The sequence below is a fragment of the Rhamphochromis sp. 'chilingali' genome, assembly GCF_963969265.1.
Source record: "Rhamphochromis sp. 'chilingali' genome assembly, chromosome: 8".
Lineage (NCBI taxonomy): Eukaryota > Metazoa > Chordata > Actinopteri > Cichliformes > Cichlidae > Rhamphochromis > Rhamphochromis sp. 'chilingali'.
In genome coordinates this window covers 31,621,046-31,690,686 of record NC_137935.1, presented here as the reverse complement: position 1 = coordinate 31,690,686, position 69,641 = coordinate 31,621,046, and the positions used below count along the sequence as shown (strand labels likewise).

Here is a 69,641-nt window from a genome sequence, read left to right as displayed (position 1 = left end):
CAGTAATACAAAAAAGAGAGAAATCCAACAATCATATGACCCCCTATGAGCAAGCGCTTTGGTGACTGTGGGAAGGAAAAACTCCCTCCTGGCTGCGACAGGTTGGGATGAGGGTAGGAAGACAGGACAAAGACACACTGTGGAAGAGAGCCAGAGAGGAAGAATAATTCAATGCAGAGAGGTGTATAAACACATAGGGAGTGAAGAAGAAATACTCAATGCATAATGGGAATCTCCCGGCAGTCTAGACATATTGCAGCATAACTAAGGAACTAAGGACCAGAGATTATTGCTTTTGTATTCTAACTTTAATGTTGCTGTGTTTTATTAATGTATTATTTATAGTAAATAAATCAAAGCACAGGTGAGTATTTTTCCCTTCATTTCTTTTCATGAGTCATAATAAAACACATTTTTTAAAAAGACTAACATACTTACTGTGCGATATGACAAAAATCTCATATCCCGATATAAGACATTTATCATCCTGACCACGATATAAATCACAAAAATGTAATATTTTCTGTAAATTCTGTAAATCTCGGGCAATTCGACTTGCGTGAACTTTTTCCAGCTTGGCGTCCTTTACCTGGATTTGAGTGTTTTAACCAATGCATGAAACTATACATTTTTAGACATAAGTTTGAGTCTAAAATTTATTTTTTAGCACTTGACGGCTCTTTTTTTCTTCTCATCCGTAAACTCTCTGCATACTCTTTCACGTGATTCAGTTTATTTTGAAAAGTCTCAACAGGATCTTGAGCTTTATTGTGAAAGGTTTATGTAGAAAACAAATAAGTGGACAGCGGAGCCACGCGATGGTTTTACCGTCGTTGTTGCTAACGACAACACGTAAAAACAGGTGCTTGAACATCAGTAGTGTGGTTATATTAAATATAGGAGAAAGAGAGAACTTATAGAAACTAATATAGCCACTACAGTGACCATCAAAACAATGAAAAAATATTGCTGTAAACAGTTTATTCTACGACACCGCGAAACAAACGATAGATGTTTTTATATCGTCATCCGATATATATCGTTATATCGAACAGCCCTAAACATACTTGTCCAAAATTCTTCCTTATTCCAATGCATATCTTTCATTTTTTCAATTTATGTCATGTAAGTAAACAGCTGGGCATAATTTCCACTAACCAAAGGGACATCGTGGTCAGCCATCTCTCTCTCAGAGTGAGTGAAATCAAGGCCAGCAGATGAAATGCAAAAGGCAGAGCATGCAGCCATTCGTGAGCTAATGGGCCCACCACTAGTAGAGCTTCCTTGTCCATCAGGGAGAAATACAGTGGACACTGCACTTTCTACCTAGAGGCAAACATGTTGACCTGTGGCTGGTCAAATCCTGCCCAGATTAGGGTCACCAGCTGTGGGTGCTGGGTGCCAGTGGACAGTAGTTCTCAGAATGTGAGTAGCTCTCAGTGACAACAGATGAATGCTGCTCCAAATGGTCAGTTTAAAAGGCAACATGTGCAGGGCAGCATGTGACAATTAAAAGCTACATTAGCTATTAGCAGTGCCTCATGATTAAAGTAGCCATTCATTTCCCTTGAAGCTCTCCCTTCCCAATTCTGTCCATCTATGTTCTTACCATGCTGATTACACCTCCCTCTGTCTTTTCCTCACTCTCTTGTTGGGACTGCTGTAGCCTCCTCCTGCACTTCTTCCTGGCTAGTGCTAGCAGCAGTGCAGCAGTCTCTTGTGACTGTGAGGGTTTTATATTAGTTGTTTCTGGGACTACTATTGACAGTGGAGCTGCTAACACGTCTGCACTTAGTGTGTGTAGGTCTGATGTGCAGCAACCATTCAAGGAACCCCTATGGTTACATCAACAAAGTAAAAAGAATTGACTCATCGGTCCTCAGTGTTATACCCCCAGTAGTAAAGATTATCACTTCAACTCTGAAGGGAGGAAATTATTCAGTGTGAAAAATGCTGCTTGTAATTTTAGCCAGGTGATGTGAGCACCCCTTTGAGGTGAGTCCCAGTAGTTCCACCCACTACTATGCTGCTGTGAGTGGCACCCCAGCCCATGAGACTTGCATCCGTGGTATCACCTTCCTCTTTGTGACAGCTTCTAGTGAAGCATCTGCAGCCATTGTCTGAATGAGAGATGTCGTCCCACCTGAAACATGCCTGCATGTGACAGCATTTTTCCCTCTGTGCCTACAGAGACACGCTATGTATGAGGTGAAATTTAGAGATATTCCTATGAAAGATAAGGGCTGAGTTGGCTGCAGGACACTCTTCGTAGTTTATGGTGAAACCCAGAGTCATCAGTGGATCCACTTTAACCTGCTCTTTTCTCAACATTTCTCACTCTGATAACAACAGCCATTCATCTATGTACGTTGCTATGCCGTTACCCCGCCTCTTTAGCAGGCCTATTAATGCCTCTATGCATTTCAAACATCCCTTTGGGCTGTGTGAGGGACCAAATGCCAGGACTAGTTACATGCACATTCTGCCCTGAAACACAAATCACAGGAATTTCCTGTGAGGCAGGTAAATGCAGATCTGAAAATATGCTTTCTTCAGGTCTACTTATATAAAAGAATTGCCTGGGCACACTACAGGCAGCAGAATGGCATTTGTCTGCATATTATGCTATGAAAAGTCTCCATTCTTCAGCTGCACGGGGAACTTACAAATAAGTCATGAGAACATTGAAGATGTCACTGGATCTACCTGAGACAGCTGGAGTCCTGGTCATGTCACACATGTCACTGCTACACTGACACTGTACCCCTACTCACCTTCACGCTGTTGGATTGGCTACATTAATTTAGGACCCATGGCAAACATTACCTGAGTCAATAGCTCTTTACATTAAACATGCAGCCTTCACATTCATAAAGTTTTCTCCTTTTTCTTTATATTCACGTTTTATGTAAATAAAACCACAACACAGAGTACTAACCACTGTGCAGTCACTGTTCATAAAATAGGAGCGCAGCTAAATTGACATCAGTGTTTGATTGTGTAGGTCTGTAAGCACAGTTTTCTGCAGGTTTGGTGTCAGTTTGAACTATTACATCATCTGTATGAAAAGTAGTGATGTCTCCTGTGTGTCGAAGCTTTGAAGCGTGTGTCGGTAATCTCAGGGTAGTTTTGTGAAGCGCGCGTCTTGCTTTGTTTGCGTATGCAGTGACGTTCGAGGCCTCGCGGGCAGTCCGTACCACGTGACTGATTCAGGAACTGGCTCGCCGTTTTGCGCCAGATTCTAAATAAATTGGGCAGCAAAACACAGCTGATTCCCCATCACATTGTGTTGTGGAATTGGATTATGTCCCAGTTACATACTTGAGCATTTCCCCTTCGATGGAACCAGCAAGGAAGAGAAGATTTTCCCCTGTCTGGCAACATTTAGATCTCATCTCTCCTAATAAAGTATGCACACAGTAATAAATATCACAAATGATAAGTACCATAATATAAATCAACAACACCACAGATCTTATAATCTCATTTCTGTCTTTTAGTTTATTAAAAAAGTGAAGCACCACACACTAGTTTGTGTCATTGTCCAGATGTACATAAGCATGATTACACAGTTACACAATCATATCAAAACTCTGTCCTGATAGTTTCCACTTTCTCTTTTGTATCAGACATACTGAGACAATATTTGGGATAAATAACCATGAAAACAATTTATTTATTAAGTTTACACATCACATCATTATAATCATTGAGCCTATTTAACTTTAATCATCCACTTGATGGCGCAGTAGAGCCAATGAATCGTCACAATGCTTCGAACCATGAGTCGACCAGTTAGCTGGAAAGCTTCAGTTCATCACAAGGCTTCATCTCACCATCACTAATGAAAGCTCTTATAATTTGGCTGCTATTAGAGACCATCGATTTAGGCTCTCTTTGGTTACTACGTGGATCTTTTTTCAGACTAATTAATGAAAAAAAATATAATAAATGGAAAAACAGAGTACAAATGTGGACAGTTAACTGGATATTACAGCGCAATTTCAGTGCATATATACATAAATACAGGTCTGAGACGTAAGTCGTGCAATATTGATAGAGCTCACATGACTCCCTCCTCTTCATATCCCAGAAATAAACCAGGATTTTAGTGCCTCATATACTGCACAGGTCATCGGCACACCTGTGAGATTCAGGACGACATGCTAAGAATCAGAATCAGAATACTTTATTGATCCCTGGGGGAAATTATTTTTCTAAGCAGTGCTGTGTCACCGTTAATAATACACCATATTAATGCAAGGTACAATTACAGCTGGGCTCCGCCATGTTTTAAAATATGCAGAGCAAGCTGAGTTGGTTGAAATTCAGTTGTTACTTCAAGGGAATTTCATACAAGAATAATTGAAGATGAAATATGTCAATGGAAAATTGTACTTAGTAGTCAGTATAATCTTTTAATAATATAAGTTTGCATATGGTAGTGATAGGATGTGCGATCCTTAATAGTCTGCAAAGGCTTTGTGTGCATTCCAGAGTGCTCTGGCATTCACACCCACACTCTGGGAGTATGGGAGAGGTCGTACCTTGTCTTATTATTTTATGGTAGGATAAACGTAGCTATGTCAAGTTTTAGTCTAAGTGCTTAGATGAACTGTTGGACTTCCAACCAGCAGATTTAGGGAAGTCGGTTATGGGGTCACACTCTAGGGAAGTCGGTTATGGGGTCACACTCTAACTCCACACCTACACCCACACACACACACATATAAACATCCACATTCCAATGTAAGGAACAAACACCCACTGATGTATAAAATAAAGACCAGGGCAGTCTCAGAGCTGCGAGTCCCTGAGCCATCACTCTCGTGCGAGCGTTCTTTGGCTGCTCTTGCTAGCAACAAGTAAAACTGTGTGTTTTTCCTCTCTGTTTCTCAGCTGAAGAAGTGTTTTAGAATACATCTCTTGACAGTTTGTCACCCTGAGAACACAAGCTCCAAAAATCTTTCCCCGGAGACAAGAAATGCAGTTCCAGAACAACGAGATGAATATCAAGAGCTCACAGCAGGTCAAGAGCTCACAGCAGGTCAAGAGCTCACAGCAGGTCAAGAGCTCACAGCAGTATCCTGAGCCGTGAAGAAAAGGTCCAGCAGCAGCAGCTGTGCAAGACAGCGACAGCAAGGAGAAAAATGGCATCATCATGACTGGATGGATGGATGTGCATTTCCAACGAGCTGCAACTTCACTGTGTGTGAATGGACTTTTGAAAAGACTGCCTGAGTTGGACATTTGCCACTTTTGGAGCAAAATGGCAAGATGAGACAGTGGAAAAGACAGGACAAAGCTGAAAGACAACTGACTCTCACTGGACTGCTGCAAGAGGGGGAGATGGGATGAGACCACAGTGGAAGGAGCAGGGGAGGACACTAAAACAGCTGGCTGTTTTAGTGTGGGAATGAAATTTGGGAAGAAAAAACGACTGCCTTGCGTGGTGAATTGTAAAGTGTCTGGAGCACCGCAAAGAGGAGAGGTACACAAAAATTACACAAACAGAAAAATGCATTAATCCTACTAACACATACACACATGCCATGAAGCTCATGAAGATCAAATAGTATTTTTAAGCATGCATTTCTGTTACCATCATCTTGTCCGGTTCACTTAGTAGGTTAACAAGTGATACATAGACTAGTGAACTAGTATTATTTTGGGCAAAAATGATTGAATCATAGCAGGGGTGAACAGAATGCTGCAGGAGGGTCAGATGAGTGGAGACTAATAGATTATTGAGTTTCTTGTTTCTGATGTGTGGGGGAGGTCTTATCATGACACACATCTGGGTACATAGGGGGGAAAAAACTCATTATCTGATAGAATATTGCTGTTGTGTGAGGTGTGTGACTCGTGGATGAATGTTTTGGGGATTTACTTGACTGATGCATTTTCTTTTGGTACCACTTTGAACCTGCCAATTAGTTTTGTTTTTTCATCATTCTAAGAGAGTATGCTCAGACAAGTCCTAAAACTAGGCCTTCATATTTTTCGATTTTTAACAGTGCACTGAGATTTTTTGTTTGGCAATTTTCTCTTTTTCCAGCAGGCCTGCAACATCGGAATCGAAAGCGCTACACAACATGTTGAACAATCGCAAGTGAGCTTTTCCAAAATTAAAATGGGCTCAGGAGAAAGCCACTTATTTGGGACAATCAGAAAACAAGTCCCTGTCAAAAAGGATTCAGCGAGGTAATCCAGTCTAAATTTTCTTTTCTCTTTTTTTGAAATGGCGTCATTGCTGGCAGTAGAAACTTATTGCGTCACGAGAGGTTCTACTGTCAGCAAATAAAAAATGGGGACTGACTGGACTGACAAAAGCTTAACTTACTTGACACCAGTATGCAAGAATGCACCTCCACCTACACAGTGACAAAAGGGTGGATGTATGTATGTTTCTTTTTACAGGAGCAGAAAGGTCACACCAACAGGTTGCATGGGCTTTTGGGCCGTGCTGACTTAACCTTTTAATTGCCACTTTCCGTGTCTTTGTGAATTTACCAGCAGTGTGTTATTCATGACCTTGTATTGTTTACAGTGCAGAGGTCACTGTGAGAAAGTGTGCATACAGATGCGCTGCACTAACATCTACATCACTTTTTCCACAGCAGAGGGTTAATCGTGGGTTTTTCAAGAAAGTAAGTCTTCATCACTGGCTGGTAGTAACAATTAGTTAGCTCCAGCTAACAGCAGAGTCCCATGTAAATAATGAACCAGGTGCTCCCCATTTTGATAAATAAAAACCAAAATTTATCTCTGCCCTGCCCGTCGGCCTATCGTAGGAAGGAAAAATATATGTCAATACTTTTGCATTCTTTCGGAAATGTAGCTGGGTAATTATGTCATTGGCATCGGTGAGCCACTGTCAATATGTGACATATTGAAATCGCATTTGAATTTGCGCTTGTTTTTTGCTTTCACTTTGCAATCGAGCGAACTGTGTATAGAGAGCGACAGCACTGACTGGTGAGCAGAGATGGGCAGTAACGCGTTACTTGTAACGCGTTACTGTAATCTGATTACTTTTTTCAAGTAACGAGTAAAGTAAGGGATTACTATTGCAAAATCGGTAATTAGATTACCGTTACTTTCCCGTAGGAACGCTGCGTTACTGCGTTACTAAAACCGTGATTTTTTTTGCGAGAATGTCTCATGACAGTGACATAAGCAAGTGCGACGTTGGTGACAGCAGCTGTGTGCAGATCAACAATGGATAATATATCGAGTGCGGGAGAGAGTATGAGCGTGCAGCGTTTAAAGTGTGGAAGTACTGACCTTACTTTGAGTTTGATTCCATAAAAAGTGACAAAAACATTAGCGTCCATCGTGCGTGGGAAGAAAACTTCTTTTTACAGCGAAAAAAACCCCTAAACTTCCGAGCAAGCACCGAGTAGCTACGACGTGATGGGAAACTCACAGAGACACTCGCGCGGATTCTTCAACTGACCGCAGCACACCTGCACCAGGGTAACCCTCCGCCTACCCTGCTCCTGCTTTACAGGTGAAAATAGAGCAAAAGGACCGCTGAGTCTTTGACTTTATTTATTTTCTGCTGTGTTTTACTTGCATCTGTTTGAAAGAGTGAGTGAAAACACAAAAAATATTTTATTTTATGTGCTGGAATGTGTAGAAAATAGGTTTAAATGTTAAACTAATTTATTCAAGTCAGAAAATGTTGCATATAATTAAATGTTTTGCTTGATGCATAAAGTTAAAAGATTAAAACTGATAAAACAAGTTAAAAAAAGAGACTTTTCCATTTGATTACATTTTGTATGATGGATTATGTAGAAAAAGTAGAATTGGGCTGAAAGATCTATCACTTTATCACCTCTTCAGGTTGTAAATCGTGTTTTTAAAAAGTAACTAAGTAACTAAGTAACTAAGTAATTAATTACTTTTGAAAATAAGTAATCAGTAAAGTAACGGGATTACTTTTTGGGGGGAGTAATCAGTAATTAGTTACTGATTACTTTTTTCAAGTAACTTGACCAACACTGCTGGTGAGTGATGATAATTTGTGCACCAATTCCTCTGACATCGTCTTATCAATCGTTAGCTTACTATGCAAACATGACAAGTGAAATCTCCCGCAGCTTAAACATGTGAGAGGTTGATCGCGCAGAGAATCGCTGAGCTTATGTGAGTGCCTCTGTAAAAGCAGCAGGACATATATTTTAGTTCTGCTGAGCCAAATAAGACAGGTCAGGGTGAAGAAGTGACAGCCAAAGAAAAGCTTACCACAAAACGGAAAAGTTATGACAAATGAGACTATAAGGCAAAAAGAAAGTGCAGCTTTATGGTTTCATGGACAAAATAATTTCTGTGGCTGCAATATGACGAGCTAAATAACCAGGGCTGCACATAAGTGGTCCACAGGTGCGCATTCGCTATCAAAATAAATAAAAAAACGCGCACAAGATATGAAGTTGCAATGCGTGTTTGCGTACATAAGATTTTCAGGAGGAGGACAGACATTTGTTTAGAACTCTTAAAGATGTCGAAGAAGCTCCTTTAAGCAATTACTTTGGTGTTCCTCCACCTCCAAAGAAATGTCAGAAGGAGTCCGAACCACAAAAGAAGCACGTATTCTCGGGAAAGTGGTTGCAGGAAGTGAGCTGGCTTCAAACAAATGATGAACGCACAGAGATGTGGTGCAGAATGTGCCGTGAAAATCCCACTCTAGCGGACAAAAACAGTGGCATATGGAGGCAAACGCGCGTTGCAACTTCTTATCTGGTGCGCGTCTTTTTTTTTGACAGCTAATGCGGACCACTTATGTGCACCCGTGTAAATAACATAATGTTCTGCCGGGTGTGTTGTTGGTTTTCCCTCGAGTCGACAAGCGCCTTTGTTACTGGGACCAGTCATTTTAAGAAAGGCTCCCATTAGAACCCATGAGCATAGCTGGACATAGCATTTGCCTGGTGGGCCGCTGGCGATTTTTTGTTTTTATGGGCCGATGGATTTTTTTTTTTTTTTTTTTTTTTTTTTTTTTAGGGAGGGTATATGTAATGAAAGGTGTTGGATTGGCCAATTGGTCATGATCGACTCTGGGCTAGACCGAGGAGGCCGGATGCACCCTCCCCCTTGTTTAGCAATCACGTGATTTTCGCGCATTGCATGCCGGGAACTAGTGGCAAAACAATCAAGTACCGCGTCAAATGCAAGTATTTGCAGCACCGCAAAACGTTCATTCTCCGGTTCCAATGCCTTCTTGTTTTTTCTTTGCCGCACAAAAAAGGAATGTACAAAACAAAAGGAGAACAATGCCGGTCCATACACTGAAAAAAAGGGACTGGCCATCTCTTGGATTTATGTAAGCATCTTGCATGCATTTAACACAATTGCCTCATGTTTTAAAGTTAAATGTAACTATATAGTGTAAAAACTACATGATATGCAGAAAGGGTGTATTCAATTGTTCATATCATGTTCAGGTGAAGTAAGTCAATAAGATAGCAACGTTAAATCTCGTGAAACCACGCGTGATTTCATCTCGCGGGCTTTGGATCGTGGTTTAAAAAAGGCATCCATCTCAGTCAAGTCGAGCAGCCAACTCTACGTTTTTGGTATGTCTTGATTTTTTGAATTCATTTTTACCATATTTCAGCCAAATGTAGTTAAACGTCTAGAGTGTCGCCATGTAACATGCTAAAAAAGAGCCGTTAGCTTATTTGCTGTTTTATCTGTTGTCAAAGAATTGGCGCTTTTTCATTTGAATTTGTCTTTGGCACAAGAGCCGTAATATCACATTAAACCTAATTACGAGGCACTCATAACATAATTTGGTTTTCTGTGTGAATAGATTTGTCAACTGACTCTTCAGTTACATTGTGTATTTACTGCACCGTGGTGTTAGTGAGATTTTGGACATTGAACAGCTTTAGCTAATATCATCAGCGGCATTATGCTAGCTTACATCCCTACCCCTCCTGCCCTCACCTGCTGTCCTTTTGTTTTTGTTTTTGTTTTTTTTGCTGCACATTGAGAGATGACCTGTATTCTGCATTTCACCAGGAGTCAGCTGATGGATTGTGGGTTCAAGGTGTTATGGTAAGAAAGTATATTCTATTTTCGTTTCTGTAACTTAATTATAATAGGTTTTTTATAATTATTAGGTGCATGCATACTCACCCTATTAATACAACTGAGAGATCCAAAATCTGCCATAGGTTTAACTTATACCTGTATGTATTGCCAGAAAGGTGATTACTGGACTCGCATTAATGCACACTTGAACTGAAATGAGGTTGTAACTTGTGGGTTGTTGGGTTGCAAATCAGAAACAAACATCTTTGGATTTTTTTTAATCCCATAAGATCTGGAAACACAGTTTTTATTCAACAAAACATTACTGATTAACCAAGCACAGTGCCTGCTGTTATTTCAAAATAATTTTATGTCATTTCAGATAAAATGCAGCATTCCAGTGCATCCCAACCATGCCTTTACAGTCAAGGTTTCTGACGGAGCTGAGTTTTTCTCTGACAGTCTGCTGAAAGTGTTTGCAAAGTGATCAGGGGAACAGGGCACAAAGCTAAAGGATGTAGCTGCCATAATGACAGTAAGAACTTTAAAATTCTTTAACTACAAAGTGTATATGTATTGCATTAGGTCAGTAAAAGATTTTTATGCTACATCCATTGAAACAGTCAACTATTACCTGTGAGTAATGATTCCACTAAAAGGATGCCATAATTTTCGTCATGCATTTACTGGCCCACTGAGAAAAAATTATCTTTTTTTAAAAATAAATGTTCTGGAAACTATATATCCATAAAGTTGATGTCAAACAGGAACTTTTGATATTGCTTTGTAGATGCTGGTGTTGCATGTTGACTGGTTTAAAAAGTCAAGAGTTTTTGTCTGGGATCATTTTCTTCTGTGCTACTGAAAAGTTCACAAATCTCTGTTTTCTTTGTTATAATAGTCAAGGATGACATTAATGCTCGGAGTCCCTCATCAAAGTGCTCCGCATCTGTGTGAAAGACAATTGCAACATCTTGGTGCAGGAGTTCATGGTGAGTGTTTTATGGGTAGATTGTGGCTTTGCAACATTTAAAAATGCATTTAGTTATCCACTTGATCCTCATTGGACTGGTTAGGACCAGTAGTCCTCTTTAATAATTTGAAGTTCACATGAGGCCTGGTAGTGAACTCGGCCGCCGGCCCTTGAGGCCCCATCCCCACCCCTGTATTAGGGGTCACATCAGTGTGAAAAAACTTTAAATTTGTCATTCTAATGAACAAAGGAAAATCCCACCAATATTTATATTAGCTTTTGTTTGAAAAAATGACCAACTGACCAACAGCTAACCAAATTGTGGGGCTGAAAGTCTAAATTCTAACATCTTCTGAGTGACATAACCTGGATTTCTGATGGGCCGGTGTCTTTCTAACAAAAACTAATGTAAAGCATTTGAAATTATTATGTTTTTCACCCTCTCTTAGAAACTCTGTTAGACCATGAATGGCAGCATGGCAGACCACTCTTTGGCTATAGCTATTTACTATGTTGCTTGCATTGGTTTAAATTACTCTAACATTAGAACTGGTAGATTCAAAAGAGATGAGTTTAAAAAGGAATCTTAAAGAAATGTTTTGTGTTTAACCAGGACTTGACTGAGGCCACTGCACAGATTGAGAAAACCACAATGAACATCTGTCTCCAGAGGATGCAGCAGGCAATGACTTTTCTGATGTTGTTCTTCAAGATCTGGATAACGTGACCTTTGCAGTAGCCATGCTGTTTGGACCTTTTTTATTCCTTCAACATGAGTTACCCATCACAACTCTGCTACACTTTTGAGGTGATTCATTGGGTGGTAATGGAGTTGGATGCAACTCAGCTCTCAAGAAAAGCTCACAACTAAGACAAAACTGCTCCTGCAACGAAGCTCACTGTTATGCATGTGAGGTGACCAGCTCTAGGTGAGAGGACATTTAAATCTCACACTTGTTCTGCTGCATTTTTGAAGCTCAATTCCAGGAACGGATCGCAGGGTTCATTTTTATATACTCTGCAACTGCCATGAGGACGAGCCGTTTTTTGTTGTTGTTTGTTTTTCCTTTTGCTCTGTACAAGTTCTGTTTGTCTGTTTGGCAGCATTTTTAAATTTCTCTTTGTATTTTTTCTTTCTTTTACTAGTGAAGAGATGTAGCGTGAACAGTTATACAGTCTAAATATCCCATATGGGTCGTGTGAAATGGTATTTTCAGTTTCATTCAGTTGAAGTAAAGAACGTTGAATATTTCTAAGTGTGCTGTTTTGAACCAAGATGTCACAGTATGATCAGTGCTGTAATTTTTGACAGTCACTGTATCAATGTTATTTTTGCGTCTCTTGAATAAAGGTTTTGACCTGCAAGTGCTAATTTCTTTAGTTATTGGGGTAAAATGGGTAGTGTTAATAGGAAGGTGTTTGCCAATTCAGTAACCTAATTTAATGTTAATGGAAACTAACATTACCTCAAATTGTTTAGTTATAATTGTTGTTTAACTGAATCTTGACGTTAGAGGCCTTAAATAGAATGTTTTGTATTGTTCTTTCCCAACATTTTTCAAAAGAAACAGTCCAATTTCTTTGCTGTGATTGATTCCAGAGAACACGGAAGAACTGACATTATTTAACTGTTGATTTATATAGATTCAGTAGAGGAGTAATGTCAGTTTAATTCTTTACCTACTGCAGTGAAATTAGACATGTTGTTTTGAAAGGTTACTGGTGGATGCCAGCAACCATCTTGGAAGAGAACAATACAATCTGTTATAAGGCCTCCATTTGAAAATTGTGTATTTGATACTAGAATATAATAGCAAAATGTAATTTGAAGATAACATGTAGTATTTAAGTGACCAAGTAGTATTGGGTAAAAGTTATTGAATCGTGTTGGGATAACGTGAGAAAATTGTGAAGGATTAAAATATTCCAAGAGCTCAAATTACTTCATCAAAACATGTTTAAGTCACATTTTATCAACACAAATTGCACAAGTTTATTGAACATGAATAAATTGTGTTAATTTAATTCAATTGTTTAAGTTGCTGCCAAAGCAAAACATCTGTGTGCAACAAATGTCCACCATTGAATTAAGTAAATCCAACAACATATTTTTTTCAGTGTACAAAGACAGACTCGACGAAAAGACAAAGAAAAGATATGAGGAAAAATCAAAGGAGTGAAAGGGTCAGACCCTTACGAGCACACAGAGTGGACAAAAGACGTTAGCGTGCTGCCCAACTTTCACCACGCTCAGATTTATAATTATACGCTTCTTGGAGTGAGTGCATACACTCATGAAGTTTAGTAACTTCAGGTCACTGCAACAAGCCCAGGTACAGTTTACCGACGGATGGGTACAGGACCTTGAAATGCACCGTGTAGAACGAAAGACCATCGTACGAACAAAGGTAAGTTTACCAGTTTCACAAATCGTCGTCATAAATACACATTCGTTAACCGTTTATTAATATAACCTTTGAGCTCAACGGTAACTAATTAGTAGTGGAAATAATTTCTGGTAGCATTACAGAAATGTAGCAGTGACAATAATATTGTATGCTGTAATCGCAATGGACAATTAGTGACACAAAACAACTGTTTTATCCTGTGAATAAAAGTATATGTTTTCGTCAATGTACCATGGTAATAACAGAAGCGAAACGCAATATTGTGTCAGGACAATTCACTATTTATGCACAATAAATAAAGGAGCATAGCGCGACAATTTCTGTTCAGCGCCAGACTTGCTTGTAACCTATATCACCAATTATGTTAAGAAAAATGACGTATTAACTACAACAGCAGACTGACCTTTGTGGGAATGCTTGGAGCAGACTAACCTGTGAGCTGGAGTGTTCTGGGACGTTATATTTGGTCTTTGAATGGCTGCAATCCAGGCCATCCGTCGCCTGTTTGTCACTTCGGAAACATGGCTCGAACAATTTCTCTTCAACGACGTAATCCTATAACAACCGATCTCTTTACCCGTCGGCTTCCCGTGGCTGTCATGCGACCGGCTATTGCAGTTAATAATACAACAGCTTATTGCCATTTTTTGGGTTTCTTTTTATCGCTGTGTAACTGAGTTCAATTGAAAGCCTGCATGCGCTAGTACCTCTTGCCGCAAGTTCCCAGAATCCTTTGCGGTTTTACCCCTGAATGACGTCACATTTTCAATCTTTATCCTGGTGGGCCGGTCTCTAGTCAAAATGCCCGGGCCGATTTTTTGTCCCAGTCCAGCCTTGCCCATGAGAAATGCAAGAAATGCATTATTGCTCAGTCTGCAATATCTTTCCCAGAACAAACACCAATTGCAAATAACATACTAAAAATAAACCTGAAAATCAGTTTAAAACAGCGTACTATGTTGCAAAGAGTGAACTACCACTGGCAAAATTTAGCAGTCTTTGCAAACTTCCAAAAACAAATGGCCTAGATCTTGGTTCCACTTGCCTCTTACCCGTGACTTCAGTGGAAATTTCAAATTCAGGATCTGACACAGACTGTTTCATGTCCTACACAGTTCTTACAAGTTCATAGAAATTTCTGTTCAATTAGAACCAAGTATTTGAGTTGATGATTGTAATTTTTATACAATGTTGTAATTTGTTTTTCAACAATTTTTTGATTAATGTTTTGTTTCCTTTACAATATTATACTTTAATGAATAATATTGTAAAGGAAACAAAACAGGAAACAAAACATCAATCAAAAAAAATTGCTCTCTTTTTTATTTGGGCTACTTAAATTTATTTTGGGCTACCAAAAACTGAAGAGTCCCTGCCCGAAGGGCTACCAGGGATTTAGAAATTTCGCGAGCCCTGCAGATATATATTTTTTATTTTATTACTTTGTTGTTTCAGCAACATTAAATTTAAAAACTGTACTTTTGAGTTAAAATGTATATTTATAATTTTAATAAATGACAAATTAAAAAGGCATGAACATTTTTTTTGTATCGAAAAAATATCGAACCGTGACACCAAAGTATCGAACCGAACCGTGAATTTTGTGTATCGTTGCACCCCTAACAAATAGGTATGCCAATAGTAGTGTGTTAAAACAGTCTCACAAACTCTGACTAACAGAATTTGGTGACTTTGGTGAACCCTCTAGAAAATGTAACAGTCAACATTTCCCAACTAACATGATCACATTCTTTTGTTTATAAAAGAAGTTATCGGATTTAACAGCTGAATGGTTTCATTCCAATATTACAATGCATTTTATATAAAGAACAATATTGATTAACTACACAACAAAAAAATCACTTAAACTTATAATCTTTGTTTTTCAGTCTGTAGTGTTCTAAGCTTCAGTCATACTGAGCCAGAGAGGGGTGATCAGTCCAGGAAGGAGAGCTATAGTAGCCGTTTTTTATGGCCCAGCCAGAAAGTCTCAGCAAACAGGTTCATCTTTCCTGTGTTGTCACGGGGAAGTTGTTTATGTGGTGGCAAGCAGTGAACGCTTTTTTTTCAGCATCCCAGCCAAAGGAGCTACAGAAGAGAAAACAGATGTAGGGATATCTGCGAGTGAGAATATCAATCCCATTTAAACAAGGATTATACATGTGTGTGTATCCTTCATGGGGAAACAAGGACAACATATGTGATGTCATGGTTGCCATGGCATGTTTTCTCAAGGCTACACTACTACCCCAACTCTCTGCCATTTTTCAATTGACTCACAGTAACACACCATCCATATGTCTCTTGTCACCTGACACACCTGACTCCCAGTTATATTGTGTTTACTCTATCCATTCTTTCTATTGGTCGCTTCCTTTTGCCACATTCAGTTTCCCCTTCATGCAGCTCTCCATATCACCTGTAGATGTCCTCAGCCTTTCTTTCTTGACCTGTCACCCGACTCTCACATGCATCTGTTCTACTGATCTTCCCACCCACTCACACACACCTATTGATACCTGCATTTGTCTTCAACAGATAATCTTCTACAGCACAGAAAAAAACGTGAGCTCTAAAGTTTCTTTTCAGAGCTGAATGAAAAAGGAAGTGTCTGAGAGGTATAATTCACGTTTATTGGTGTTTCAGTTGTGAGCAAACAAATATCAGTGTGAAAGTAAAGACAAAGGTTTGCTTAAATAAAGTCTGACCTCTGTATTATGAACCAGCATAATTCAAATGTGCAACAGCAGATCAAATGAAAGATGCAGTTTACTTACTCACACAAAGAAAATACACATCTTCCACATCCACACTCTTACAGTATAAACCTGTAGAAAGTCCCTTGTATTCTTTTGAATATTAATTTCTTTATAAAAATTCATTTTACATAAGGAAAGGGTTGCAGTGCAAGTAAAAGAAACCGAAACAGGTTGGCAAACAGAAACCAAGAGCAAAACAGAAACATAATGCATAATGCATTGTATTTCTTTATAGAGAACAAATGATTGAAATGTATGCTATAGTAGTGCAATGCCTTGGTATGATTTCAGCCCAGAACATGTATAACAAGTCATATTTCCTGCTTGTATCTTCACATCAACTATGAAATAAAAGCAAAGATGCCACTCCTTATACCATCAAAAGTCTAGTCTACCTGGCAGTAAGTGGAAGCCTAATGTACTTCCCCTCGGGAACATGAGAATCACAAACCAGTTGCAATACTGAATTCAAACCCTGCAACCTCAGTACATCATTTCTTTTTTTCTATTCAGATACTCTAAATGTTGTTAAAACAAAACACCAGACACCAAATCAATTCACTGTGTTGCCCATCATTCACTTCAAGCTAAGATATTGGTTAAAACCACCCTTCAGTGGTCTGAGGTTTATTGATACTGGGTCATGGGGTGATTGTTCCAGGGAGGCAGCTGGGACAGCTTCTCCTCAGTGGCTGTTTCTATTGGCCAGCCCCAGGCCTTAAAGAAGCCAGTCAGGTCCATCCCCACAGTCTGGGAGAAAGTCTCAGCATACAGGTTCATCTTTCCTTTGTTGTCCTTGGGGAAGTCCTTTATGTGGTGATACGCAGCAAACACCTTCTTAAAGGCATCCCAGCCAAACCTTTCCTGGAGCTGCAGATGAGGAGACAAAAATCATAATGCTGGTAATCGTGTTACAGTGGGGCAAAAAAGTATTTAGTCAGCCACCGATTGTGCAAGTTCCCCCACTTAAAATGATGACAGAGGTCAGTAATTTGCACCAGAGGTACACTTCAACTGTGAGAGACAGAATGTGAAAAAAAAATCCATGAATTCACATGGTAGGATTTGTAAAGAATTTATTTGTAAATTAGGGTGGAAAATAAGTATTTGGTCACCTCAAACAAGGAAAATCTCTGGCTCTCACAGACCTGTAACGTCTTCTGTAAGAAGCTTTTCTGTCCCCCACTCGTTACCTGTATGAATGGCACCTGTTTGAACTCATCATCTGTATAAAAGACACCTGTCCACAGCCTCAAACAGTCAGACTCCAAACTCCGCCATGGCCAAGACCAAAGAGCTTTCGAAGGACACCAGGAAAAGTATTGTAGACCTGCACCAGACTGGGAAGAGTGAATCTACAATAGGCAAGCAGCTTGGTGTGAAAAAATCAACTGTGGGAGCAATCATCAGAAAATGGAAGACATACAAGACCACTGATAATCTCCCTCGATCTGGGGCTCCACGCAAGATCTCATCCCGTGGGGTCAAAATGATCATGAGAACAGTGAGCAAAGATCCCAGAACCACACGGGGGGACCTGGTGAATGACCTGCAGAGAGCTGGGACCAAAGTAACAAAGGTCACCATCAGTAACACACTACAACGGCAGGGAATCAAATCCCGCAGTGCCAGACGTGTTCCGCTGCTGAAGCCAGTGCATGTCCAGGCCCGTCTGAAGTTTGCCAGAGAGCACATGGATGATCCAGCAGAGGATTGGGAGAATGTCATGTGGTCAGATGAAACCAAAGTAGAACTTTTTGGTATAAACTCAACTCGTCGTGTTTGGAGGAAGAAGAATACTGAGTTGCATCCCAAGAACACCATACCTACTGTGAAGCATGGGGGTGGAAACATCATGCTATGGGGCTGTTTTTCTGCCAAGGGGACAGGACGACTGATCCGTGTTAAGGACAGAATGAATGGGGCCATGTATCGTGAGATTTTGAGCCAAAACCTCCTTCCATCAGTGAGAACTTTGAAGATGAAACGAGGCTGGGTCTTCCAACATGACAATGATCCAAAACACACCGCCCGGGCAACAAAGGAGTGGCTCCGTAAGAAGCATTTGAAAGTCCTGGAGTGGCCTAGCCAGTCTCCAGACCTCAACCCCATAGAAAATCTGTGGCGGGAGTTGAAAGTCCGTGTTGCTCGGCAGCAGCCCCAAAACATCACTGCTCTCGAGAAGATCTGCATGGAGGAATGGGCCAAAATACCAGCTACTGTGTGTGCAAACCTGGTAAAGACCTATAGTAAACGTTTGACCTCTGTTATTGCCAACAAAGGTTATGTTACAAAGTATTGAGTTGTATTTTTGTTATTGACCAAATACTTATTTTCCACCCTGATTTACGAATAAATTCTTTACAAATCCTACCATGTGGATTCATGGATTTTTTTTTTTCACATTCTGTCTCTCACAGTTGAAGTGTACCTCTGGTGCGAATTACTGACCTCTGTCATCATTTTAAGTGGGGGAACTTGCACAATCGGTGGCTGACTAAATACTTTTTTGCCCCACTGTATGTGCACTCCAGTGTGGACAAAGGACTGACTGTTAAGATACTGGTTATAATTATGTCTCCACACTTTCTTAAAAGTGACTTAATGGAAAACATTTCTTGAACTCTCCTTGTTTCACACTCTGCTTTCAGTTTTATATGCAATAATTTTTTTTCCTATGGAAGCAGGTCACTCCAGTGTGGACAAAGGACAGTTTCTCTACAGAGCAGAATTCTCTCACCTGCATATATGTTTCCAGAGCCACCCACATGCTCCAGCTCTCAGGTGTCCTGTCTCCCGCGACATAGTCATTTATTCGACTTTGTCGGTTTGCTGAAGTCATGGCTCCTTCAGTCTGCATTAAACAACATGGGATGAGATGATTGTAAAATATTGTACTCTAAAACATAGTTAAGTGGTTTGTCATCATATAACATCAAAGAAGTTATCATAAAAAGCGTAACAATATAAGATGTTTCTGGCCATTTGTCTTTGTCATTTACTCCACCTTCTCCCTGTCGACGCCCAGCACCTCTTCATTCACATACACTGACCACAGGTTGCATGTACACTCTGTGGTGTTTGGTGGGAACTCCCAGCAAGCTCTCTGTTGATTGTGTCCCAGTTCATGGATGGGGCCCCACATTGGATTACCTTTTTTGACGCCGACCAGTTCATGAGCTGTCATTTTGTGTGCCATGATTGGATAACCTGCATGCATCCAGCCTGAACAGAAAAAGAGCAATAAACAGTGGTATAGTGATAATTCTTTCAGATTTTACAGCATTGATAGACAAAAAAAAAAAAAAAAAAAAAAAAAAAAAAAAGAGAGAGAGAGAATGCCATTGTATCTATCTGAGCAAAGAACCAAACAAAATCATCATTACTCTATAGTTGATCACTGAAAGGGTGACTGTAGCTCAGGTGGCAGAGCAGGTCAGCTACTAACCAGAAGGTTGGTGGTTTGATCCCAGGCTGCTCCTGTCTGCATGCCAAATATCCTTGGGCGAGATACTAACCCCATGTTGCTCTCCGATGCATTCATCAGAGTGTGAATGGTAGCTACTTAGCACTTAAGAGTTCAGAAAAAAGTGCTTGTGTGAATGGGTGTGATTGGGTGAATGAATTAGTTGTATAAAGCGCTTTGAGTGGTCAGAAAGAGTAGAAAAGCGCTATATAAGAACCAGTCCATTTACCAAGTGTGAATAGTGGCAGAATGCCCGAACTCCCCAGCAACCTTCACCACAGCTCATCTGAGCTTTCAAGTGGGTTGTTGGAGCAGAGCATCTACAGGCTGGACAGCAGCTGCCTCCTATTCACACCTACATGGGTGACATGAAATTGAAGCCCAGCAAATCTTGGAGCTTATCTTTTGCAGGCTATCCATGTAATATCCACTCCAGTGCTGGCAGAGCAATCAGTCAAACATTCAGGGCAGTGATAGAATGGGAGGTTTAAAGACTCAGACCATATTGACTAACTGAGGAAGAAACGCCTTGTTGTCATAGATAGAACCTGCTACTCTCGCAAATTCAAAAAATACGGTGTTGGCAGTTCGTATTACTCTCCCATTTGTTGTGGCTTTCAACACTCTGTGAGGTTCCGATCACAAACATATAGACATAGCAGCCGATGCAGAACAAGGTGTACCTAGGTATTTCATGTAGAGGTGGGTTGCAGAGGACAACAATCGGGTCCCCGGGAAGAAAATGTGGATTCAAGCCATCACTATCAGAAGCTGATGAGTGAAGCAGTAATTGGCTTTGGAAGGAAAGGAAGTACACCAAATGGGCTGCAAGATGTCTGACATGAGGGGTTGAAGCAGAGGGAGCAGACTTGGGATGGCAGGTATTCAACTTGAGCTTTCAGGAGAGTCCACACTGATTTCTTGGTTGGTTACTGTTTTCTTCTTCTGAGTCTGGCTTCCTGTTCCCAGTGACTCCATCCCAAGCAAATAAGAATGAATTACTCAATTAAAACAATTAATTCCTTCAAAGGAGTGTTAGCTGTGTTAGGAGCTAACACTCCTGAGTGTTAGGAGTGCCAGCTGGTCCAAAGACTGGTCCACATGTAACCAGTCAGTCACCCAGCGTTTTTTTGGTCAGGCCTTATGTTCTTGGGAGTCTCTAAGAACAAGCAAATAAGTGCAATGTGTGTACTGTACAACATGAGGCACAATGCACTTACCGTGAGAAATCTGCACATCTGCCACAAAGCGCTCCTTGCGGGGAAATTTGTGTGGTTTGGCAGCCAGATCTGCAATGGCCCTCATCATTTCATCCCACAGAGCAGCCAGCTCATCTGGGCGCTCCAGATCCCGAACAACATCTGCTGGTATGGTGAGAATAATGTTTTCAAACTCCAACTCTGCCCAGGGTGAAGGAGCCGTGCGCAGCATTAACCACTGAGCTGCAGTTGTCACACCTGAAAAGAGCAAAGAGAGGAGTGGATCTACTAAAATGCTTCAGGCTATAACATATACAGGGAGTGCAGAATTATTAGGCAAATGAGTATTTTGTCCACATCATCCTCTTCATGCATGTTGTCTTACTCCAAGCTGTATAGGCTCGAAAGCCTACTACCAATTAAGCATATTAGGTGATGTGCATCTCTGTAATGAGAAGGGGTGTGGTCTAATGACATCAACACCCTATATCAGGTGTGCATAATTATTAGGCAACGTCCTTTCCTTTGGCAAAATGGGTCAAAAGAAGGACTTGACGGGCTCAGAAAAGTCAAAAATAGTGAGATATCTTGCAGAGGGATGCAGCAGTCTCAAAATTGCAAAGCTTCTGAAGCGTGATCATCGAACAATCAAGCGTTTCATTCAAAATAGTCAACAGGGTCGCAAGAAGCGTGTGGAAAAACCAAGGCGCAAAATAACTGCCCATGAACTGAGAAAAGTCAAGTGTGCAGCTGCCAAGATGCCACTTGCCACCAGTTTGGCCATATTTCAGAGCTGCAACATCACTGGAGTGCCCAAAAGCACAAGGTGTGCAATACTCAGAGACATGGCCAAGGTAAGAAAGGCTGAAAGACGACCACCACTGAACAAGACACACAAGCTGAAACGTCAAGACTGGGCCAAGAAATATCTCGAGACTGATTTTTCTAAGGTTTTATGGACTGATGAAATGAGAGTGAGTCTTGATGGGCCAGATGGACGGGCCCGTGGCTGGATTGGTAAAGGGCAGAGAGCTCCAGTCCGACTCAGACGCCAGCAAGGTGGAGGTGGAGTGCTGGTTTGGGCTGGTATCATCAAAGATGAGCTTGTGGGGCCTTTTCGGGTTGAGGATGGAGTCAAGCTCAACTCCCAGTCCTACTGCCAGTTTCTGGAAGACACCTTCTTCAAGCAGTGGTACAGGAAGAAGTCTGCATCCTTCAAGAAAAACATGATTTTCATGCAGGACAATGCTCCATCACACACGTCCAAGTACTCCACAGCGTGGCTGGCAAGAAAGGGTATAAAAGAAGAACAACTAATGACATGGCCACCTTGTTTACCTGATCTGAACCCCATTGAGAACCTGTGGTCCATCATCAAATGTGAGATTTACAAGGAGAGAAAACAGTACACCTCTCTGAACAGTGTCTGGGAGGCTGTGGTTGCTGCTGCACGCAATGTTGATGGTGAACAGATCAAAACACTGGCAGAATCCATGGATGGCAGGCTTTTGAGTGTCCTTGCAAAGAAAGGTGGCTATATTGGTCGCTGATTTGTTTTTGTTTTGTTTTTGAATGTCAGAAATGTATATTTGTGAATGTGGAGATGTTATATTGGTTTCACTGGTAAAAATAAATAATTGAAATGGGTATATATTTGTTTTTTGTTAATTGCCTAATAATTGTGCACAGTAATAGTCACCTGCACACACAGATATCCCCCTAAAATAGCTAAAACTAAAAACAAACTAAAAACTACTTCCACAAACATTCAGCTTTGATATTAATGAGTTTTTTGGGTTCATTGAGAACATGGTTGTTGTTCAATAATAAAATTATTCCTCAAAAATACAACTTGCCTAATAATTCTGCACTCCCTGTATAAAAAAGGACTAGGGGTTAGCTAGCTTTAACTTAAAGTTAGCTAATGTCCCATACTAGATAAATTACAAACTTGTGTCACATCAAGATCTACAGAGACAAATAACGACTTTATAATGATGAGGTTTCATAGATAACAATGGTCCACAGGAAATTAATGCTCATGATATAAATCACAGTCTTTTCATTTTATACAGTACATTATACATTATGACGTACACAATTATTGTTCAGTTAGTAGCTTTGATTAACAGTTAAGAAACCCTGTTTCACTGTTACTTGGAGACACACTTGGATAAACACATATTACAGTTCTATCCACCACAGACTCACCAGACTTGTAATATGGAGCAGGTACAGCCATCTGCACTATGACCTCCAACCCCTTCACTTGTGTTTTGGGTGGGGCCACCAGGTAAATGAGTCCTCCCCACAGGTTCCAAACCTGTATCATCTGTGCAGTGACAGGAAATCGCTCATGGACAGATGGTGGTCTCTTCAGCTCGTCATTATGATGCAGTGAGTCAGTTTGACATCCTATCTGAATCTGCAGAAGAAAAGGAAAATGCATTATTAGCATGTGTTAGTTAACTGAATAGGTGCCAGAAACTGCAGTCTCTCTCTTTTTTAAGCCTTAGATTTTGGACCATTGCCGCATTGCCTGATAGGAATCTCCCTGCCAAATCTGATCTTTCTACCAAATTTTTTTTTACATTTTTAAAGTAATTATAACTGCAGTTATGTTTTTGTATCTGCGTGACCTTGTTAAATTGGGTAACTTGACTCTGTCTCATCCCAATATGGTCATTTGCAATTAAAAAAAAAAAACCCAACATGATTGTAGCCAGAGTACTGAAGTTGAGGCTTTAAGCTTTAAAACCAGTGGGTGATGTCACCCACCCATTAGATATAGGTGGATTGATATTGAAGGCTGAGGCATGCCATATCATTATACTGCTGGGGGCAGTCTAGTGGGCTTGACTGGAATCTCAGCTTATACTTATGATGGTCTATAATCTTCAAAGTATCACATCAGGCTAGAAAATGCATATTTAAAATAAATAATGAGAATAAAATATTGTGGACCCCAACCTTTAGGAGGCATCCCGATTAGATGCCTCCTGAGGACAGAGACTTACATGGGGTCAGCATTATCACTGAAATTAAAATCAATTGACTTCATATGCTGTACCTTCCAATCCTTGTTGACGATCTGAGGTGGTATAGCGATGTAGGTCTTCATACCAGGAGAGAGGTAGAGACCTGTGCTGATCCACTCTTCCCCATCTGAAACACAATTATGTTTAAAAAATAAAACAACACAGTCAGGGACATTTGCAGGTATAAAATCAGTATTTTAAAAACTGTATTTCACAGTTTTCAGTGTCTACAGTGAGGTTCACAGATTAAAACTGTGTAACATTAAGTAACAAACATTGCTGCATCATGGTTAACATTGCTATGTGATTCAAATGTGTTAGCAAAACAATAACCACTGTACACATATTGTAAATTGTAAACTTATAACCAGTTCACATAACACAGCGGAGAGATCTGACCTGCTGTATTGACATCAACCTTGATCTGGTGGTTATAGACAACAGGCATCATTGGGTTGTCCTTAATGAGGTAGGGCAGGAGAGCGTCAGGGTCTGAGGAAACCTTATATACCTGGGTACCCACAGCGAGGAGGAGGTGGTCTTTGGGACTCTTTACAGGGCAGCTGTCACTCACCTTGAAAATGAATAGTGAATGTTATAAAAATTATCTTTCGCACATTATCACAGCATCTGCAGCCAAAAAAAAAAAAAACTACCAAAACCAAACATTCATAGATTGGGCAGCTGTCAGTCATTGATCACTTATAGCTGTGAGAAGTCAACAGCACTGTTTCATTCTTTTGGAATTTTTTTTTAAGATGATCATATTATGTTGTCTACTCACTTCTGGCAGGCCTGATGTTATTAATATATCCGTGAGTGTGGCCAAAACTTGTCTGTAGTGGGAGGAGTCATGGGCTTTCATCTGCAAGTAGACGTTGCAGTCGTTGCCCAGCTTTTTCAGATATCTCTCCTCATGCTGGCTAAGTTCTTCACCTGTAGTCACATGGGCAGCGAAGCGGTTTAGAAGGTGGCGGAAGTGGTAGCTGTCTTTAATAGCCTGGCTGGGTACAGGGGCTTTGTATGATCCTCCTCCGATTGTTGCTCCCAACAGGCTCAATCCCATTTGGTTCAGGATCTTGTTCCCTGGAAGATATTAAAGCAAATCTGACTTAAAATACTCTCGTTTACTGTTGGAAGTGTAATGACTTTGGTTTTTTCATTAAACTGCAGAAGGTTGTTTTTTTTTGCCCAAGATGTGCCACCTTATCATCACTGTAGGCTATTAGAGCTCTGTATGTATATAATAAAAGAGCTTTGTGATGTTTTTATGAGCAATCATGGCTTGTAGTGTAAAATGATTTAAATGATACAGGCAAACTATAAAAACACTACCAGAAATTTTGAGTTTGAAAACAAGCCCAAAAATATTTTTTCACATTTAGTGACTCATGTATACCACATACAGTTAGGTCCATAATTTGTTGGACAAGAGAAGACTCCAACTGTCAGTTTCAAGAGGAAAAATGCATGGTCCATTCTGGCCGTGAATAAGCTTTTTAGCCTTGCAGGACTTCTGGAAACAATGCTGGGTCAATAATAATAATAATTAGTAGTAGTAGTAGTATCAGTAGTAGTAGTAGTAGTAGTAGTAGTATCATTTCCTCAGGGCAGTCACCCGTAAACTGTGCGAGTGACTCCAGCAGATTCCAAGACCAACATCCGAGATCTCTATCAAGAAGTGTACAGTCCAGGAAGCACCAAAGATACTGTGCAGAATACTTAATCTCTTAGTAGAGAGATTAGAGGAACCGAGCTTGAAAGATAAAGTATGTCAGCAGAGTGAGTGGTATTTTGAACTGACACCAATGTAATGTTACTTTGGTGACTTATTGGCCCACATACACCTACATGATTACCAGCCAGCAATAAATGTCCTAAAAGGAAGGAAATCTCAGTCTTGTATCCTGACCAGCACTCAGGGGTAAGTATTGACAACCCTCGAGTGCAAAACAGAGCTCTTATTCCTCAATTCCTCATTTTCATGTCTGATTTCCTGGGAAACAGCACAGCGATATGTGTGTGTAGCTTTCTATCATCCAGAGCTTTAAAAAAATAAAGGCAACTGGATTTTATTTAAGTTTGTGGAGATGTTTTAGCTCTTATCATGATGCATTTTCAGTTCTAAAAACTACAGTTGGAGAGTCCCAGGTACTTAACCTCTAGTGGGGGTTTTCTGCTTTGGAGGTGGAAGTAAAGGTTGCTGACCCACTGTTGATTATGTGAGTCATTAAATGAGCCAAGGTGTGAAAAAAGGCATGGGTCCTTACCATCACTAGTCGTTAAGGGTGAAACCACTGTAAAGCCTTGCCTAACTACATCATGTAACCATTTTAGGTCAGATAGGACAAGATGTGAGTAGTGTGAGTTCACTTGGTACATAGGTTGGTCTATGTAAGGGATTTGGGGAAACTAGGGGACTATAGGAACGACCTCCACTTTAACCTGAGACGCAGACAGACTGAATCTCACACTGGTTCCCAGGAGTTTGTGCCTTCGTTCTACACTCAAGGACATGGACCTGAAAAGATCTTATGGGAAGCACAGAAACAGCTCCTGAGTAAAAGGATAGGATGGGTCCATTTCACCATAGATGCACTCCGAAACAAGATCAGCCAGACCCTGAAGGAATTTAGAACATTCTTACCATCCTCCATTGTAGAAGAAGTTTCAAAGTTGATGGACAAAGGTCAGTTGGTACAACACATCAAAGGCCAAAGACAAATCAGGATTAAGCTTTCAGCAACCTTCTCTAGTGCAGGAAAACTCACCACCAGGTGGTGATCAGTTGACAGCTCGACTCCTCTTTTCACCCGAGTGTCCAGAACATATGGCCACAGGTCTGGTGATATAATTATAAAATCGATCATTGACATTCCCCGACCCAAAAGCACAGGGAACAAACCTTCTTTTCCACCAGGAGAAACACCAACGTACAGGCAGCAAGCCAAGGGGATACAGATACCCACCCCAGCCCACTGCGTCTCACCAAGGGCAACTCCAGACTGAGACAGAGTCCAGCCCTTCTCCAGGGGTCTGCTTCCAGAGCCCAAGCCATGCTTTGAGGTGAGCCCGACTATATCTAGCCAGTACATCTCAACCTCACGCACTAACTCAGGCTCCTTCCCCACCAGAGAGGTGACATTCCATGCCCCAATCACTAGTTTAGGTAGTGGGGGATCAGTCCACCAGGGCATCCACTCCTGGCCACTGCCCAACACACATTGCACCCGACCCCTACAGCATCTCCTGCTGGTTGTGAGTCTACAGGACAATGGGCCGATGTCCCTTTTCTGGGCTCTGTCTGGCAAGGCTACATGGACTAAGGCCTAGCTGCCAGATGCTTGCCTTCAGGCACCCTTCCCGGGCCTTGCTCCAGGGCGGGGCTCTGGAATTCTCTGCACTGGAAGCTGGGAAGTCATTGCTGAGGAGATCACATTTATTGGAACTGCTTTGGACTGCATTATTTTACACTGTAACCAAATTCCCTGTCTGCGAGTCCTGCGTTAGGTCCTGCTTTTCTGACATACTTGGCAGACTCAGCCTAGAGGCAATACACTCTCCTTACTCGAAAGAATGCTAATTAAAGCCAAGAAGTTATAAGTCATATTATCTGGGCCAGGAGCAACCAGATCCTTAACTTTATATATCTTTATAACTTTATATATCACTCTTGTCGTGCATTTTCATACCTGAGAATTCCGTTAGCACATTTTTCCCAGCATTTGAATGAGCCCACCACCAGGCATGTCCTCCAATCAGCAGGCCTCCTCCCTCTGCCACAAAGTTTTGGATTTCCTCCAAATGCTCAGTGATATATGCTGTACACACAAACACACTGAGGTCTTTCCTGAAGTTTGTCTTCTCACACTTCAGCCCTGAATCACTGAGAACTTTGAGTGCAGGATCCATCATTACACCAACAACCCCTCTGCGGCCTTCATCCAACCAGTGAATGGCATTTTTCCAAATTGGAGCCATGCTCTAAAACAAAGGAAGAAAAGCAGCAACAATACAGTCATGTGTTTAATAATAATAATAATAATCTTTGCAAGTTTACAATTCCACTATTCATTTACTCTCACATTCACACTGGTGGAGGCAAGCTACAGTTGTAGCAGACAGAAGCGAGGCTGCCATATCGCACCATCGGCCCCTCTGGCCATCACCAGTAGGTGAAGTGTCTTGCCCAAGGACACAACGACCAAGACTGTCCAAGCCGGGGCTCGAACCGGCAGCCTTCCGGTTACAAGACAGACTGCCAACTCTTTGAGCCACGATCGCTCCAGATTATCTGATATATAAAAGGTTTGGGAGATTAGCAGAAATATTTAACTCTTTGAGAACTACTTCCTGTTAACTCCTAACCCTATCAGGATATGTGAATTTTAGGGCATTTGAAATGTTTTACTTAAAGGTAACTATATTTACATTTTTTAAATGTAAATTTATTTTTTACTTCCAAACACTAGGGTAATCCGTAGGGAACTGCTAATGTAGACAAATGTAATGTACACCGAAATAAATGTTGAAAGGAAGCATATTTACTGTCTAAGCTGAAACATGCTATCTATAAAATAGTGCATTCGTGTACAATAGAAATCAGAAATCAGAAATCAGAATGGGTTTATTGCCAGATGTTGAGGTTTACAACATTAGGAAATTGCTGCGGTGCTTCAGTGCAGACAATAAGAATTAAAGTGCTATGTAGAAAGAAAGATATGTGCATGAGATATACATGAGATATATACATGAGAATAAGAATTATGAGTGCTACGTAGAAAGATATATACATGAGTGCAGGTGGTGATCAGTGCCAAACATGAAATGATGCAGTTACACAGCGTAGGGTCATATGTTAGTGGCGGGGACAATCATGTGGTTATTGTTCATGTGTCCAACAGCAGAGGGGAAGAAACTGTTCTTGTGGCGAGAGGTTCTGGTGCGAATGGACCGGAGCCTCCTGCCTGAGGGGAGCAGGTCAAACAGACTGTGTCCAGGGTGAGAAGGGTCAGCTGAGATCCGGGCTGCACGCCGCAGTGTCCTGGAGGTGTACAGGTCCTGCAGAGATGGGAGTCTGCAGCCAATCACCTTCTCAGCAGAGCGCACAACACGCTGCAGTCTCTGTTTGTCCCTGATAGTGGCTCCAGCGTACCACACGGTGATGGAGGAGGTGAGGATGGACTCGATGATTGCAGTGTAGAACTGCATCATCGTCCGTGTTGGCAGGTTGAACTTCTTCAGCTGCCTCAGGAAGTACATCCTCTGCTGGGCTTTCTTGATGACGGAGGTGATGGTGGGCTCCCACTTCAGGTCCTGGGTGATGGTGGTACCCAGGAAGCGGAATGAGTCCACAGAGGTGATGGGGGTGTCAGTCAGGATGATGGGGGGGAGTGGGGCTGTGTGCTTCCTGAAGTCCACAATAATCTCCACTGTCTTCTGGGCATTCAGCACCAGGTTGTTGTGGCTGCACCAAGACACCAGACGTTCAACCTCCCTCCTGTAGGCAGACTCGTCCCCGTCCGAGATGAGCCCAATGACGGTGGTGTCATCTGCGAACTTGATTAGCTTGACAGACTGGTGGGTGGAGGTGCAGCAGTTGGTGTACAGGGAGAAGAGCAGAGGAGAAAGAACACAGCCCTGAGGGGAGCCGGTGCTGATGGTCCGGGAGTCCGAGACATTCTTTCCCAGCCTCACGTGCTGCTTCCTGTCCGTCAGGAAGTCAGTGATCCACCGGCAGATGGGATCAGGCACATTCATCTGGGAAAGCTTGTCTCGGAGATGGTCTGGAAGGATGGTGTTGAAGGCAGAGCTGAAGTCCACAAACAGGATCCTGGCGTAGGTTCCTGGGGAGTCCAGATGCTGCAGGATGAAGTGTAGGGCCATGTTGATGGCGTCGTCTACAGACCTGTTGGCTCTATATGCAAACTGCAGGGGGTCCAGGAGGGGGGCCGTGAGGGTCTTGAGATGGGAGAGAACTAGGCGCTCAAATGACTTCATGACCACAGATGTCAGAGCCACGGGTCTGTAGTCATTTAGTCCAGTGATCCTAGGTTTCTTGGGGACAGGGATTATGGTAGAGGACTTGAAGCAGGCAGGCACATGACATGCCTGCAGTGAGGAGTTGAAGATGCCAGAAAACACTGGGGCCAGCTCGTTTGCACAGTGTCTGAGGGTGGCAGGAGACACACCGTCTGGGCCGGGAGCTTTCCGAGCATTCAGACTCCTAAACTGCTTCCTCACATCTGCTTCATGAATATGAAGAGTTGTGGTCGGAGGAGGTGGTGTGAAATCCTCTTTTGTGTGGGGTGAGGGGGCGGGTGTTGCAGGTGAACAGTTTGAAGGTGGTGATGGCTCTATGGAGGGGGGGGAGGTGGGGGAATGAGTGTCCAAAGTGCCTCTATTGTTGGGGTCGTTGGAGGTGTGAAAGCTGCCTGATGGCTCGTCAAAACGGCAGTAGAAGTTGTTAAGGGTGTTGGCCAAGAGCAAGTCATCAGTGGAGTGGGGGGTTTTAGGCTTGTAGTTTGTAATATTCCTAAAACCTTTCCACACAGAGGCCGAGTCATTCTCTGAGATCTGCTGCTGCATCTTCTCAGAGTGCTGATGTTTAGCAATGTCCACTTCTTTAGTGAACCTGTACTTGGCCTCTCTGTAGCAGTCCCTGTCTCCGCTTCTGAACGCCTTACTCTTTTCCAGCCACAGCTTTTTGAGTTTAGGAGTAAACCAGGGTTTGTCATTGTTATAACTCACCCTGGTGCGTGATGGCACAATGCTGTCCTCACAGAAGTGGATATAGGAGGTGACAGTGTCCGTAAACTCGTCCAAGCTGTTAGAAGCAGCCTTCATTGTGTCCCAGTCTGTGGTCTCCAAACACGTGCGAAGCTCCTCCACAGCCTCGTTGCTCCACAGTTTTTTAGTCCTCACGACAGGTTTGGAGAGCTTCAGCCTCTGTCTGTACGCGGGGATTAGGTGGATCATGACGTGGTCAGAAAGTCCGAGTGAAGCGCGGGGCACCGCGCGATAGGCCCCGCTGATCGTGCTGTAGCAGTGGTCTAATGTCCTCTCCTCTCTGGTCGGGCATTTAATATACTGCTTATATTTTGGAAGCTCATGGCTCAGATTGGCTTTGTTAATAGGAGCAAATTCCTGTTATATGTTCATGAAAAAAGCTTTAATTTAAATTCTAGTTCAAGGTGTCAACTTTACCTCAAGTCCCAGAAATCCTTCATGTGAAATCAAAATGACTCGTCCCTGTCCATAATAGGCTCCTGCGAGGAATGCCCGTCCATCATGTGTAGTACCGATGGGAAAAGCTAGCGGTCCATGGACTAGAACCTCAGAAGCAGTTGACCCCTGCGGGAGCTCGAACTCTGAAATTCCCTGGAGTAAGAACTCTAAGTCATCCTCAAAATCCTTACCTATGCTGCATTTGAAAGAGGGAAGAATAAAAGGGGAAAGACATTTTAAGAAGGAAAGACAGTCTATGGAATGTATTTTGTTTGCATTTTAATTTTTTACACTCTAGAAATGGGTAAATGGATATAGAATAAAATATATTTAACAACTAACAGAAAAAAAAATCTGTTTGCTTCAGTGACAGATAAGCTGTTTACTTTTGATAAAATTGTAATCTCTGTTTATGTGCAGTAAAGCAGAACCAATAGAATCACTCACACCACAGACATCCAGGAGGACGGGATCTGAGGGTAGACAGGCAAGTTCTCCGCCTCACCACAGTTCTTAGAAAAGTAGATTCCTGCCACTCCCGACACTTTATTCCCATCAAACTGATGCAGTGCGTTCTCTTTGGGGTGATCTGCAGCCCAACTCCACGCTTGTCCAGCTATCAGCACCCCTCCTCCAGCTTTCAGAAACGTCACCAGCTCCATTGAGTCTGAGCCCACACTGTAGGCATCGGTCACATAAACACCAACTCCCAGGTTGTCACTGAAAGCTCCCACAACTTCTACTTGGAAGCTGGATTTTTGAAGGTTATTAGCAACTGCACTGACATTTCTGTGCACCCTTACAGAGAGGTTATCAGATCCATCACCTCTCAGCCAGGTCAGAGCATTTTCTACCAGAGCAGGAAAGGCTGTCAAGTAGCCCTCATGACCCAGGACCACAATCCTTCCACTGCCGTACAGAGAGGCAGCCATCAGCACCTGACCTCGGCTGTTCATTGCTAAAGGAAAAGCATGGTCTCCGATCAGCAACAGGTCAGTGGGAACATAGGATCCCTGTAGGTCCAGCTCCTTCAGGCCTCTCATCAGGGAGGCGTAGGCCTCTTCATGTTGGTTTTGGAAGGACTGGTTGGACATGGCCTGTAGGATTTGTAATTTGAAGACAAAGAAGAAGGTGCCGAAGAAGGCAGAGAGCAAGATATCAGGAGAAGTTATCTTAGCCCCTGAGGTTCAACTCTTCTTATGTAGAAGTTGTCCTGTAGTTGTCATTGTTCTGTCAAATGAGAGCAGGAATAGGAGGAGTGCCTACTTCAGGTGCCCTAATAATAAGGGGAGGGTTTACTGTGATGACAAACCCATGGACAAACAAATGGCCAGAGCTAAATTAAACATCAGATTCATAGAAAAATATCAGCAGTGGATAAGCTTTCTCAGAATAGGAATGATGTTTCACTGTGGCTGAATACACACCCTAAAAGAGGATTAAGCAAAACCTGCTCATCATGTCGCTTGAAGTTAACTAGTGTGAATGATACGAACACAACAGAAAAAACTCACACAATACACTCACCATGTTGCAATTCTGACCACAAACATGCGTGTTTGTGACACCATGTATATCCTGGTGTCACTGAGGAAGCCCTCACTTCCTCAGTGAGGGCTTGCTCCAGCTGGGAGAATTGACATGATGTTTTCAAATGCCAACGCTGAAGGCAGTGCAGCAACCACCACATTTCAGAAATGAAAGCTGCATTTGTGTATTGTAAACTGAGTCTAAGTCTGATACTAAGGTAACTTTTTGAATCTTAAATTGTACATATTTAAGATTCAGTTTGTGTCAAACTGCAACAAACACTCCACACTCTGACTGGCACAGTCGAAGTAAGAAACTATATATTCTACTATTCAACCACTAAGATTTCCTGACTCGGAGCAACATGTAAATCTAAGCATGAGGCAGATCTACTGTACACAGGTAAATTCTGTTTGCCAGGACAAAAAATAACCTGCACTGAGAAGTGAATGGTCCTAAATGTTCCATCACGCTGGACAAACAAGCCAAATTCCCTCCATCTCTTTAAGAAGGCAACACAGAAACATGCATAGATGATGTCATGGTTGTCATGGATTTGTCCCTTTCAAGGTTACTCCCTTCCACCACACCCTGTCCTTCCTTTCCTGCCTCACAGTAACCTAACACCTTAGGGAAATGAGGATCAGGGTAAGCTTGTCTGCAGTCTGAGCTGACTGTGAAGAGCTTTTTAACCTCTTAAAACAGTGTGGGGCATTTTAGCAGGCTCCTCAGCCTCAACACCTGGCTTCAGAATAAACATAGGTTTTATTGGCAATTTTAATCTGTTGTTCCCTTTTTAGGACAGATGAAAACCAGCCCAACTGGTTAGTTGGCTCATTTCTAGCAGTTGACATGCTGTATATTGTCCATTTTGCTACACGTGACTGCCTCTGGAGCCTTCTTCCCCTTCTCAGCCATGAGTAGTTCTGTTTTATCTGCCAGCTTTGTTAGGATGCCTGGGTCGTTGACCCAGGATTTTTGAGTTTATTATATTATTTATCTTTTCTAGTCTTTGGTTTCTTTGTTAGAGTTCTTTCTTATGGTTTAGGTCTCTGTGTAATCCTTAGTTGCTGTCTCCCCTGTCTGCTGTATCCCCGTGTCCAGTCAGTGTCTGTCCTGGTCCCACGTCTCTGTTCTCTCTGTTGTAGTGCCTGCCTGTGAGTCTGTGTCTGTATGTTCAGTCTGTGTTATGTTTCCTGTTTTGAAGGTCCTTGTCTTATGTTAATGTGTCTGGTTTTGCTTCTCCTGTTTCGTTAGGCCTGATTTGCCCCAGCGGTGTTTCCCTCCTGTTACCCATTCCCTGATTGCTTCCTCTGTGTATTTAAGTATTGTGTATTCTCAGTTTTGTTACCCTTTTGAGTTCAGCATTAAAACTGTTTTGAGTTTACATTGTGTCTCCGAGCATCTGCACTTTGGGTCCTTTCCCTGCCTGCACACAGCCGTTCCATAACAAGCTTTCTCTGCAGGCCTCACAAACTAAGTCCACTGTGTTGCTATCCTATGTCCACAACACTATCACCCCCCTGTAACCTATCTTATGCTACGTTGTACTTATTATCCAAATTACTTAGTGATCACAATTTAAGAGAAAATGATAAGTCACTGACCTCAAAATCTGATCAGGTTAACCAAACTCTGTAATTATAACACACAGAAGGAGACTGTAACATTTTCATCAAATTTCTACTCCCTTCTTAATTTTTTCATTCAACAGAAGGGTTTACAGGAACAACTTAAATTGTGTTCCATTTACTTCTCGCTTCTTCTTTTTTCAATTCATTCAAAATACTTTGTGTAAGAATCCAGTCTCCTTGTTTTCTATCATCCTCCTAAATTTCCTTCTGAATTCCTAAATAAACTCTCAAATGTGTTTTCATCTGTTGTTCTTTAATTTGAGCAGTTCATTATGGTTGGTGACTTTAACTTTCACATCTTCTTTCTTAGATCTTTCCTCTGGTTGTAATATTCTTAATAGTCCCGTTCTTATTGGTGAGCACACCCTGGAGTATGTTTCTACTTGTGGCCTGTCCTTAAACAACCTTTGTACGTCTGATTTACTGTCAAAATATAACTTCACTAATTTTGTGTTCCCATAGCAGACTTAGTCTGGCATTGTTAATGACAATTCAGCAGCTCTGTTCTCCTATTTTTACATTTGAACACCTGGGTTTTCAGTGATTTACATGAATGATTTAATGATCTGTGTTGATCATTTCTTGATAGTGTAGCCCCTTTAAAATCTGGATTACCTTGAGCCATCAATGTTTTCCCTTGGATCAATGATTATATGTCACCATAGAAAGAAGTGCATAAAGGCTGAATGCACGCAGTAAAATACAAATTACACGGCAAAGATACAACCAGGGTGTCACCTTTGTCCTGTCTCCATCCCTTCCATTTGAGAGAAAGCTGTGGCCCGTCAGTTACTTGGACTGATCGAGGGTCTTAATAATCTTAATAACAAAGTCCTACATGGCCAGGGTCCCGGGTATATAGCAGAGATTCCCAGACATTATACTGCTACTGCTGTTGGCTCTTCAAGCCTTATTTTCAAGCTCTTATGTTATAATCAGAGGCCATCAAATTTTGATGTTGTAGCTGAAACAGCCTTCCTCAGCCTATAGGGTTGGCTGAATCTGTGGTTTGTTTAGAACGACTGGTGAAAACTTTGCAACAACAGCAAGTGAGTGTATACAAATAAGAACAGGAGGGGCTACTTGAGTGAAAAAGACAAAGACAATTAGAGGAGTGACTTTAGTCAGGGCAACCGACTGACTCAGGCTGATGGAATTAAGTGAAAGACGAGGTGTCAGTGAACAGAGAAGGCTTCAAAACCTGTTAGTCAACATTCTGCATCTGTTTTTAAAACTCAGACAAGCGACACACCCAGGCTTTATTACGCACTCATTCATCTAGTTTTAAGGGCTGGCTCTGCAATAGCATCCTATATGTCACTGTGTGTGTTTATGTGTGGAAGAAAACCATGGCAGTTTTGGATGCAAGTAAAGAAATGCAAGTAAGTAATAAATATGCAAACATGCAAGAACATTTTCATCTTCAGAAACAATCTCTGTTTAGTAATGTAATGTCTTCCAGTTTTCACAAGTCACAAACATCAAGTTGCATTTTCTGCAGGGAACAAAATTATTTGGCTTTGTACAAAATAAAGGGAAAGATTCGATACCTACAACCTCAGTCCACCATTTCTGTTTCTCTATTCAGATACTCTAATAAATGTTGTTGAAACAGAACACCAGACACCAAATCAGTTCACCGTGTTGCTCATCATTCACTTCAAATTAAGATATTGGTTGAAACCATTTCTCTGCACACTGCAGTGGTTTGAGGTTTAGTCATACTGGGTCATGGGGTGATCGTTCCAGGAAGGCAGCTGGGAGAGCTTCCCTTCAGTGGCTGTTTCTATTGGCCAGCCCCAGGCCTTAAAGAAGCCAGTCAGGTCCATCCCCACAGTCTGGGAGAAAGTCTCAGCATACAGGTTCATCTTTCCTTTGTTGTCCTTGGGGATGTCTTTCATGTGATGATACGCAGTAAACACCTTCTTAAAGGCATCCCAGCCAAACCTTTCCTGGAGCTGCAGATGAGGAGACAAAAATCATAATGCTGATAATCATGTTATGTCTAATAAAGTGTTTGTGTCAGGCTTATTTCTGTTTGTTAAGATACTGTTTTAATTCTGTCTCCACACTTTCTTGATAGTGACTTGATTTAAAAGGTATCATCTTACAGTTTCTGGAACGTGCCTTGTTTCACACTCTGCTTTCAGTTTTACATGCAATCATTTTTTTTCCAGTGAAAGCAGGTGTGTGGACAAAGGACAGTTTCTCTACAGAGTAGAATTCTCTCACCTGCATATATGTTTCCAGAGCCACCCACATGCTCCAGCTCTCTGGTTTCCTGCCTCCTGCGACGTAATCCTTGGCTCGACTTTGTCGATTTTCTGCAGTCATAGCTCCATGAGCCTGCATTAAAAACATGGAATGAGATGATTGTAAAATATTTTACTTTTAGTAAAAACTGAGTTCAATCATCAGTTATCATGGGATATCAAAATAGACACATGTGATTTACTCTACCTGTCCTCTGTGGAGACCCAGCACCTCTTCATGCACATACACTGACCACAGGTTGCATGTACACTCTGTGGTGTTTGGTGGGAACTCCCAGCAGCCTCTCTGTTGGTTGTGTCCCAGCTCGTGGATGGGGCCCCACATTTCTTTACCTTTTTTAACACCGACCAGCTCAGCAGCTGAGACTTTGTGTGCCATGATAGGATAACCTGCATGCATCCAGCCTGAACAGAAAAAGAGAAATGAACAGTGGTATAGTGATGATTCTTTATTTTTTATAGATTTTAGATTTGATAGATTTGATAGCTTTTATTTAAAAAAAATAAACAATTAACAAACAAACAACCAAAAGCATGATATGATTATGGTTCTTCGGTAAAAGTTAGTCATGTTAAGTGTAAATATTCATCTGTCTCTGTGGTAACCCTGCAGTGGTCTTGCGACCTGTCCAAGGTCTGCTCAACCTTTTGCCCTGTCACAGCTGAGATAGACGCCAGTGGATGGATAGACGTTTAAACAAGTTTCTCTGATTGGCAGTTCTTTATAAACACAAGACTTCAATAACAAATGGGTAGAGCTTCTGCACTCAGAAGCTAAGCTGGGGATACACGCCCTCAGGGATTTCAAACAGAGCCAAAAGTAGAAGGAAAAACTGTCTGATGAATAAGCATTTAGAGCTCTAAAGCCTGAGCTTTCAGCTTATAGGGATTAAGTGTGCACACACCTCATTTTCTGAAACTTGTTAGACAGCTGAAGCCAGCATTGTTACTGTATATATGCACTATTTTGCCAAAAGTATTTGTTCGTCCACTTTCACACCCACACAAATTTGGGAGACATCCCATTCTGAATCCATAGGGTTTAATATGATGTAAGCCCAGCATGTGCAGATATAACAGCTTCAGCTCTTCTGGGAAGGTTTTCCACAACATTTAGGAGTGTGTTTATGGGAATTTTTGACCATCCAGAAGCACATTTGTGTGGTCAGATACAAAGAGTCCAGTAGCAGCATTCTGTACATCACCAAAGCACAATGCTTTGCACTAGTTCAAAGCATTAAATGCAAAGGTTTATATGCTTTGCACTGTCCCTCGTGGTGTAAAGTTTGGAATCAGGTGCTCAGGCATGGAAACCTTTTCCATGAAGCTCTCTGTGCACTGTTCTTGAGCTAATCTGAAGGCCAAATGAAGTTTGCAGGTCTGCAGAAAGTTGGCAACCTCTGCACGCTATATACTTCCCAATCCGATGACCCTGCTTTGTGATTTTACTTAGCCTGCCTCCTTGTGGCTGAGTTGCTGTTGTTCCCAGTCCCTTCCACTACTCACTATGTTTAGTAGCAAGGAAATATCATGACTGGACTTCATGCTGAGGTGGTATCCTATCACATTACCACACTGGAATTCCCTGAGCTCCTGAGAGCGACCAATTCTTTTACAAATGTTCATAGAAGCAGTCTGCATGCTTTGGTGCTTGATTTTATACACCTGTGTCATGGAAGTGATTGGAACACCTTACCCCAATGATTTGTATTGGTGACTAAATACTTTCTGTTTGCTAGTTCAGAGAACTGGACCATGCATACCCTGCCTGTCACCCAGCATTACTTGAGACTCTATATATGACAAGCCAGTTAAAGGCAGGTGTATATACAACATGAGGCAAAATGCACTTACCAGCAGAAATCTGCACATCTGCCACAAAGCGCTCCTTGCGGGGAAATTTGTGTGGTTTGGCAGCCAGATCTGCAATGGCCCTCATGATTTCATCCCACAGAGCGGCTAGCTCGTCAGGGCGCTCCAGACCCCGAACAGCATCTGACGGTACGGTGAGAATGATGTTTTCAAACTCCAACTCTGCCCAGGGTGAAGGAGCTGTGCGCAGCAACGACCACTGAGCTGCAGTTGTTACATCTGAAAAGAACAAAGAGAGGAGTGAATTTATTAAAATGCTTCAGGCTCCAACACATAAAAACAGAATCAAGGGCTAGCTAACACCAACTTGAAATATTAACAGTTAGGGAAGCCTAATTCATTGTATCAGACGTTAAACTGTTGGATATTTACTTTACTTTACTGAACATTTCTAACACTCCTAACACTTCATATTTGATTAGAACCAGGGAGATGCTGCCCTCAGCCCCTTAAATCGCCTTATAAACTGTTTGAGAATAGTCTATTAGACCAGTACAAAAAAAGTTAACAAAGTCAAATCCACCACAGACTCACCAGACTTATAGTATGGAGCAGGTACAGCCATCTGCACTATGACTTCCAACACCTTCACTTGTGTTTTGGGTGGGGCCACAAGGAAGATGAGCCCTCCCCAAAGGTTCCAAACCTGTATCATCTCTGATGTGACAGGAAATCGCTCATGGACAGACGGTGGTCTCTTCAGCTCCTCATGGTGGTGCAGTGAATCAGTTTGACATCCTATCTGAATCTGCAGAAGAAAAGAAAAATGCACTGTAAGCAATCTCTATATGCTAAAGTATTGAACACTGTAAAAAGGAATGTCTAAAAATTGCAAGGACTCCTCTGTGTTTAGACACCTAAATGACCTGAAACAACTTACAGTATCTATTCACCGCAAAAAAAAATTCAGGTTCTGGCACCTTGCCATGTGGACATGAGCTGTACTTGTGGTGAGTCTCTGTCACTACTGGAGACAGAGACTTATATGGGGTTGAACTCAAAATCAATTGACTTCATATGCTGTACCTTCCAATCCTTGTTGACAATCTGAGGTGGTATAGCGATGTAGGTCTTCATACCAGGAGAGAGGTAGAGACCTGTACTGATCCACTCTTCCCTATCTGAAACACACAATTATAAAAGATCACAATCAGGGACGTTTACAGGTATAAAATATGCATTTTAAAAACTGTATTTCACAGTTTCCAGTGTTTGCAATGAGCTGCATATATTAACACATTTTTAGCAGTGAGATCTGACCTGCTGTATCAACATCAACCTTGATCCGGTGGTTATAGACAACAGGCATCATTGGGTTGTCCTTGATGAGGTAGGGCAGGAGAGCATCGGGATCTGGGCAAACCTTATATACCTGGGTACCCACAGCGAGGAGGAGGTGGTCTTTGGGACTCTTTACAGGGCAGCTGTCACTCACCTTGAAAGTGAATAGTCAATCTCATTATATATGTCCCCATATTATGACACTATCTGCAGAAACAAAGGCAACTAGTCTCCACCTCCACCACACCCCATCCATAAAAAGCAGTGGTCAATCATATTTAAAACACATTGGTGTTGTTGTTTCTTTTTTAAAACACATTTTTGAGACACATATTACTTGTTGATAACTGTAATATACCAACTAATAGCTGTGACATGCACTGTAATGTTTTGGCACACATAATGGTCACAAACCACATCAGCTAGCATAGCTTTGTTTAATTTTGTTATTTTAAAAGGTGTTCATATTATTTTTGTCTACTCACCTGTGGCAGGCCTGACCTCTTTAATAAGTCAGTGAGTGTGGCCAACACTTGTCGGTAGTGGGAGGAGTCATGGGCTTTCATCTGCAAGTAGGCATTGCAGTCGTTGCCCAGCCTTTTCAGATATCTCTCCTCATGCTGGCTAAGGTTTTCACCTGCAGTCACATGGGCAGCAAAGCGGTATAGAAGGTGGCGGAAGTGGTAGCTGTCATTAATAGCCTGGCTGGGTACGAGAGATTTGTATGTTCCTCCTCCGATTGTTGCGCCCAACAGGCTCAATCCCATTTGATTTAAGATCTTGTTTCCTGAAAGACATTAAAACAAATCTGACTTAAAATACTCTGGTGTATTGTTGGAGATGTCACACTAATCAGATGCATTGGTCGTGCACTTTCATACCTGAGAATTCTGTAAGTGGATTTTGCCCACTATGTGTCTGTGCCCAGTACCAGGCATGTCCTCCAATCAGCAGGCCTCCTCCCTCTGCCACAAAGTTTTTGATTTCCTCCAAATGCTCAGTGATATACGCTTTACACACAAACACGCTGAGGTCTTTCCTGAATTTTGTCTTCTCACACTTCAGCCCTGACTTGCTGAGAATATTGATTGCAGCATCTATATTCATGACACCAACAACCCCTCTGCGGCCTTCATCCAACCAGTGAATGGCATTTTGCCAAAATGGAGCCATACTCTAAAAGAATAGAAGGAAATCAGGAACAGATGCAGTCATGTGTACATAAGATGTATAAAAATTGCATCAAAACAGCAGAAACATCTCCTTTTTAACCATTATAGGTCTGCTTACCACTAACTCCTAACTCTAACCCTATCACAATACACAATTTATGTTATCTGCAATGTTTGCTCAAAGTCAGGGAGAAACACAATAAAAACAGTCATACATCCATTCCGAGTTGCACAAACTACTACTACTCACATTTTTAACCCTCTGAGGCCTGAGTCATCATCAGTGGAGAACCCAACCCTAACCTAAACTTTAACCTCCATCCCTCTATCCATCCTAGGCAATAAGAATAGCTTTGTTTTAAATTAAATTATTCACCCAAGTCTTGGCAATCAGTTAACAAAGAAACTATTCATTACAGTGACACACATAAAAACCTTCTGATGCAAATCAAACTTGTAAAATCAAAGGAAACCTGTTCATTCATAGGTCCGAATCACGTGCTGATTCTGACCTATGAGTGCTTGGAAAGGAAGACCAACTCTCACATTTACCTCAAGTCCCAGAAATCCTTCATGTGTAGCCACAATCACTCGTCCCTGTCCATAGTAGCCTCCTGCCAGGAACGCCCGTCCATCATCTGTGGTCGCGATGGGAAATGCTAGCGGTCCATGGACTAAAACCTCCGAAGCAGTTAAATTAGACGGGAGCTGGAACTCTGAAACCCCCTGGAGTAAGAACTGCAAGTCGTCTTCAAAATCCTTACCCAAGCTGAAAGGTGGAAGAGTCATGATAGGAATGAGAGACAAACTTAAGAATAATTGTGTAAATTGCATTTTTTTTATCTGTTTTTGCATGTTAAGAAAACAATTAACCAACATACAAGCAAGTTTAATTTTTACATTTTCAGAATGTAAAAAAGCACCACTGAACAACACAGGAATACATTCCTGCCTGTTGCCATCTCCCTGTACAACTCATCCACTTAACACACTGTATACTGCAGTAGCTACACCCTTTTTGCACATGCTCTTCTTTCTTATTCAGATATTTATCAATATATCTATCTATCTATCTATCTATCTATCTATCTATCTATCTATCTATCTATCTATCTATATATATATATATATATATATATATATATATGTATGTATGTATGTATGTATATTTTGTATATATTGTGCTATTTTCTTACTGTAGTGTATTGTCTGTCTTTGTTACTGTTTGTACCAGAGCACTGTAACCAAAATAATTTCCCCTAGGGATCAATAAAGTATTCTGATATTAAATTAATAAATATGAAACATAAAATTGATTTTCCTACTGTTATTATAAACACGGTCCTGTAAAAATACAGTCCTTTTGTAAATTCACAGGTGCTGAGTTTGACATCAATAGATACTTTGTTTTATTGCTTAGGCAGAAAATGTCAAAACTGATAAATCCATGTAAAATTATGTAAAAGTTTACATTAAATATAATAATAATTTTTTTTTTAAACTCTATATGCAATCTATAGTAGTTTGCAATTTATTTCATGTTATAGTTAACTTGTGGGTTTAAACTAACAGTAACAATAACAACAAAACAGAACTACATTAAACACTCACACCACAGACATCCAGGAGGACGGGATCTGAGGGTAGACAGGCAGGTTCTCCACTTCACCACAACGCTCAGTGAAGTAGATTCCTGCCACTCCCGACACTTTATTCCCATCAAACTGATGCAGTGCGTTCTCTTTGGGGTGATCTGCAGCCCAACTCCACGCCTGCCCAGCTATCAGCACCCCTCCTCCAGCTTTCAGAAACGCCACCAGCTCCACTGGGTCTGAGCCCACGCTGTAGGCATCGGTCACATAAACACCAACTCCCTGTTTGTCACTGAAAGCTCCCACAACTTCTACTTGGAAGCTGGATTTTTGGAGGTTATTAGCAACTGCACATACACTTCTGTGCACCCCTACTGAGAGGTTATCAGAGCCATCACCTCTCAGCCAGGTCAGAGCATTTTCTACCAGAGCAGGAAAGGCTGTCAAGTAGCCCTCATGACCCAGGACCACAATCCTTCCACTGCCGTACAGAGAGGCAGCCATCAGCACCTGACCTTGACTGTTCATTGCTAAAGGAAAGGCATGGTCTCCGATCAGGACCAGGTCACTGGGAACACAGGGTCCCTGTAGGTCCAGCTCCTTCATGCCTCTCATCAGGGACATGTAGGCTTCTTCATGTTGGCTTTTGAACAACTGGTTAGATGACATAGTGTAGAGGATTTTTACTCTGAAGACTGAATGTCGAGGGCAAGTTGTCTTAACAGATTTGATTTCACAGTATTTCCTGCATCAATGTATGCCAAGGTGACCTGTGGAAATAGGGCAGAAAAAAATTCATTGTTTTTTATTATTATTCCAGCACACGTATTCACTTGAGGTGAAACAAAAAATTTGCACTCACACAGCAGTTAAAGTAGGTAATATATGCAAAAACAAGAATCATATCCACGGTGTAGTGTGAATAAGATAACAAAAATAAATAAATAAATAAAATGAAAGTATGACTGCTGACTAATGCCTCATAAGTCATGACAAAACATTACACTAAATAAAGCTGATTCAGAGATAAAAAGTTAAATAGCTGCTTTCCACTTGGTACAACCAAGACCCAGATTTTACATATCTCGTTACTACTAAACAACTTAAAAAAAATAAATGCATTCTTTTATTTAATAATATTTTTACCTGCAAGATGACTTTCCGGTGCAGTTCAAGAGTTTTTCAAAGCAGGTGACACAAAGAGCTCTACCTGACAGAATAAAGAATGTGAAAGTGAGTGCCTATTTGAGGAGATCATGAGTGGTAGGTTACGATGAGGACAGCCCACAGACGGGCTACTGAGCACAGCAAAAAAATAAACAGAAGCATGGAAAATGACAGCAGTATGTCAACATTCCCATTGTGTGAATGTTGTAATTACTGATACACCCTAAACGAGTATGAAGCCCACAGAGAAACCTGCTCATCCTGCCATCTTTAGTAACTAGTTGTGAACGCTAAAGGGCACAGCGCAGAACTTTCTGCAGGTAAAATAAACAGAAGAATGTGGTGTTTTTAATTCAGTGTGTTTTGCACCATATCAAATTATTGCATCTTTCAGCATTACCATAGCGGGATAGCATAGCGTGATTACTCTTTATCCGTTCATCGTTAGGCTTTAGACTAAATGTTTGGATAATAAATAGTGCTCACTATTTTGCCACACTGAATTAGTCTTCAGATGAGCTTTTAGCTCAAAATGTAACCAGGACAATGTGTTACTTTGTCTTCTTTCCGTATCAACTTTTTCTCCCTGCCTCGCCCATTACAGGACCTGAAAACCAAAATAGTGACTCACCAATGCGGATGTGTTAAATATTTAACTCCTTCGGTGAGTAGCAAATAACGACGTCTTATTACATCCAGTGAGAGTATTATAAATACACATTGTTGTTACATTACACGTGTCAACAAAGACAGAGTCCAAAAATGAGATGGAAATGTGGTCCAGTCAGCAGAAGTTTAGAATGTTGTTGCGCTTTTCTTTCAGATAACACGGTACGGGTGCCGAGTGACTCAGAAAGCCAACGGGATAAAGTTTTCTTTATCCTGCAGTTTTTCACCATCTGACTGCGCAGCCCAGCACAAGTTTTGCTATATTAACAAACTATCGCACATCGCACATCAAGTGATTTCAATGCTGACTCCCAACTCTGCACGTGATTAATGTTGGATAATATTGCTGAATATTTTAGAAAAAAAAATAAACCTAGACTGTAAATACATAATCATAATCTGGCCTCACACAGGTCCCAAGAGGGTATGCTTATGGGGGGTCCTCAAAATATTTGTAAGGACAAACAGCAGACCATGTTGAGATATGCAGTATTCAGCTAATGGCTGTTTGGGAATCACCATATTGATGCAGCTACAATATAACAGTATTTCAGAATGAAATGAAGTCTTTCACTTTTTTTCTCTCTCTTAATGGAAAAAGATAAAGTGGATTATTATTGAAGCTGTTTCAGATATCAGTGTAGTGAAACTAAAGACTAAAGTTCTTTTATTATAAAGTCTGACCTCTTTATTGCAACCCAACATAATGCAAACATGAAAATACAGCAGCAGAGCAAATGAGAGTTTCAATATTATGCTTATTCACATAAAGAAAATCCACATTTCTAATAATATAAGTGTCCTTATAAAAATCCTGTGTCCTCATAAAAGACTACTATTTTTTAAGGAAAGGGTTGCAGTGAACGTATTCAGTAGAGCACAGTGTAAGGCAAGTGTATTGCGTTGTATGTTATAGTAGTGCAATGTCTTGCTATGATTTCAGCCCTGTACAAAACAAAGGCAAAGATCCACTCTTGTTATCATCGAATGTCTAGTCTACCTGGCAGTAAGTGAAAGCCTACTGTACCTACCCCGTACAGGTACATAAGGGAAAAAAAAATTCAAACTGAATTCAATAACTACAACCTCACCACATCATTTAGAATAGAATAGAATTAGAATAGAATTCAACTTTATTGTCATTGCACATGCACAGGTACAGGGCAACGAAGTGCAGTTTGCATCCATCCAGAAGTGCTTTAGTGATATAGATATATTACAATATATATTAGCAATAATATAGATATGTAAGTATATTACAGAAATGGGTCTATTATGGTGTGTTATAATGTACACGGTATGAAGTATGTTGTGAATATTCTATAACTATAAGTATGTACAGGCTGTAGTGAGTACAAGCTATGTACAGGATTTGTTTCTCTATTCAGATACTCTAATAAATGTTGTTGAAACAGAACACCAGACACCAAATCAGTTCACCGTGTTGCTCATCATTCACTTCAAATTAAGATATTGGTTGAAGACATTTCTCTGCACACTGCAGTGGTTTGAGGTTTAGTCATACTGGGTCATGGGGTGATCGTTCCAGGAAGGCAGCTGGGAGAGCTTCCCTTCAGTGGCTGTTTCTATTGGCCAGCCCCAGGCCTTAAAGAAGCCAGTCAGGTCCATCCCCACAGTCTGGGAGAAGGTCTCAGCATACAGATTCATTTTTCTTTTCTTGTCCTTGGGGATGTCTTTCATGTGATGATACGCAGTAAACACCTTCTTAAAGGCATCCCAGCCAAACCTTTCCTGGAGCTGCAGATGAGGAGACAAAAATCATAATGCTGATAATCATGTTATGTCTAATAAAGTGTTTGTGTCAGGCTTATTTCTGTTTGTTAAGATACTGTTTTAATTCTGTCTCCACACTTTCTTGATAGTGACTTGATTTAAAAGGTATCATCTTACAGTTTCTGGAACGTGCCTTGTTTCACACTCTGCTTTCAGTTTTACATGCAATCATTTTTTTCCAGTGAAAGCAGGTGTGTGGACAAAGGACAGTTTCTCTACAGAGTAGAATTCTCTCACCTGCATATATGTTTCCAGAGCCACCCACATGCTCCAGCTCTCAAGTTTCCTGCCTCCTGCGACGTAATCCTTGGCTCGACTTTGTCGTTTTGCTGCAGTCATAGCTCCATGAGCCTGCATTGAATAGTATGTAATGAGGTGACTGTTAAGCATTTTACTCTAAGGAAAACAGTGTTAAGTCTTCTGTCCTCATAGGATATCAAAAAAAGAGTTATGCTTTCTAAAACTGATTGATATGAAAAGCATCACAATTCAACAAAAGCTTTTCTGGCCATTGGTCTGAAAGATGCATGTGATTTACTCCACCTTCTCCCTCTTGATGCCCAGCACCTCTTCATGCACATACACTGACCACAGGTTGCATGTACACTCTGTGGTGTGTGGTGGGAACTCCCAGCAGCCTCTCTGTTGGTTGTGTCCCATCTCGTGGATGGGGCCCCACATGCCTTTACCTTTTTTAACGTCAACCAGGTTAGCAGCTGAGTTTTTTTGTACCATGATAGGATAACCTGCATGCATAAAACCTGAACAGAAAAAGGAGAAATGAACAGTAGTACAGTGATGATTCTTATGTAAAAACAAACAAACAAGCAAACAAACAAGCAAAAGTATGACATGATTATGGTTTTTCAATGCAACAGTCCAGGGTCTACTCAGCCTTTTGCCGTGTGACAGCTGGGATAGACTCCAGTGGATGGCCTCAGGGATTTCAACCAGAACCAAAAGTAGAAGGAAAAAATGAGCATTTAGAGCTCTAAAGCCTGAGCTTTCAGCTTACAGGGATTAAGCGTACACACGCTTACTTCATTTTCTCAAACTTGATAGACAGGTAAAGCCAGCATTGTAATTGTATATATGCACTATTTTGCCAAAAGTATTTGCACGTCTGCCTTCACACCCATATGAACTTGAGTGACATCCCATTCTGAATGAGTGCTTTGCATTGTGCTTGGTGATGAAAAAAGCATATACTTAGGGCTGGATCAGGTGACCCTGAATCCTCCCTTAGTTATGCTGCAATAGTTTTAGGGTGCTGGGAGATTCCCATGATGCCTTAAATATTTCTCCTCCACTCACTCTTTTCACTCACTATATGTTAACAGACCTCTCTACATTGAATCCTACTTGTTATCAGTCGCTGGCTCTCTTTCACAGCATGTTTTCTTATCCTGTTTTTTTTTTTATCACAACAACTGGTCACAGCCAATGTGCTTGTTTATGGGGGGTCATATGATTGTTGGGTTTTTCTCTGTATGTATTATTGTAGGGTCTAGCTTACAATATAAAGCGCCTTGAGGCGACTGTTGTTGTGATTTGGCGCTGCATAAATAAGATTGAATTGAATTGAAAAATTGAATTTGGATTGGTGACTGAATACTTTCTGTTTGCTAGTTCTATTCCAGAGAACTGGTTCATGCATACCCTGCCTGTCACCCAGCATTACTTGAGACTCTATATATGATAAGAAAATAATAGGCAGGTGTGTACTGTACAACATGAGGCACAATGCACTTACCGTGAGAAATCTGCACATCTGCCACAAAGCGCTCCTTGCGGGGAAATTTGTGTGGTTTGGCAGCCAGATCTGCAATGGCCCTCATGATTTCATCCCACAGAGCAGCCACCTTGTCAGGGCGCTCCAGACCCCGAACAGCATCTGATGGTACGGTGAGGATGATGTTTTCAAACTCCAACTCTGCCCAGGGTGAAGGAGCTGTGCGCAGCGACGACCACTCAGCTGCAGTTGTTACACCTGAAAAGAACAGAGAGGAGTGGATCTATTAAATTGCTTTGCATTATTACCTGGGAGATGCTGCCCTCAGCCCTTCAAATTATAGACTGTTTAAAAAATAGTCTATTAGACCAGTACAAACAAAGGTACACACTAGTGCAAACACATATTAAAGTTCAATCTACCGCAGACTCACCAGTCTTATAATATGGAGCAGGTACAGCCATCTGTGCTGTGACCTCCAACCCCTTCACTTGTGTTTTGGGTGGGGCCACCAGGTAGATGAGTCCTCCCCAAAGGTTCCAAACTTGTATCATCTCTGAGGTGACAGGAAATCGCTCATGGACAGACGGTGGTCTCTTCAGGACATCGTTCTTGTGCAGAGAATCAGTTTGACATCCTATCTGAATCTGCAGAAGAAAAGGAAAATGCATTATAAGCAATAATACAAGCAAAAATATAATAATATAAGCAATACCACAAAGTGTGCAACACTGTAAAAAGGAATAACTAAAAATTGCAATGACTGCTCTGTGTTTAAACAACTAAATGGCCTGAAACAGCTTACAGTATCTATTCACCAGAGACAAGTTTTGTGTCTGGAATTTTTCAGTTTCTGGCACCTCACTATCTTTAGGTAACAAAGTTGCAACATTCTGAGTGAACTCAAAATCAATTGATTTCATATGCTCTACCTTCCAATTCTTTTTGACAATCTGAGGTGGTATAGCGATGTAGGTCTTCATACCAGGAGAGAGGTAGAGACCTGTACTGATCCACTCTTCCTTATCTGAAACACACAATTATAAAAGATGACAGTCAGGGACGTTTACATGTATAAAATATGCATTTAAAAAATGTATTTCACAGTTTTCAGTGTCTACAAAGAGGTGCATGTATTAATACTGTGTGACACTGAACAACAGGCATTGCTGCATCATGCTGAACGATGCTGTACAATTTAAATTTGTACCTAAATTCAAATAACCACATTCACATTTTTGAACACAGCAGTGAGATCTGACCTGCTGTATCAACATCAACCTTGATCCGGTGGTTATAGACAACAGGCATCATTGGGTTGTCCTTGATAAGATAGGGCAGGAGGGCATCGGGATCTGGGCAAACCTTATATACCTGGGTACCCACAGCGAGGAGGAGGTGGTCTTTGGGACTCTTTACAGGGCAGCTGTCACTCACCTTGAAAGTGAATGGTGAATGTTATTAGATATGTCCCCACATTATGACACTATCTGCAAAAAAAAGGGCAGACGAGCGACCCCTCAACAAACCCCATCCATAAAGGGCAGCTACTCACCTGTGGCAGGCCTGACCTCTTTAATAAGTCAGTGAGTGTGGCCAACACTTGCCGGTAGTGGGAGCAGTCGTGGGCTTTCATCTGCAAGTAGGCATTGCAGTCGTTGCCCAGCTTTTTCAGACATCCCTCCTCATGTTTGCTAAGTTTTTCACCTGCAGTCACATGGGCAGCAAAGCGGTATAGAAGGTGGCGGAAGTGGTAGCTGTCTTTAATAGCCTGGGTGGGTACGAGAGCTTTGTATGTTCCTCCTTTGATTGTTGCGCCCAACAGGCTCAATCCCATTTGATTTAAGATCTTGTTTCCTGAAAGACATTAAAACAAATCTGACTTAAAATACTCTGGTGTATTGTTGGAGATGTCACACTAATCAGATGCATTGGTCGTGCACTTTCATACCTGAGAATTCTGTAAGTGGATTTTGCCCACTATGTGTCTGTGCCCAGTACCAGGCATGTCCTCCAATCAGCAGGCCTCCTCCCTCTGCCACAAAGTTTTTGATTTCCTCCAAATGCTCAGTGATATACGCTTTACACACAAACACGCTGAGGTCTTTCCTGAATTTTGTCTTCTCACACTTCAGCCCTGACTTGCTGAGAATTTTGATTGCAGCATCTATATTCATGAAACCAACAACCCCTCTGCGGCCTTCATCCAACCAGTGAATGGCATTTTGCCAAAATGGAGCCATACTCTAAAAAATGGAAGGAAAGCAGGAACAAAGGCAGTTACGTGTACATGTGATGTATAAAAGATTTCTCGGAACAGCAGAAGCATTTCTTTTTTAACCATTGATGGTTTAACCAACATTCACCATGCTCAGACTCGGGTACTCACACTATAGACATCAAAAGAAACTTAGGGTTCAGCGTATTTGCCGAGTATACTTCAACATCCAAACTGAAGAAGCATGGGATCAACAGACAAGCCTTTAGATTAGTAGACAACGATATCTAACCCCTGCGTCGTGCCTCATACAGAGTTAGGGTTATCACCAATGATGGCTCAGACATCAAACAGTTAGAATGTTCTTTTATATTCTCTCATCACAGATGGTCTAAATCTACAGTAAGCATCAAAGTGCTGACAGAAATATACAATACTAAAAAATATATATAGTGAAAATAACAAATGCCTAATTTACCTCAAGTCCCAGAAATCCTTCATGTGTAGCCACAATCACTCGTCCCTGTCCATAGTAGCCTCCTGCCAGGAACGCCCGTCCATCATCTGTGGTCGCGATGGGAAATGCTAGCGGTCCATGGACTAAAACCTCCGAAGCAGTTAAATTAGACGGGAGCTGGAACTCTGAAACCCCCTGGAGTAAGAACTGCAAGTCGTCTTCAAAATCCTTACCCAAGCTGAAAGGTGGAAGAGTCATGGCAGGAATGAGAGACACTATTAAGAATAATTGTGCAAATTGCGTTTTCAAATGAGTCTTTGCATGTTAACAAAACAATTAACCAACATACAAGTAATTGTATTTTTTACATTTTTGGAAGATTATCACCATGAAAATTTGAATTGCATTCATGTTGTATAATTATTACCAGTGACTATGTATAAAAACAATAAATATGAAACTTCAACATAAAATTGATTTTCTTAATGTTATTATCAACAAGTTCCTGTAAAAATACTGTACATATAGTCTATAGTAGATTGCAATTTATTTCATGTTATAGTTAACTTGTGGGTTTAAAAAAAACTAACATGGAATCTATAATAGTTATAGCATGTACTCACACCACAGACATCCAGGAGGACGGGATCTGAGGGTAGACAGGCAGGTTCTCCGCCTCACCACAACGCTTAGTGAAGTAGATTCCTGCCACTCCTGACACTTTATTCCCATCAAACTGATGCAGTGCGTTCTCTTTGGGGTGATCTGCAGCCCAGCCCCACGCCTGCCCAGCTATCAGCACCCCTCCTCCAGCTTTCAGAAATGCTACAAGCTCCACTGGGTCTGAGCCCACGCTGTAGGCATCGGTCACATAAACACCAACTCCCAGGTTGTCACTGAAAGCTCCCACAACTTCTACTTGGAAGCTGGATTTTTGGAGGTTATTAGCAACTGCACTGACATTTCTGTGCACCCCTACAGAGAGGTTATCAGATCCATCACCTCTCAGCCAGGTCAGAGCATTTTCTACCAGAGCAGGAAAGGCTGTCAAGTAGCCCTCATGACCCAGGACCACAATCCTTCCACTGCCGTACAGAGAGGCAGCCATCAGGACCTGACCTCGGCTGTTCATTGCTAAAGGAAAGGCATGGTCTCCGATCAGCAACAGGTCACTGGGAACACAGGGTCCCTGTAGGTCCAGCTCCTTCAGGCCTCTCATCAGAGACATGTAGGCTTCTTCATGTTGGCTTTTGAATGATTGGTTGGACGACATAGTGTAGAGGATTTATACTCTGAAGAATGATGAAGATCGAGGGCAAGTTGTGCCAGCAGATTCGACTTCACAGTATTTCTTGCATCAATTAGAGATAGAGGGAAAAAAAGAATTACGTAATTTTATTATCATTTGAGCACATGTATTCACTTGAGGTGAAACAAACTTTTGCACTTAGACAGCAGTTAAAGTAGGTAATATATGCAAAAACAAGAAATGTATTCACAGAATAACAAGAAGCACATTCACAGTGTACTGTGAATAACAAAAACAAATAAAGTGAAAGTATGACTGGTGACTAATGCCTCATACACCATGACAAGACATTACAGCAAATTCTGAAAATAAAGCAGGTTCAGAGATGAAAAGTTAAATACACATGATAGCACCAAGACTCAGAGTTTACATATCTGGTTACTACTAAACACCTTTAAAAAGGACATTCTTTTATTTATTTATATATTTTACCTGCAAGATGACTTTCCGGTGCAGCTCAATAGTTTTTGAAGGCGGGTGACACACAAGGAGCTCCACCTGACAGAATAAAGAATGTGGAAGTGAGTGCCTATTTGAGGAGTTGAGGAGATAAGATCATGAGTAGGTTTACGATGAGGACGGGCTACTGAGCACAACAAAAAATAAACAGAAGCAGGGAAAATGACAGCAGTATCAACATTATCAATGTGTCAATGGTATAATCACTGATACACAGTAGCAGTTTTTGATACGGGCGGTTGTTTATTGTCATCTCTGCTACACACAGTCCAGTATATAGAGAGACAAGAGACGAGGCTCCAGTTACAGCAGAGCAAGTAAACAAACAATATATATAAGAAGAGTAAGAAAATAAATATACACTTCAGGACTTGGGGTAAAGGGATCAATAACAATTGAAAATTTATAATTTACAGTTTGATGATTTAAAGTCTCACACACAACCCGTCGAAAGGGGAGGGGGGCGGCTGCTTCCAAACAGAGCGCATTTCATTCATAATGTTGTAAATCCAAGCCCATTATGTATTCCTGATTTGAATCCTGGGTTGTGTGAAATCCCAGAAATAAACCCTAGACAAAGTGAATCTGTGAACTAAGGTGTAGGTCTATTAGGTTATGTTGTGGCGATCCTCGAGTTGGGGCATTTGTGTTCATACTGGAGTGCAAAATTAAAACCAATGGAAGATGGACAAGAAAAGTTCAAAGCCACCAGGTGCTCAGTTTAGAAAAAATAGAAAAGAAGAGGAAGAGAAACGAGCAAAGGATACAGGTAAGCAGATGTGTCATTGGATAATGGCAGGTCATCCTGAAACAATCAGAGTCAAAATCACAATACTGAGGGAGTGTTCGCCCGGGGGCGCCAAACAGGCTAGGACCGCCACTGCTGATACACCCTAAACGAGTATGTAGAGAAACCTGCTCCTCCTGTCATCTTTAGTAAATAGTTGTGAATGATGAAAAGCACAACACAGAACTTTCTGGAGGTAAAATAAACAGCAGAATATGGTGTTTTTTTATTCTCTGGGTTTTGCATTATATCGAAGTATTACATCTTTCAGCTTGACCATAGCGTGATTACACTTTATTCGTTCGTCGTTCCGCTTTAGACTTAAAGTTTGCATAATAAATAGTGATCACTTGTCCGTCACACTAAATTAGTCTTTAGATGAGCTTTTAGCTGAAAGTGTAACCAGAACAATGTGTTACTTTGTCTTATTTCCGTATTATCTTTTTCTCCCGTCTCGCCCATTAAAGGACCTGAAAAGGAAAATAGTGACTCACCAATACTGATGTGTTAAATATTTAACTCCTTCAATGGACAACAAATGACAACGTCTTATTCCATCTAGGGAGAGTAATATGAATATGCATTGTTGTTATATTACACGTGTCAACAACGAGAGAGTGGAAACATTATGTTGTGGTTCAGTCAGCGGCACCTAGAATGTTGTTGCGCTTTTCTTTCTGATAACACGGTACCAGTGCCGAATGACTCAGAAACCCAACAGAATAGTTTTCTTTATCCTGTAGGGTTTGTTTTGTTTTTTTACCATGTGATTGCGCAGTCCACAATGATTGTACATTATCATTATTACATTACGCATTATATGTATATATATATATATTTATTTTTTTTTTAAAAAAAAACTTTAAAAGTTATTTCAACGCTGACTTTCCCCTCCAAAAAAGAAAAGAAACCAAATAATTTCAGCTCCTGCTAGCTTGACCGCGACTTTGCTCATGTAACCTACACTTTGAGCGGAACCTCACGCGGGGACGACGTTGCTAAACGTAATTATTTTTGCGTCGGACCGCGGGGACAACGCTGCAAAATCAGACCCGTGTAGTTTGTAGTTCACACATTCTTCAAGTTTTTCTTTAGAAGACGAAAAGAAATTGAGGTAGTTGAAATTGTAATGATGCTAAACACTACTGCGTGAGGCCGTTTAATGTCCTGTACTTTGGCTTGACTTAAAAAAAGACTCTTAAACACAACATATTAAGGGGCAAACAGCCTCTCTGTGGCCGCTTGTTCGAATGTCCTGCACGCTGGTTGGCGCCTCTGGAGCTCGGATCTCCCTGGAAGATGGACGGGCTGTGATTCTGGGCCGGGATCCGGACACTGGTGTCACAGATAAGAAGTGCTCCAGACATCAGGGTGAGGCGTCCCGCTTATGTGTCACATTTATCGCGAGACTCTAGATTTAAATCTGCGAAGCTGTTAGTGCTCGTGCTCTGCTGAAGCTTAACTTTATAACAAACCACCCTAAAGCTGTAAATTACTTTACAGTGTACAACGCAAGAAAATACTGCTAATGTGGCTGTAAGCTTTAATTCATTCATGTATTTATGTGAGAAAGTAAATCAGTGGGGCTGACTGAGTTTTGTGTTTTGAGTGTCTTGCATTCACTCTACAAGTCACTAACAGGGATTTAAACTCATGATGACTGAACTTTGGTTACAGTTTTACATACATACATATGTACTTAATAAGTGAGGAGCTTAAAATTGCATCCACGGGGAGTCAAATAGAGCAAGAAAAAGAACCAGGCTGGTACTTTTTTTCTCTTTGAAAATCAGTAGGTATGTATATAAATGTTTTAGTGGGGCCAGATGTGCCCTACAATAGTTTTTTGGGAATCACCATATTGGTGCATACATACAGTTTTTTGCCTGGTAGACTGAGTTATCTTTGATATTTCTCATAGGTTCAATTAAAGAAATGGCAACAAATGACTGTGTTCTTGCAACACAGTTTGGAATTGGTTCTTTAGCTTTTATTTAAAGACACAACACTACTTCCTTCCTTGACTAGTTCAGTGTTAAGTGGCCTAAAAAAAAATAAAAAAATAAAACAAAACAAAATTTAAAAAAACATCTCTCTGAAAACGGTCAGGTACAAGGAGTGGGTTGAAAATGAGTGAAAAAGCAGCTAATGTCCAAAGAAAACTTTGAAGACCTTGAGAAATCCAGGAGGACTATTACTCAAGACTTATTTAAAAAAAAAAACAAGTCTGTTAAAGTATAAAGACAACATGGGTGGCTCAAGACCTTTTTTGCACAGTACTGTATGTAATGGCACATGGTAATTTTCAAAATTAGCCGAGGCATTTTTTTTATGCATTTAGTTTTCATATTGCAAAATAAAAACTGCATTTAAATGGAAAATCTGCATTAAAATGAGTTAGAAAGTTGTTGTTTTGTCTTCTTTTAGTTTTTTTGGTCCCAGCTCTAGATGTGTATACATACGAAATGTGTGTGTGTCTTTTTATTTATTACAGTGAAGGTGGTGGCTTGCTTTGCAGACCAGGATGTTGTTGTTACACAGGTATGAAGAACAAACACTGGGTGCCTCCACAGTAGAATAATGACCCTGCCTATTAAACTAGAGCACACTCCCTTCAACATCACCGCGAATTAATATTTAACCCCAAGCAATTACACCTGATCCACAGCAACCGGCGTGTCATTATGTTCAAAGCTGATGTCAGCACATTGTCCTCTTTGTCCACTCTTGTTACCTCACAGCTCATGTGCTAACTGTAACTGCTACAGTCCAATGTCCATTTCTCCACAGCTGGGTCCCAACCCCAGTTCTCTGGATGGTGAGAAGCTGGGCCGGGGTCAGTCTGGTAAACTCAGCCATGGAGGTACTCTCTACCTAGTTAACCAGAGCCACCCATTCACACTGAACTACTCTCTGAGCTCCAATGGAATCACCTCCAGCACAGCACAGAGAGGGCTGAAAGCAGCAGATAAGACAAAAGGAGGGACGAGTTCAAAAGAAAAAGAGGCACAGTCCAGTCCCACACCCAAACGCAACATAAAGGATTTCTTCCCCAGCTCTCCCATGAAGGTAAACCTCTGTGATGTATTGATTCATGGATCTAGCTGTCTACAAGCATATGTATAAAGAGAAGCCAGAATGAGAGAAATTGCTGTTTTGTTCCTTGTTATTTAGTCATCTAAAAGGCAACTGAGCCCAAAGAAAGAGCAACCTGAGGTGAAGCGCCAAAGAATAGAGGAGGAAGCTTCTGATTGGCAGATGAAAGAGGAGGAGGATGAGGAGGAGAGACTGGCTGGCGAACGGCTCAAGTACCTTCAGGAATTTGCCAAAAAGTCCCTGACAGAGGAGAGCAGCAGCAATCAGCCGTCATCGTCTTCAAAACCAAGTCTAAAGAGCAGCTGGCAGCAGTTTGGCAGCTTAATGGTTTACACAGCCGCTGGTGTCAAAGGGAGTGACAAGGTGGGGAGTGATTCATTCAGATGATCAGCAGATATGGAGTCTTTATCTACAGCAGGCAGTGTTTTATATAACGTTCAAATGAGCGAAAGACCTAAAAAACTCTGCAGCATATCATGTTCAGCTCTTCTCAGAAAATTAATCAGCAACTCTTTTTGTTATTGTGTGAACTGGGATCCAAAAGGTCAAAAAATGCACCCATCAAAATAAAAAAGCCTTACCTGATTAAAATCACGACCGTTTACCCCTTCAAGATCATCTTCTCAGGCTCCTCTGGAGGTCTTCCATCACAGCTGCTTCTTTTTTTTACATTTCTCAGTGGAATTCCCATCCTGTCCCCTTTGATTTGTGTCTGTCCAGTGACTGCTGGATCACCTCCAGTGTGTCACATGGATTCAAATATGCTGTGTGGGGTGAGCAGTGGGCAGAGATTTTGGTATTGAGGTCTGGGTGCAGGGAGGAGGGGAACGGGGCACTGAGCATGCTCCTGGTCTCGCTGTGTGAAAGGCCCGGCTGCCATCACCAGCGATGATCCTTCATGTGAAATTTGGGTCAGTTTGTCAGAGGAGTCGGTGCTTGCTGCCTGAACGAGTTTAAGGTTTGTTTGAACTGCAGAGCTCATGATGCGTGCAGTCGTGGGCTTACACACCAGAGTTGCATGAGCAGATGAGCTTGACTCGGAGATGAAAAAGATGTTAAAATTCAGGTTTATGTGTTATGCACAAGGTTTTGTGAAAGATATGGCTAATTTGCCTCTTCTAACTCCAGATCGCTGGGTTTGACATTGATGGCTGCATCATCACCACCAAGTCTGGCAAAGTCTTTCCCACAGCACCAGACGACTGGAAGTACGTCTGCACTCCTCAGCTTTTCCTGTTCATCTTTCTCATTCCATTTTATTTGATTTTATTAAGAGTTACAAATAAGTGTCTGTGTTTTCTTTTTTTTTCGTAGTTTCATTTCCAGATTGTTTGTCAGACTTTCACGGTTTGTTTGTGTTCAATTACCAGAATTTTGTACCCAGAGATTCAGCCCAAGCTAGCCAGCCTGCTCAAGAAAGGTTACAAGGTGAGGAGAAGCTAATGTGATGCTAATGCTAAAGTGTACTTTTGCAAGGTTAAATTTGATTTGCTCTGGCAGCATTTGTCACTGGGTTTGTCTCTTGTCCTGCAGGTGGTCTTCTTCACCAACCAGTTGGGGATTGCTAAAGGCAAACTGAGACCAGAAGTGTTCAAGTCCAAAGTGGAGGACATCCTTGCCACTCTGAAGCTGCCTGTGCAGGTTGGTCATGTTGCATGAGCTGGTTCCCATTGTTTATAGTACTATTTATAGGTGATCTCACTGTCTGTGTTTCAGGTGTTTGTAGCAACAGGTCCTGGTATTTACAGGAAACCAGTCATGGGAATGTGGAATCACCTATGTGAGAAGGTAAATGCCAGGTAACATCCATGAAAAAGGCGCACACGCCCACTTAAGAGCCACACCTCATCTGTTATTTACACAGACACAGCCTGCACAAAGAAGCAGTTAACAGATGTGATGAGTCATAGAAGCCGCACTCATCTTTTCTCATTTCAAACAAAGAAGAGTAAGACAACAAAAAGTAAATGAAAAATCCTTTGATTTGATTATGAAATCATTTTAAAAAGTCATGTGATCCACAAACACAGTTTTAATGAACAGGACCATTAAAAACGATCCAATGGTGTAATGAGTGTATGTATTTTAATGTGTTTATGTGAGTGTAACATATACTTGTGTTTCAGCAAGTCCTTATTAAAAAATATATTATTATTATTTAGTTTGAATGTTTTTGCATGTATGTTTCCCGCTCAGGCCAATGATGACGTGACTGTTGACATGACGCAGAGTTTTTATGTTGGAGGTGAGTGATCCCAGCTTCTTTTCACAGTGAGCTGCCCATACGTAATGCAGGACTGGCTGTTATCTAGAGCCCAGCAGTGAAGAGTATAAATGCTGAAATCTGAAATAATACTGAGTAACAAGTAGGAGTGTGTGTGTGAGAGAGAGAGAGGCTTGAAATGCATAGAATTAAGTGCTAAACAAATCTAAAGTGGGACTTGTATGGCACATTTAGTGTCAGGAAGACTAGAACAGTGTTATATAAGTGCGAGTACATTTAATGTTTTATTTTTTTCTCCTGTTTGCTTATTTTTTTGTCCATTTATTCCAGCTGTTGTCACAGAGCACAAACTTGTTTTCATCATAAACAGAAGAAAATGTCGGGCTATTTTTGAACATTTAACCATTGTTAAATTGCGCGTTACCTACTAAGTTCTGCAGTTTGGAGACTAAACTAACTTCAGTCCCTCCCCCGTCTCCTTCCTAAATTAACCTACGCATTAACTCAATCACATGCAAGCTGCACAAACATGCACACACAGCGTGTGACTTACATCTGTGCTCAGATGCCGCAGGAAGACCAGAAAACTGGGCTCCAGGGAAGAAGAAAAAGGACTTCTCCTGCAGTGATCGCTTGGTAAGAGCTATGTTAGCAGCTTAGAGGAAACCCTATTTACACTCTTGATCTTTTGTGGCATGTCAAGTATTACCTGTTGTCTCTTTATGTTAACGGAGGATGTATATTTCTTATGTCATAGTTTGCTCTGAACATCGGATTGCAGTTCTACACCCCAGAGGAGTACTTTTTGGGTTGGAAGCGCGCCCCCTACAACCTGCCTGAACTTAACCCTGTGGGTACAATATAGACTGTACATATTACACTATATATGTCTTCTGCTTCAGTGTTTCGTTGACGCTTGTCTTTATTTAAATCGCTAGACTAAGCTCGACTCTGCTGCCAGGCTGTACGACCCACCGTCTGCCTCCCTCACCTCCGGTGACACCGAAGTCATTGTTGCCGTGGGATTCCCAGCATGTAAGAAAACCACAGAGTCATCGTTCTGTTCTCACCTTTGACAAACACCCTTCTGATCTCATTCTGTCTTCCTTTGATCTGCAGCGGGTAAATCCACCTTCTTCCACACCCACGTTATTCCAAAGGGCTACGTTTATGTCAACAGGGTGAGTGGCGCTTGCGGCAATATGTGCTTATCCACTTTAATTTTGTCTTTGCACTGAACTATTTTAACTATAGTGAAAATTATCTATATGGCATATATGGACTGGTTCTTATCTGGTGCTTTTTTTACTCTCCCTGAGCACTCAAAGCATTTATTCACACACATTGACACCTCTCCATTTGTTTCCGGGTCAGGACACACTCGGTTCGTGGCAAAACTGCGTGTCGGCATGTGAGCGTGCTCTGAAGGAGGGCCGCAGCGTCACCGTAGACAACACAAATCCAGACCCAGAGTCTCGCAAACGGTAAAGCACCTCAGTCTGAGTGCATGTGTGGGTGTGTGTCCTGACTTGTCATAGTACCCCCATATCTTCAAACCCACCTGACCTGAACACTCACTGGGCTGGGGAGTCATTCAAAGATGAACACGTATCCAGTATCTACCATCACATTCAAAGTATATATCAGATATTTGCAATCAGGGTGGAGATATTCACCCTGTTTACACTGAAGTCTAATAGAGTCACTTATCTGCTTGGTGTTTCTGGAATCAGCTCACCAAAGTCTGTCACATTGAATTATGTGACAGACTGTTTGACTCTGGTGCTGTATTTCAAGTTTGATAAGTAAAGAGAGAGAAGAGCCATGACAAGCACTAATTTTACCCTTACAGAAAAGTGATTGTTATTGTTGTGTTTCATCATTTTATTTTTGTTCCTTTGTGTGTATTTGTGTGTATTTTGTAGCTATGTGGATGTGGCCAAAGCAGCAGGTGTTCCTTGTCGCTGCTTTCACTTCTCTGCCACTCTGGAGCAGGCCAAACACAACAACAGGGTATGACTCACTCGTCCACACTGCCCCATTATACACTCGTGGGTTTTTGTGTTGTGTTTTTTTAAAAAGCATCATTATTGTCGGCAGTTCCGTGAGATGGCTCCGTCAGACAGCAAACACGCCAAGGTCAATGACATGGTTTTCCACAGCTATAAGTAAGTAACACTGGTCAGGAAGGACAGCCCTCCCTCCCTCATTCTTTAAGTTTAAGACATATTTGTTTGTTGTAGCAAAAGGCCCATGTCTACCATTTTCAGTACCGGGTTAATTCTTTATTCTAAAAGATTCTCCGTCTCTCCCTGAACAGGAAACATTTCCAGGCTCCTGCTCTCTCCGAGGGATTCTCCGAGATCCTCCAAATCCATTTTGTTCCAAGCTTCAAAGACAAGCAATCAGAAACTCTGTTCAGACAGTTTTCTGAGGGCTGACTGGACACCTTTTACTTTACTGACAAAGAAAAAACACAAATGGTACCCAGTAACATCAGCAGACGTCCACATTTATTTCAGCCCAGTGTTTTCAAGCTGCATTCAGTAAGATCTCTAGCCACAAAGTCCAACTCCAAAGTCAGAGACGTTATTAAAATGGTGTTTTAACAAAGGCCAGTTGAACATCTATATGAATAAACATAACAGTAGTTTGATGCGTCACGTAGTATGTACGTTGTGTAATTTTACTGCACAGCTTGAATATGTCAATAAAGCTTTAGAAAATCTATTTGATTGGTTGTAAGTATTTAAGTTTGGAGAGAGTTCACCTCCTCTGTGTTTGCTCTGTTGAAATCTGCAGTCTAATCCTGGACCCGCTCAGTTTATCTCAGGCAGGAACTGGATCTCCTTCCCCAGATGCTGCTTCAACCACGGCATTATCTTGAAGAGGTCAATGTGAAAGTCTCGAGCATCTGGAGGAGGCCTCCTCGTGTATCCTATTATTTTACACACATCTACGATGCCCCAAGACACCACACCAACCTGGTGATTAGAGAAGGAAACTGTCGCTTTGATCCTGATTCCCCAGCAAAGTTAGGCTCTTATAAATATCGGCAAACTGACCTGAAAGTAGCGCTTCTTTTTCTGCAGAAACAGGGACCCACCAGAATCGCCTAGAAAGAAACGCATTGAGCTGTTAGGTGATTCCGATGTTGGTCAAACTGTTAGGATTACTATGCAGAAGAGACCAGACCTTGGCAGGTGATAGCATCCTGATATCCTGCAGTTCCCCCAGAGCAGAGGAATCTGTCAGGTACAAACTCATCCAAAGTCACATCCGTGTGCTCCACAAGCTTCCTTGCCTTCTCCACACAGCCAAGCCTCTGCAGACAAATGATGCACTGTAACAAATCCCTGTTAACACAGTACTGATGATAAGATGAAAGCAGCGCTCACCTGACGCCCTGTATGAATATGTGTTTCTTTGCGTTCGTTGCTTCCTGAGATCTTATGATTGAAAAAAGCAGGAGTCTGCTCGAGCGTTAGTAACTCCACTCCTGGAACATTAATTTTATTCAGAATAAATTATCATTTATTCAACGATTTATCCTCAGTTTTGTGTCACACTATAACAGACTCATCACAAATCACGTTGTGGAGAAGGTAAAGGTCACGTACTGTGGTCTGCACAGGTAGAGTTGACTTTCTTCATGGCTCGGGAGCCTGGTACGGTGCATGGCAGGCAGATGGGTCTGTTGTACGGCACACAGACAATAAGCATGACAAGAGGATTAGAAACGCACACAATGTATAACTCGTCTTACCTGGCCATCCATGACAGTGGGATGCTCCTGTTTGTCTCCACCAGAGCTACATCATAGTCATAAAACTCTGAGACGTTTCTGTGTTTGAGTGCGCTGGTGCTGTAGCTGGGGTGCATGATCACTCTCTTAAATTTGACATTTGACTGGGAGGGTGGGAGACCTGAGGACAAACAACCACAGCCTATAACACAATGATTAGCACCTGCAGTTTATTCATTAAAAGCTAAACTAGGATTAAATACTCCTGTTGTGTTCGGGGCAAATCTGACTGATTTACAAATTAAAAAACTCAAAAATATTGTGTTTTACATCTGATTGCTTCAAGGCCTTATGACATCCTCCACACTATGCACTTGAACATATAAAAGTGATGAGCACCTCTTTCGTTCAATTTTGACTGTTTTTATCAATTTTGTTGCATCTGTGGTGCTCCCGGTCGAAAGGAAATGAATGGGAATCCACCCCCATACCCCCCCAGAACCCCCCCAGAACAATAAAGTAAGGGGTTGCACACAACTGGAGGGTTTTAATCAGGATTAAAAGATGACATTTTTATGTCATTTTTTTAGGATTTAGAAGCAAATTACAAAATTAACTGGGATTTCTTTTTAATTGATCGTGAATATTGAAACTAAATTACAATTTAAAAGAACGTATTAAAATTAAAACTTTATCAGCAATTAAAATGAAAAAGGATTAAAAAGAATATTAGAATTAAAAAGTAAATTCGATTAAATTAGATTATAATTTGTCACCCAGCTTTAAACTTGAGTAAGATAAAAAGGTAAATTAGATAGAAATATGATCAAATAGAAAATAGGATAAAACACTATATTACTGATTAAGACTTTTTTTAGGGTTAAAAACCACCTGATTAGGATTTAAATTAAATTAGAATGAAAAAGTAAACAGAATTCATATTTAATGAGAATCTTAAGATTAAGATTAAACACTAAATAAGGTTTATAAAATGGGATTATACCAAAGTAATTCACTAACAGTTTTTTTTATTTTTATTATTGAGTCCATAGTAACATATTTATATTTTATAATTTCAGGATAGTCTGTGCAACGAACTATCCTGACTTTTTATGTAATTTCACACATTTATTATGTAGTTTCACTGGTCTGGCCACCTTATGATCTAAATGGGCTGTATGTAGCCCACAGTGTAAAATGATATTGACGTCCTGATCTACACATTTAAGAATTTTCCACAATAACCACTGACCATATTCTATGTCCAGCTGCCGTGGGACACTGCCCGTGCTTTCTCTGGCAAAGCAATGAGCAGCCGTCAGCACCCAGTTCTGGCTTACAATGGATCCAAAGCAGGACTTGTCCTTTCCCCATTCAGGCTACAGGGAAGGAAAATGTCAGTATGTAAAAATCCACTCGATAATATTGAACACAAAGAATTCCTTATTGAAATAAAGTTCTTACTGATTTCAGAGTCACGTGCCAGGGGGTGGTGTAAGCTCTCTTCCCGCCGTCCTGCTCATCCTTGGAGATGTCTTCCTGAGCCACCCCACACATGGTCACACTCTCGTCACCTGATTTATAGATTAAACAAATGAATGTTTCCACTTCAGTTTTTCACTTTTGTTTTTTTCAACAAACATGAAATGTGAAAGATAAATCACTAATGTTGTTTCATTTGGCTGTTTTGTGTTAGAGTGGAGGGTTGACTTCCACTTACTAATGATGCTGTTGAACACTTCTCCCAGTTTGTCATAATCTTTGAGGATGAACACGTGAGTCTCACCACGTTTTTTTGAGGCCAAAGAATTTAACTCCTCTTTATTCACCTTCTCCTTGACGCCAAACACATAGACGTCTGAAAGTGCACATGGAAGCATAAATGCAGATAAGTGCGCCAACTCCAGCTCAGCCTTTTTAATATGTTATTTCCATCACAATACCTAGCATTTTCTCATTTGTATGGTCTGGGTCTGGGTTACTATAACCCAGCAAATGCCGGATCTTTGTGAGGACAATCTTAGCCGATTTCCCTGTGTTGGAGTAACCTGTGGGTAGATAAACATTAAGACAGAATAAATGTTGACTTTTATTTTCTGATGATATTTTTACAGCACTTTTAAAACCAGCATTACAAAGTGCTTTTCTAGAAACACTTTGTGTTACAATGTGATATATATAGTTCGCCTTGTAATCGGAAGATTGCTGGTTCGAGCCCCGGCTTGGACAGTCTCAGTCGTTGTGTCCTTGGGCAAGACACTTCACCCGTTGCCTACTGGTGGTGGTGGTCAGAGGGCCTGGTGGCGCCAGTGTCCGGCAGCCTCGCCTCTGTCAGTGCGCCCCAGGGTGGCTGTGGCTACAATGTAGCTTGCCATCACCTGTGTGTGAATGGGTGGATGACTGGATGTGTAAAGCGGCGCTTTGGGGTCCTTAGGGACTAGTAAAGCGCTATATAAATATAGGCCATTTACCATTTATATATATAAAGATGGTCCCAAATCCTTTGTAACGTCACTCAATGTATTCAGACTTTCATTCTATTCAGACTATATCATCTTACATATTCAGACTTAGTGTAATATATACAGCATTAAAACAGTGTCTCCGAGTGTTGTCACCATCTGTTGCTATGATGATGATGTTCTGGGTCTCATTAAATTGATTGTTGTTGCGCTTAAAGATGCTCATCCTCTCTTCGACGCGCTTTAGAGCACCGTGGATGTTGGTGCCTGTCTTGCGCCCGTGGCCTGTAAGTGAACAAACAAAGAGGAATAAATCACTATGGAAATAAATGCATCACAGTTGTGATGCTATGCAGACTGACTCAGATCAAAAGACGTGGTTTTCCAATAAAGGCAGAACAAGCAGAGTCATACTCGTGTAGTTAAAATCCATGATGCTCCAGATGACGTCGTCAATGTTACCACTTTCTTCGTCTATGATGTCGACGATGTCTTTGGCCTCGGTGGCAAAAGACAACACGTGGAAATTCAACTTTACATCGTAACTGTCCAGCTGGAGAAAAAATGAAGAACATGAGTGGGTTTCTTACTCGCTGAAAGAGGAAGACACATAAACTAGGATCATAAGTGCATCAAGGATTTCACTGTTGGGTCTCAGGTCGTCACGCTGAGCTGTTTCAATGCTGACCTTTCTGATCAGAGCAATGGTGGCATCCCTGGATTTCTCAAACTCCTCCCTTTCGATGCTTCCTGATGTGTCCAGTAAGATGTAGATGTGCATACGGCTGACTTCAGCCACGCGGAAGGTTCGGCCAAAGGAAATGCTTTCCTCTTAAACACACAAAGTGGATTTTTCTTTTTTTTTGGCTTTTTGTTACTGATTATGTGTATTCCAATTATATCAACATGTGCTTAACATTTCATGGTAACCACCTTTCTTTTTGTCGTCAGGTGACAGTACATCCATTAGTCCTGCAAGTGATCCCGTCATGGCTGCAGCCACAGCACTGGGGGAGTCAAAGGTATTTGGACCTGTGACAAAGCAACACATTGTTAATTTGCTGTCATGATGCTCAATTTTCTTTTCTTTTTTTGTTATTAAAGAATTAATGTCCTGTGAAATTATAGACAGAAAACTAAATTTTAAGCACCATGGCAACGTGGTTTTGATCCGCTCCATTCCCGGTGCTCCAGACAGAACCTTTCAGCCGACCCGAGCAGATCCAGACCGGTCTGACACCGGTAAGTCAACTTTTCACCCCTGAAGAACCGGCCTCCTGACCTCAGGGCACCGGGTGGGATCCCCGGGTCGTCACAGTCATCAGCTGAATTTGCAAACAGATGCAAAAAATATAAAATAGTGATTTCTGGGAATTTCAGCATCTTTGAAAAGGCTTTTCATGTTTTCACTATTACAGTGACTAAAGAATTAGGTTTTATTATAAAAAAAGCAACTATGTAGCATGTTGAAATTATGCAAATGGTCTTTTTGAGACATCAGAATATTTGCACGTCACAATGAAATAATATTATCATTGCAGTGTAAACTGCAGCATAAGCAAGTGTGATAAACTGGAAGAAGACCCGTGCAAACGTAAGTGGAGTTCCTTAAAATTATATGATTCATACAGAAAGATTTGCTTTTTAATTTCTTCTTTTCTCACCATGGTTGTTACAGATGGGAGTTTCTCCCGTCCACTCCCCAGAGAGAGTGCAGTTTCTCTCAGCTGAGCCATACAGGGTGAAGCCTTCCTGGCAGGAGAAGCTCTGTGTCGCCCCAACAGCAAACCACTGGTCCCTGGGCCAGAAGTCACCATGATCCAGCTGCAGCTGAGCCGGACACAGCACGTCTGGGTGAGAGGAAGATGTATGTGCACACCAGAATGGGACCGCTTTCATGTGTGTATGATACCGAAGGCATCATCATCATCATCAACATTACCTTTGCATGTGGCCCTAGATGCAAGCCTCCCACTGGCTAGTCTCATGGGCGACCACTCCCCATGTTCTTCACATGTCCTGTAGCTAACTGGGGACGGGTATTTCTCTGGACCGCAGTGATAGGTCAGCACGCTGCCCACCAGCCCTCCCTGGTGAGGAAACAAACAGTTGTTTAAATAAATAGATTAGGTAACATGAGGTTTTCCAGTAAAGCCATGTCCCTGTTGCATCACTTGGATTTTATTTTCTTTTTTTGTTTTTTTATCATAACCAGAAAATTCTAATTCTTCTGTTGTCAGCAACGTTAAAACTGCACTAAAACTATGAGAACTAAAACTGAATATTTACACTATTTAAAATGCTGTACATTTGCATTTTACTTAAACCTCTCCCCCAGGTGCACATATTACTTTTGTTACCTTGGAGTAGGTGACATGTCCACCTTTGATGCTCTCTGTGACCGAGCAGTTCACGGGCTCTTCATCATCGTACGTTTCATATACATAGTCGTAGTCGGTCTTTTGCAGGGACCCTAGAGCGCATGCAGTAAAACTGTGGGTAACAAACATGCAGCTCTGCACGCACACATGTGGCACCAGTCCACACACATCTGACACAATCAAATGCACTTAAAAGTGAAATGCTCACCTCTATGGACCAACACGAGGAGGAGGATCCATAGTATAGACCTGGGGTGCATGGCTGGTCTCTGTAGCAACTTCTTTTTTACCTTTAAGTAACAGAAGCCGCAACAAGAGTGTTTCTATTGACATGCAGTCAGTTCCTTTATTTGATGACTGATTACCCATTAACACAGAGGACCTAACGGGAAGAGGAGGCATTGAGCAATTTAGGACAGAGGACAAATAAAGTCACTCACTTTTAGTTTTGATCTCTTTCTCTTTCTTCAGGATTATCTGAGGTCTTGTTCTATTCAGTGACACATTTGAAATACTTAGTGAACACAAACCAGACACCAAACTGGTCACTGTGTCAGAGAATTTAAACTGTTAAAAAAATAAATGACTTGTTGGCTTATAATCTGTCAAACAAATATGTCAAACATGTCTCTCATGAATGATATTGAGTCATTTTGACAAGAAAGAGCATTCCTATCACAAGATAGAAGCTGCAATCAGCTTTTTGGAAAAAAATATTTTCAAAACAGATCTGACCAAGAGGGCAGAAGGGATTAGAACAAATGTAACATAACAATTCTATAAACACACTTTAAGGGACCAAAAAGGACTGGATTCATTATAATGTATGTAAAACAATGCAGAGTCATAAAGATACTTTCAAAACAGGTCATTTTATATACAGTATAAGATGCAAATATGAAACCAAAAAATCACCTGAATAAATGTCCTACTTTGAGTTTGTCTCCACCTGCTGGGCGGTGGCGTGTTTAGGGTGGAGGATGTAGTTGCAGCTGTCCTGCAGGTGGAGGTGGTGCAGGACAAGCAGAGCAGCAGATTTGTGAGTGTTTTGGACTTGAATTAAAAAGACTGATGAGGCTGCTGTGTGATCTAGAGACAAGTATAAGGATGTGTATAAAGATTGGGTCTAGCTGTATTGCTCAGGCTGCGCTACAGCATCTATTCACAGGTGCGATCCCACTACTGAGCGACACGGGGGCTTTGACCTGCTCCGTCTCCGACCTGGGCCGGTGCACCCCTCCTTAGGTGACCTGGTGGTCTCAGGCTCCCCCAGGATCACCATATCAATGCCGAACGCAATGCGGACACCCGATCGACATAGCCTGCTGCAGCTCAGAGCTCCTGAGCTCAAACCTCAGCCTCCCGGTAGCTTGGATTACAGGCACGCGCCACCGCACCCGGCGAGAAGCACTTACGTTAACAGGGCTTTTAACCATGTCTGAGGTAACATCATGACACTAACCTGCTGCCCATCATTAGCAAAGTTGTAATGATGGGCAGCAAAGATGAGGAATGAATGGTGCACAATTGTTATATGCAAGTTTTTAGAAAGCTCGTGGTTAACCCAAGAGTATTTTGTCACAATATCAAGAAGAGTAAAGCTTCAATGTCAGAAGTGGGATTCAAAGCCACACCTCCAGGGGAGACTGCAACCTGAACGCAGCGTCTTAGACCGCTCAGCCATTCTGACATTGCAGTGCCAGTTTGGTGGAGGTTACCACTGTTAGATACTTTGGAAGAAACACACATTATCCTTCTCATAACACATATAGCAGCTGTTCAGCCATGGAAACGTAGTGCGAATAATCTACAATGTCATCCATACTGATCATTTGGCTGAATACTTTTAGGCAGGTTGCCATGACATGACAGTTCATACAGTTTCACATCGGTTCCATGGTGTAATGGTTAGCACTCTGGACTTTGAATCCAGCGATCCGCGTTCAAATCTCGGTGGGACCTGCTTATTGGGAGGTGAAACCATACTGCATGTCACATAGTGATAACTTGTTTTTGGTCGCCAAGCGGGCGAAGGCACTGCGTTCAGGTCGCAGTCTCCTCTGAAGGCGTTTGTTCGAATATAGCAGCTGTTCAGCCATGTAAACACATACTACGAAGCTCGTGGCGCCCACTTTCTGTGCTGACTTTGAGGTCGGAAGAGGTTTGGAGCTGTACAGTTAGTGAGTCAGCAGAGTGTTTGTGACTTTTGCGCACAAGCGCACCTCAGCACTCGGATACTCCAATCTGTAACTTTGTGTGGGCTGTAACTGAATTTCAGACAGCTCTTTAGTACCACATAGTGACTGACAAGTGAAGGATAACTTTAGTGATTGACAAGTGTTTTGTAAAGGCAGACGTCATGGTTAGCTGCTTGATTTTATAAAGCTCTCACAGAAAACACAAGTCATACAGAAATTCAATGTGCCAGAGAAGACATGCAGTATGGTTTCACCCCCCAAAAATCAGGTCCCACCGATTTCACCAGATTTCACTCCATAAGAGTTTCCTCTTTTCAAAACTCTCCCAATTCATCCAGTGACCCTGCTCGGCCAGCGCTATGGCTCTGGCGTGTCTTACTGTTTCCTCCTTTCGACACACCTCCTCCACCACCATTTTTTGACGTTCGGTTACAGATGCCTGTTGCCACCGAGGTTGCCAAGACCAAATCCTTCT

The 69,641-nt window shown here is 41.5% G+C and overlaps 5 protein-coding genes and 1 long non-coding RNA gene across 8 annotated transcripts; 2 read left to right on the top strand and 4 right to left on the bottom strand.

The window, feature by feature from the left end:
• Positions 1-9,293: 9,293 nt before the first annotated feature.
• On the top strand, positions 9,294-13,132 carry LOC308400749. Of its 2 annotated transcripts, XR_013972408.1 has the most exons (6): positions 9,294-9,331; positions 9,453-9,584; positions 10,033-10,068; positions 10,427-10,579; positions 10,946-11,036; positions 11,631-13,132. It is a non-coding gene; the product is annotated as an uncharacterized lncRNA (long non-coding RNA). The 2 variants fall into 2 exon arrangements; XR_013972409.1 differs by lacking the exon at positions 9,294-9,331 and having other exon boundaries at positions 9,339-9,584.
• A 2,905-nt stretch (positions 13,133-16,037) lies between these two features.
• LOC308400746 (TRPM8 channel-associated factor homolog) lies at positions 16,038-32,611 on the bottom strand. The gene is made up of 11 exons (XM_080888675.1): positions 31,562-32,611; positions 31,094-31,310; positions 27,580-27,871; positions 24,672-24,973; positions 24,287-24,461; positions 23,920-24,014; positions 23,061-23,274; positions 20,871-21,107; positions 19,192-19,409; positions 18,925-19,038; positions 16,038-17,054 (listed from the first exon to the last, which is right to left on the bottom strand). The coding sequence occupies exons 1-11, from the start codon at positions 32,206-32,208 to the stop codon at positions 16,812-16,814; spliced, it is 2,754 nt and encodes a 917-aa protein (XP_080744801.1). The 5' UTR covers positions 32,209-32,611; the 3' UTR covers positions 16,038-16,811.
• A 3,081-nt stretch (positions 32,612-35,692) lies between these two features.
• LOC308400743 (TRPM8 channel-associated factor homolog) lies at positions 35,693-44,472 on the bottom strand. Of its 2 annotated transcripts, none has more exons than XM_080888672.1 (13): positions 44,267-44,472; positions 43,615-43,678; positions 42,488-43,238; positions 41,429-41,645; positions 40,586-40,880; positions 40,190-40,491; positions 39,684-39,858; positions 39,450-39,544; positions 38,958-39,171; positions 38,406-38,642; positions 36,739-36,956; positions 36,511-36,624; positions 35,693-36,236 (listed from the first exon to the last, which is right to left on the bottom strand). In XM_080888672.1, the coding sequence occupies exons 3-13, from the start codon at positions 43,135-43,137 to the stop codon at positions 35,994-35,996; spliced, it is 2,760 nt and encodes a 919-aa protein (XP_080744798.1). In that variant the 5' UTR covers positions 43,138-43,238; positions 43,615-43,678; positions 44,267-44,472; the 3' UTR covers positions 35,693-35,993. The 2 variants fall into 2 exon arrangements, with proteins under 2 accessions (XP_080744798.1, XP_080744799.1); XM_080888673.1 differs by having other exon boundaries at positions 43,615-43,674.
• A 495-nt stretch (positions 44,473-44,967) lies between these two features.
• LOC308400744 (TRPM8 channel-associated factor homolog) lies at positions 44,968-52,312 on the bottom strand. Its single transcript, XM_080888674.1, has 12 exons — positions 52,247-52,312; positions 51,129-51,856; positions 50,527-50,743; positions 49,782-50,076; positions 49,386-49,687; positions 49,093-49,267; positions 48,763-48,857; positions 48,264-48,477; positions 47,852-48,088; positions 46,642-46,859; positions 46,336-46,449; positions 44,968-46,062 (listed from the first exon to the last, which is right to left on the bottom strand). Exons 2-12 carry the CDS (start codon positions 51,776-51,778, stop codon positions 45,820-45,822), a joined length of 2,760 nt encoding a protein of 919 aa, XP_080744800.1. The 5' UTR covers positions 51,779-51,856; positions 52,247-52,312; the 3' UTR covers positions 44,968-45,819.
• A 1,740-nt stretch (positions 52,313-54,052) lies between these two features.
• Positions 54,053-61,110, top strand: pnkp (polynucleotide kinase 3'-phosphatase). Its single transcript, XM_080888677.1, has 17 exons — positions 54,053-54,431; positions 55,555-55,601; positions 55,851-56,129; positions 56,235-56,519; positions 57,285-57,364; positions 57,527-57,584; positions 57,690-57,797; positions 57,873-57,944; positions 58,353-58,401; positions 58,946-59,016; positions 59,138-59,230; positions 59,319-59,415; positions 59,500-59,561; positions 59,755-59,864; positions 60,306-60,393; positions 60,481-60,548; positions 60,701-61,110. Exons 1-17 carry the CDS (start codon positions 54,311-54,313, stop codon positions 60,819-60,821), a joined length of 1,809 nt encoding a protein of 602 aa, XP_080744803.1. The 5' UTR covers positions 54,053-54,310; the 3' UTR covers positions 60,822-61,110.
• A 26-nt stretch (positions 61,111-61,136) lies between these two features.
• On the bottom strand, positions 61,137-67,263 carry LOC308400747 (complement C2). Its single transcript, XM_080888676.1, has 19 exons — positions 67,177-67,263; positions 66,948-67,060; positions 66,530-66,677; positions 66,252-66,437; positions 65,739-65,912; positions 65,521-65,619; positions 65,276-65,418; positions 65,002-65,140; positions 64,744-64,872; positions 64,069-64,173; positions 63,846-63,983; positions 63,590-63,699; positions 63,378-63,504; positions 62,147-62,306; positions 62,001-62,074; positions 61,779-61,879; positions 61,576-61,705; positions 61,446-61,495; positions 61,137-61,364 (listed from the first exon to the last, which is right to left on the bottom strand). The coding sequence occupies exons 1-19, from the start codon at positions 67,226-67,228 to the stop codon at positions 61,200-61,202; spliced, it is 2,343 nt and encodes a 780-aa protein (XP_080744802.1). The 5' UTR covers positions 67,229-67,263; the 3' UTR covers positions 61,137-61,199.
• Positions 67,264-69,641: the final 2,378 nt, after the last annotated feature.

What these genes read in the sequence shown, in the direction of transcription:
- LOC308400746 (XM_080888675.1), bottom strand. Translation starts at nt 32,208, where the DNA reads ATGTCCAACCAGTCCTTCCAAAACCAACATGAAGAGGCCTACGCCTCC. An exon ending in TAACATCAGGCCTGCCAGAA is followed by an intron (nt 24,462 to 24,671) that starts GTGAGTAGACAA and finishes TTCATTTTCAAG; the next exon opens with GTGAGTGACAGCTGCCCTGT. An exon ending in AGATGTGCAGATTTCTCACG is followed by an intron (nt 19,410 to 20,870) that starts GTAAGTGCATTG and finishes TTTTCTGTTCAG; the next exon opens with GCTGGATGCATGCAGGTTAT.
- LOC308400743 (XM_080888672.1), bottom strand. Translation starts at nt 43,137, where the DNA reads ATGTCATCTAACCAGTTGTTCAAAAGCCAACATGAAGAAGCCTACATG. An exon ending in GGTTGATGTTGATACAGCAG is followed by an intron (nt 39,545 to 39,683) that starts GTCAGATCTCAC and finishes TGTGTGTTTCAG; the next exon opens with ATAGGGAAGAGTGGATCAGT. An exon ending in CTCTGGAAACATATATGCAG is followed by an intron (nt 36,237 to 36,510) that starts GTGAGAGAATTC and finishes CCTCATCTGCAG; the next exon opens with CTCCAGGAAAGGTTTGGCTG.
- LOC308400744 (XM_080888674.1), bottom strand. Translation starts at nt 51,778, where the DNA reads ATGTCGTCCAACCAATCATTCAAAAGCCAACATGAAGAAGCCTACATG. An exon ending in TCCTCCTGGATGTCTGTGGT is followed by an intron (nt 50,744 to 51,128) that starts GTGAGTACATGC and finishes TCCACCTTTCAG; the next exon opens with CTTGGGTAAGGATTTTGAAG. An exon ending in AGATGTGCAGATTTCTCACG is followed by an intron (nt 46,860 to 47,851) that starts GTAAGTGCATTG and finishes TTTTCTGTTCAG; the next exon opens with GTTTTATGCATGCAGGTTAT.
- pnkp (XM_080888677.1), top strand. Translation starts at nt 54,311, where the DNA reads ATGTCCTGCACGCTGGTTGGCGCCTCTGGAGCTCGGATCTCCCTGGAA. An exon ending in GAAGTGCTCCAGACATCAGG is followed by an intron (nt 54,432 to 55,554) that starts GTGAGGCGTCCC and finishes TATTTATTACAG; the next exon opens with TGAAGGTGGTGGCTTGCTTT. An exon ending in ACCTGCCTGAACTTAACCCT is followed by an intron (nt 59,231 to 59,318) that starts GTGGGTACAATA and finishes TTAAATCGCTAG; the next exon opens with ACTAAGCTCGACTCTGCTGC.
- LOC308400747 (XM_080888676.1), bottom strand. Translation starts at nt 67,228, where the DNA reads ATGCACCCCAGGTCTATACTATGGATCCTCCTCCTCGTGTTGGTCCAT. An exon ending in GCAGCTGGACATAGAATATG is followed by an intron (nt 62,307 to 63,377) that starts GTCAGTGGTTAT and finishes GTTTGTCCTCAG; the next exon opens with GTCTCCCACCCTCCCAGTCA. An exon ending in AAAAGAAGCGCTACTTTCAG is followed by an intron (nt 61,365 to 61,445) that starts GTCAGTTTGCCG and finishes TCTAATCACCAG; the next exon opens with GTTGGTGTGGTGTCTTGGGG.